Genomic DNA, 72,089 nt, shown 5'->3' on the forward strand with positions numbered 1-72,089 from the left:
CAATGTATGAGGGCACCCCCAATGTTAGCCTATGAAGGGAGCAGGCCTCACAGTAGTGTAAAAACATATTTAGGAGTTTTACACTACCAGGACATGTAAACTACACAGGTACATGCCCTGCCTTTTACCCACACAGCACCCTGCTCTAGGGGTTACCTAGGGCACACCTTAGGGGTGACTTATATGTAGAAAAAGGGGAGTTTTAGGCTTGGCAAGTACTTTTAAATGCCAAGTCGAAGTGACAGTGAAACTGCGCACACAGGCCTTGCAATGGCAGGCCTGAGACAAGGTTGAGGGGCTACTTAAGTGGGTGGCACAACCAGTGCTGCAGGCCCACTAGTAGTATTTAATCTACAGGCCCTGGGCACATATAGTGCACTCTACTAGGGACTTATAAGTAAATTAAATAGTCCAATTTGGTGTGATCCAAGGTTACCATGTTTAAAGGGAGAGAGCATATGCACTTTAGCACTGGTTAGCAGTGGTAAAGTGTGCAGAGTCTAGAAACCAGCAAAAACAGTGTCCAAAAAGTGGAGGGAGGCAGGCAAAAAGTTAGGGGTGACCACCCTAAGGCTGTCAGGTCTAACACTTGTCACATTTAATAATAGGACCGCAAAAATACGTAGCAGTAGTCTAATGTGCACAGCACTTCCCTAAAGCAGATTCAGTAAATTTAAGTTTATAAAGACACGCTGCTCAACAGGTGAAAGCACTATGCTACCAAAATAGTTCCATACAATGTGAGGAATTATATAAGTGTAGAGTATACTCAGAGCAGTTTGAAGTAGTTCCACAGTAGTAAAGGAGCATCCAGTAAGTCCAGTACGTATGTGAGTCCATGATCATTGAAATAGTTTAATCCAAAGAAAGTAAGCAGCTGACGTGTTTAGTCTGACAACTTTTTCAAGGCTTCAAAAATACAATATTGAATTCAATATTGAATAGTATACATAAACAAAACATGGTAAAAAACCGTTCTAGATGCAGCAAACCCTTCATCAAAAACACATCGCGGGTGTGCAAAATCCAAGCAGAACCTGCAAACACTAAAGCATGTTCCCAAGAATTTGAACCATCATGAATAATAGTCGATCCAAGAGGTCCAAAAACGTTGTTGCACACAAAGAGTACTAAAGCATGTTCCCAAGAATGTGAGCTATCGTGAAGAAAAGGTGATCCAAGACGTCCAAAAACTGAGTACTTTCGGTGCACATCTTGGCTGCCTGCTTTCTTTGGAATAAAATAGTTCAACCATACTGGACTCATATACTTACTGGATGGTCCTTTACTACTGTGGAACTACTTCAAGCTGTTCTGGGTGTACTGTAGGCTTACATTTAAAAATAGGACAGTCCACTGTATACCATTTCTAGACCATGGATACTATGAATTTGCAACAATCATAAACAATGGATCAGCCTGCTGCTATCATTGCTAATATTACTGCACTCACTCTGAGACTCTGAGTTTCTGCAACTGAAGGAACATCATTTGTGCTTTTTGGCTCCTGGTTCCATTTACGTGGCTGCTATGATTTCCATCAGAGCAGATCAATACTACCAGCAGAAGAGCAGCACTGGATTCAATTGATCAAAGAGGTATGAAACCATGAAATTAAAAGCATGTGTACTAGTTACATGGTGACACTGACTGCAGTGTAGAAACCGAAAGAACACCACAGTCGATTTCAACCAGGATTTTATTTACAGAGAGAAAATGGAGGTTGCATGGGTTTCAGTTCTGTGTGCTCTTGTTAGATTTCTGCAATTCCTTTAGTACTAGTCAAAAGGACTACGGTGACTTCTGTGATAACATTGGGATGTTTAATAAACAAGAAATCAATGCAAGCAGAATTAATTTTCAAGATACATGAAAAATGCTGAAACTACTGTTGTGCAACATTAAACTCAAATACAACGAAGGAAGGAGGCAGATTAATAAGTACTATGTCTGATGACCAACAGCATTAACATGAAGACTCTTTATTTCATTCCAATCATACATTTCAACTGCATTAATTCACACATTCATACATCTTTCCTTGTAGATTCGTGCAAGGCAGACCACATAGGAGTGACAGGCCTGCCAATTTGAATTTTTCTGAAGAAATACATCCTTTTTCCTCAGAGTGCACTGGTATAAACGCGAGACACATTATTTAGTCCTTTTAAAAAGCGTCCAGCTCTCAGTGTCCTCAAACTTCCCTCCCAAAGATATCAACATAAGAATGGGCAATGTGTGGCTTTGTCGAGAGACAGTGAACGCGGCTACAAGGAAATTAAGAATAAACTAAAGAAAACACACCAATACAGATGCACTCTCATAACAAAAACGGAGCAACTCAATTTTCCGCAGAATTATAAAACTTTGTAATTTAATTTCACTTACTCACTATCAGGATTCCCAAGCACGCTGCTGCCCTCATACCATTGTAGCTAACACTTCAAGGACAAATCCAGTAAATCTTTCCTATGCGATTGACTCTCCATACCTGCCAACTTACAAATACATTTCATCGACTGAGAAGGGGCATTGTAGGGGTGGGGCCTCTTTCCCAGAGCTATGTGAGAGGTATTCTGGGGCATATTTATACTCTGTTTGCGCCGGAATTGCGTCGTTTTTTTTGACGCAATTCCGACGCAAAACTAACTCCATATTTATACTTTGGCGTTAGACACGTCTAGCGCCAAAGTCCATGGAGTTTGCGTCATTTTTTAGCGTGGACACCTACTTTGCGTTAATGATATGCAAGGTAGGCGTTCCTGTCTAAAAAATTGACTCCGAGGCATGTGCGCCGTATTTACACTCCCGGGCAAAATTCACGCCCGGGAGTGGGCGGGTCAAAAAAAATGACGTCCAGCCGCTTTTGGGCCGTTTTTTAGCGCCTGGACAAGGCAGGCGTTAAGGGACCTGTGGGCTCGGAAGGAGCCCAGAGGTGCCCTCCCATGCCCCCAGGGACACCCCCTGCCACCCTTGCCCACCCCAGGAGGACACCCAAGGATGGAGTGACCCATCCCAGGGACATTAAGGTAAGTTCAGGTAAGTAATTTTTTTTTTTTTTTGTGGCATAGGGAGGCCTGATTTGTGCCCCCCTACATGCCACTATGCCCAATGACCATGCCCAGGGGACAGAAGTCCCCTGGGCATGGCCATTGGGCAAGGGGGCATGACTCCTGTCTTTGCTAAGACAGGAGTCATTTCAATGGGGGTTGGGAGTCGAAAAAAATGGCGCAAATCGGGTTGAGGCGAAAAATTTGCCTCAGCCTGACTTGCCCCATTTTTTGGCGCCCAAGCTCCATATTCCCCTACGCCGGCACTGCCTGGTGTACGTCATTTTTTTTCACGCACACCAGGCAGCGCTGCCGGCTAACGCCGGCTAACGTCATTGAATAAATACGGCGCCCGCATGGTGCTTCAGAATGGCGCTAGCCGGCGCAAATTTTTTTGACGCAAAACTACGTTAGCGCAGTTTTGCGTCAAAAAGTATAAATATGGCCCTTTGTCTCTCACTAAGCGCAGACCTCCTTCCAAAATAAATAATAAGAAAGTGTTGCTGAGGCTGTCACAGGTGTATAGGAATGTTTTCACACCTCTTAGTTGACATGGGCTGCTTACAGCCGCTAACGGTAAGCTGAAAAGAAACTTTGTGCACTGTTGTTCAGCTTATCTTCTCTGCCACCGTGTGATTTCAGCTCCTCACTGAGTAACTGTGTGAAGGGAGCTGAAATTGCGTGACACATGATGGCACCGTGTGAGTTGGGACATCCGAAGTCACCCTTACGCCAAAACAGTTGTTTGTTTCAGAGATTGTCACCGTCAGGATAAGGACTGTGCTTCTCCTCAAGCTGCTTCCCGGATTGTGGTAGATGGCTGTGGCAGAGTCCAACAAATCTAGAGGGTAAAGGGCTATTTGCAGGGCTTGAGCTAAGGATACCTGGAAATTTTTATTATTGCAATTTTAGCGATTCTTTATGAATTAGTTTCTGGTGACGTAAGGGCATCGGCTGCAAACACTGCACATTCAAATACCCTATGGGGCATATTTAAGAGCCCCTAGCGCCATTCCAATGCCACATTAGCATCATATGTTTATGCTAATGTGGTGTTAGAAGGCCAAAAACACCACAGTACATTTACAAAGTGGAGCAAGGCATGCATTGTGCCACTTTGTAACCCCTTGCACTACATTATGCCTGTTCCAGGCATAATTATGCAAAGGAGGCATTCATTCGTTAGGGGGGGCGGAAAAATGGTGCAAGGAATTCGAACAGATTTCCTTTCATAATTTTTTTCGCCACTTTTAAGGCCTGCTTAGAGTAGGCGTTGAAAGGGGGCATGCCATTGAATACAATGGCCCCCTATATACTCTGAAGGAATAGCACCAAAATGTTGGTGATACTCCTGCAAAGAACACCAATAACATAAAAAAATGACACTATTGTCCCCTACCCTGCACCATGGTGCGCCGTATTTTAAATATGGCACGCACAAGGTGTCAGTAGGGGGGACGCTTAAGGGTGCAAGAAAAGTGTGCTGCACAAAGTGCAGCACCACTTTTCTTAAATATGCCCCTTTATTCCTCAACTCAGAAGTGCAACACGGAGACTCAGCAAGAAAGCTTCTGAAAAGTGTAATTTGAACATATTCATTAGCTCAAGGGTCACCCTCATCATCCTTGAAACCTCCACAGTGAACATTAGGTGAGATGTCTTTGGGAACAAGAAGAACAACAAAGGAAAGCAAACTCATCAAATTAATACATTTATGCTCTTCGCTGGACTTCATCATTATCCTTGTGAGATCTCATACATGCCATGAGAAAAATAGAAAAATGGAAAACAGCAATTTTCAAACCACAGCAAAATGGGATTTACTTATAATGGTCTTTGAAAGTTTAGCAGACATCAGTTTTAAGAAATAACAATAATAATTTATCAGAGACATGGTGCAGAAAATACATAAAAGTACTATACATCAATCCCAAATACACCCCTCGATTCCCTAGTTGTGAGACTAAAGTGTAAGAACATTGGTAAGTCAAAGTTAGCATTTGAGTCTACCAAATACTTTAAAGGTAGACAGTTAACCAGTGCAGGCTTTGAGGCAATGTGAAATAATGGTTGTCTGTCAGAATATCAACATCAAAACTGCTACAAAAATACTGTAGCAAGAATATTAAAATGAGTGTTAGTTAGAATATGTAGTAAGCTGGCCTGGTGTGTGGTGAATACCTATGGTATTATCACCTTATTCCAGGTCCAGGTATCTCCTTGTTAGTGAAGTGTGGGCAGTATCTAGAAGCCAGGTTCTGTAGAGGTAGCTGTGGATGAGCAGCCATGGCTTATTTAGGAGACATACAAAGCTCATGCAATACCACTGTAGTCACACAGCACTTACACACATGAAAGAACCACACTGTGTTACAAAAATAAAGTTAGTTTATTTTAGTGATACAAATACTAAAATACTAGATAGGCAACTCTCCAATAGGAGGTAAATAAGCACACTATGGCCCATATTTCTATTTTTTTAGCACCGTATTTGTGTCATTTTTTATGCAAAAACGGCACAAACTTTCAAAATACAATTGTATTTTTTAAGTTTGCTCTGTTTTTGCGTCAAAATGCAGCGCTAAAAAAGTATAAATATGGGCCTACATGTGTACAGTAACAATCAGGAATAGGCATAAAAAGCAATAGAAAACAGTGAAAAGCAATAGGCAATACTGAAGGCATAACCATCTACAATGAAAGTGGAATGCGAAGGTCGGGTCCCCACCCAAGGAAGTGGAATTGGTAGAGGGGAGTGGGAGGTCCTTGGAAAACCCAAAAGTAAGTGCCCCCCAGCGACCAAGAGGAAAGAGATAATTTACTGTTTCTACCCAAACCTACCCACAGGACTTCAGAGAAGGATACTGCTGGATCCAGACAAGACTGCAAGAAACCAAAGTTGGATCCTGGAAGAGGAAGACCTGGAAAGAAGGGGGCCAAGTCCAGTTCTGGTTGGAGTGTTTGGTGGCGGCAGGAGCCACTAACCACCCGTCTGTGGATGCAGGAGTTGGTTGATGGTGAAACGAAGACAGTCAGCAATGCAGCACTGGAGCAGATGAAGAGTTCCTGGGTGATGCAGTTGACATCACACATCGGATGAAGAATTAGAGTCAGTTTGTGGTGGAAAAAAACCCACAAACAAGCCTTGGCAAAGGCAAATGTCGCGGTTGGAGAAAGAGTCAAGCTGCTGGGGACCAGCAAGGTCCAAGGGGGACTTAACCCATGGGGGTGTCCCAGATGACCCTCAGCAGTGCAGAGAATCCAAAGAAGAAGAGGTAGACCCACAGAAGACCCACAGGCGGGGAGCCCAGGAGTCACAGAGAGGCCTATGCAGCACACCTGAGGAGAAGTCCCACGTCACAGAAGAAGCACGCAGAAGGCTGTGCATCACAGGGAAGAGTACTGGGGGCTGAGGCTAGAAGGAGCCTGAAAATCCCTTGGAGGAGATGTAAACAAGCCTTGGTAGCTGCAAGAGATGTGGTGCACAGGGGTAGTGTCCAGCATGGGAATGCAAGGGCTTACCTTCACAAAAGTTGGACAGCTGGTAGAGAGGAACAAGCAGACTACTCCAGACTACCACCCATGATGCCGGATCCAAGAGGCTCAGGATGAGAGGAGATCCACGCAGCTGGTCATCGTTGGAGTTTGTGCCTGGGGATGCAGGGGAGTGACTTCTTCATTCCAAGGGAGATTCCTTCTTGTTTCTTGTGCAAAGTGAAGACTTACCACCCTCAGAGGATTCATGGCTGCGAAAATATTGCAGTTGCTGGATGAAGCCAGAGAAACAATGTTGTAGAGCAGAGACATCGTTGTAGCTGCAGAATGTAGGTTCCTGTGGAGTCCAATTGCGGTTCCAGTGTCCAGAAGTTGAAGTAAACCATGCAGAAGAGTCCTGCTGGAGTGTTGCCCATCGAATCTGAGGAACCACCCAAGAGGTAGACCCAGAATTTCCCTGGAAGGGAGATTGGTCACCTATCCAGGTGACCACCTATCGGAGGCGCTGTGACATCACCTGCCTGACCTGGCCACTCAGAGGCCTCTGCCTACCCTGGATTCAAGATGGCAGAATCCGTGGGCCATCTGGAGGAGCTCTGGGCACCACCCCTAGGGTGGTGATGGACAGGGGAATGGTCACTCCAGGTACTCTTGGTACAGCATTATAATGCCTTGGTGTGCTTGTCCACAGTGACTCATAGTGTTGAGATATTGTTTGTGCAAACCAGCTTATTACCAAACAAGACATTTTGATGCAAGGTGCACAGCCACTCAAAAAGGTGTGCAAAATTGCTCAGTGCTAAATTTTGAAAACATTAATGAATTTTGCAAACCACAATATTTAGGAGTGTTGTGAATTTCATCAGTAGAATTAATTTCACTCAGGCCATCTCAATTTCCTTTGGCAGCACTGAAAACACACTAGAAACACTGTAGCAAAACGAAGGGCATTGCCAACTTAAATGCGTATCCTTCTTAGTATGACATCATTAGTATCTAGGCGAGGCTGCTCATTTAGAAGCAAGGTGCAGGGTCCAAGATCTGTCGGTGTGTATACTGCTAAAGAAATGCACTATATAATAACTACAAGGCTTCTGACACATAGCACCTTCTGCGCAAGTAGGGTGATGTCATCGATGTTAGAAAGAAAAGTCTGCAAAATCCATATACTCTCCTCAGCTGCAGATACATTTTCGAATGATGTTGAAAAGGATAATTGCTTGCTACATCTGTAACCATTGAGCTGTTGGTAAGGAACTTTGTTTTGAGTAATGCATAAAATACCCTCTAATCTTTGCCACTGCCATGACAAACACAGAGTTTCAGTAGCCATGAAGGACTAGTAGTAGGATAGCTAAAGACATCACCTGCATCACTTCCACTTATATAGCATGGGTGTTATTAGTCCAAAATATGTTTTTCCACCTCAGTGAATGTGCTTCCTGCATTTCATTAGGTTTCATCAGCAACATGAATCGTAGCTCAAGGAGCGTGATGCTTATTTGATTGCAATGGAGACACATCATATTCAACCTTACAATGGCCTTGCAAAACTATGAGGCTTTTCCTCTGTATTAATCACTGATAATTGAGCAGTGCCTGTGGAGGGTACTTTAATTTAACACAGATGTCTCAGGAAACCCATTTACTATTACACTCCAAATGTATATTCAAGTTACAGCCTTGCTGTACTTGTCTATCTCAGGAGAGCGAGGATGAATAACCAAGACTGTTGTGTATTTAGGTAGTGGATCTAGCTGTATGTGAGTTAATTTGAGGTGGCCCATGATGTTTCTGACATTTGCCAATATAGGCCTGGGCATTGTTCAATAGGGTATGCTGCCAAAGAGCTCCCAGCTATATTAGAGGATAGCAAATTTTCACACATGAAATTCAAAGGGGTGAGTGGGTGGTGGTGGTATTTCATTACAATTCAGAAACAGAGGCTTCTCTATCTATTGTCCTTGAGAAGAAGCAGCTGTAGAGTCTTGTGAGTTAGAGATCAAGATACCCTTTTGGTTCCTGACGGACTCCGTAGAACTGTCATATAAGTGTTTGTATGTTGGAAAACAGCCCTCTCTGAAGGGTCGCGCCAAACTGTTTGCCTTTCTCCTCCTCATTTTCTGTCCAAGATTTTGTTGACTTTAGGACTCTGTGCACTTTACTACTGCTAACCAGTGCTAAAGTGCTTGTGCTCTCTCCTTAAAATGTGGTAACATTGACTTACCCACAATTGGCATATTAAATTTACTTATAAGTCCCTAGTAAAGTGCATTATATGTGCCCAGGGCCTGTAAATTAAATTCTACTAGTGGGCCTGTAGCACTGATTGTGCCACCCACTAAGTAGACCTTCAAACAAGTCTCAGGCCTGCCAATGCAGTGCATGTGTGTGCAGCCACCATCGCTGAATGAAGATCAACACATCCCTTCAACAGCATGGAGAAACCTAGTGCATCGGCTTTGGAATAAGTGCATTGCGGTTTTGACTCTTGTCTTCAGAAACCAAAGCATCGCCATCATTATATGTGAAAAATCAATGGATCTCTTGACTGCGAGAGTGACATCGACACATCCACCGACGCATCGAACCTGCATCTCTTAATTGCTACCAGGATCATGGTACTCTGTTTCCTGAGCTTGCATGGCTCCTGTACCTGTCCCATGCTTCATCGTGGTCGGCTTGAACTGTTGACTTTTCACCAGTCCTCAAGTAACTCTTCAAATGTTTTTTTCTTTTCTTATTCTAAAATTCAAACCTCAAATTTTACTCATTGGATTTTTGTCTTTGTGGTCTTCATTTATTTAAGAAAATATTGTCTGTTTTTCTAAACTTGTGTGGAGCCTTTTTGTGGTGTTTTCATACTGTTACTCTGTGTGTGTGTTGCACAAGTACTTTACACATTGCCTTTTAGAATAAGCCTGACTGCTCTGTGCCAAGCCTCCAGAGGTGAGACAGGTTATATTTTAGTGTGTATCTGACTTACTCTGATTAGAGTGGTGGCCCCTACTTGGACTGGGCGCATACCTCTTTTAACTAGAGACCCAACTTCTAACAGGGTGGGGTTAGTAGAATTCATGATATAGAATGTTGAGTTAGTGGTTACACGGTGAGGAATAAAGATGTGTTCTACCATACTCTGTGTGTGGCATAATCATTTCCATGCACTGAGGCTGGGAAGGACACTTCAACTGGTGACATGATAGAGGATACTTTACCCCAAGAACTGACAGCACTCACCCAGAGAGTTTGCTGTAGTCCAGCAAACTGCTTGTGCGTGCCACGCGTGCCTCAGTCAAAGTGAAGATCGAAGTTTGCCGTATGTGGAGTCAAAGCATCACTCCAGCCAGAGCCAAGCTTTCGAAGGAGAAGAAGGTCTTACAAAGACATTTGTGTATTATTGGCTAGAATTCTGCTGGTGAGGACATGAAAGAGGTACTGCTGACATCTCAACACAGAACTAAAAGATGTACAGAATGATAACTCGAAAGGCAGCAACAGCCAAGTACGGAAAAGCAATAAAGGCAGAGATGACCAAGTACCAAGGAACACTAACAGAAAGAATATTCAAACACTTAATTGTACTTACCAAAACCTGAGTAAAGCAAGTAATCAGACCCCAGCATTGGGCACAGCGACCCAAGTGAAACCACGGGTTGTGCTTAAAGAGCAATCAATCCTCCAAGTGGCACACCACCGAAATTGCTGGGTGATGCTCAGAACAACTCAACCTCAAATTGTTTGTGAGAACCCTGATGCCAGCACATCCCAAGGCATCAGAGATGTCGTAAATGAAGCAGGTATCAGCGGACAGCAGACAGTACTAGAGAGAATCCCACTTTCAACATCAGTAAGTTCCACAAATGGTTACAATGCTGCTTCCTTCTTGAAACCACCAAATCCATTTAATACCGCCAAGAAACAGAATATTAGGGCCCGATTGACTGCCTAGATAGAAACCTTTGATGATTTCATTGATGCACTGGAAGAAGCAGATAATAAAATGATTATCAAATATCTTAAGAATCTTGCAGGTGAAGGAGTAAATATTAAAAAAGAACATACCACATGCTGGTGAAATCTCATACTGTCAAATCAAAGAAATGCTAAATATCAAGTTCAATCCAATCCTGAATGCTGACTACAAAAGATATATTTCCAAACAGGATAGAAAGAGACCTTTTAAAACGATAGACACATTTGTTGAAAGGCTTGATATGCTCATCAAAAATTGTAAGTTTAATGATTTCAATGATGAAAACACCATACGTCTCAGAGTTCATTTAGAGGATGAATGCTGAGTGAAACACTTAAGGCCTGATTACAACCTTGGCGGAGGGGTTTACTCTGTCCCACATGTGATGGATATCCCGCTCACCATATTACAGGGTCCATTATATCCTATGGAACTTGCAATACGGTGGACGGGATATCCGTCACATTTGGGATGGTGTAATCCTCTCCGCAAAGATCGTAATAAGGCCCTTAGTCTTGGGTGAGTACTCATGGCTGCCAGAGTTGAGGAATGTAAAGATCAACAATCTGCTGACATGGAGGTCAGAGGTTCCCAAAGTGAGTCAGCCATGAACATAAAAAGGAATCAGAAACACAAGGCTGAAGGGCACAAAGTGATGTTTCCAAAGAAAAAGAAACTGTGGTTCAGATGCAGACTTTCGTTTCCACATGAAGGTAAATGTCTCGCTATTGCACAAGTATGCATGGGCTGAGAGAAAGAGAACCATTTTGTAATGGTTTCCAAGGCGAAAGAAAAACTAAATGCATCACGTAGAGAAAACAAAATGGATGCCTCAACGTTTCTGAAGCCCATTTCTACTCACAGCCACAATGCCAAGCAGCAACATCAGCTGAGGCAAATCAATACGAAACAAAGTAAATTATCATCTAAATCTTCATCGAAGAGTTCTTTGGTGGCAATGTCAAGTGACAGGGAAGAAGATGGATGTGCAATGTTGATGCTTACCTCAGAGAAACATGCACATGTCAGACTGGCTGCATGCAAAGAAGAAAAGTCAAAGAAAAGTTGACAAGTCACATCACAAAAGTCATTCACACATTGTCCTAAAATTACACTAAAGGTGAATGGTTGCTCAATACCTTTTGTTGTTGACAGTGGTGCATTGATAAATATTTTGCCCAAGGAGACATACCACAAACTGTCTCCAATACTCAGTATCACACTATCGAAGATTTAAGTGTATACATGAGCTGCAGTGACGCAATGGAAAAGTCAAATTCATTCACAGCAACCATGAAACGCAAAAAGACAAAAGTACAAGCACCCATTCACATGCTTCAAGGTACTGAGTCAAGTGCCTGTTTGCTCAGTTTCAGTGCTGCTGCTGAAATGGAACTGATATATGTAGACTACAACATAAATGTTCATCACAAATTGGTGAGTAAGTTCCCATCTTTGTTTCGTCGATTAGGAAAACTTAAGACCATGAAACTGCACATTAATGAGGAAATTTGTCCTGTTGCTCAAAGACATCATCAAAATTCATTTCATTTCCAGGAAGCTCTTGAAAAGGAACTTGAGACCTTACCAAAGCATGATATCACTGAGTGATCAACTGGTTCCACACCATGGGTTTCATCCATAGTGGTAGCACCCAAAAAGGACTTTGCAGGAGCAGCACACATTTGTTTTGATATGCGTTAAGCTAACAGGATAATTGAAAGAGAACGATATCAGAACCCACATAATGCTGACATGATCACAAAATTAAATGGTGCCAAAGTATTCTCTCACCTTGATCGGAACCAAAAGAAATAATTGGAACTTGAAGTAAATTGCAGGTATGTTACTACCTTTTCTAATCACATTGGTTTGTTCAGATATAAAAGATTGAGTTTTGGTGTGTCATCAGCTGCAAAACCTTTTCAATATGTTGTTCAAGGTATAAAACAGCCTATCAGAAATGCTTTCAATTACAGTGATGACATATTGGTCTTTGGGGTCACACAAAAAAAAACATGATAATGTTCTTACACTAGCCTTCTGATTACTTGCTGATGCAGGTCTAACCTTGAATGCAGGGAATTGGGGGTTCCACAAAACAAAACTCAAATTCTTCAGCTATATTTTCTTTGATGGGAGAATGACTCAAGGTTCAGCCAAAGAACAAGTGCTGTCAGCCACCTGTCCCCCCCAAGATGTTACCACGTTACTTTCTTTTCTTGGCATGGACAGTTACAGTTGTCAGTACATATGTGACTTTGCCACAATAGGAGCTCCCTTAAGAGAATGAACAAACCAAAATGCTTCATTTCACTTGCCACATGGTGTGAACAAAGCTTTAAGAAAATCAAACATGCAATTGAGAATGCCATTGAAACGGCTTACTATGATCCGAAGCTTCATACAAAGGTTGTTGTTGATGCAAGCCCGGTCGGGTTTGGCGTGATCCTTGCCCAACACAGTGGACACTCAAATGCTCAATGGCATATTGTGGCATGTGCTAGCAGAAGTTTGTCACAAACTGAATGTGCCTACTCACAACCTAAAAAAAAAAACTTAAGCAGTGGTGTGGGCTTGTGAACATTTCCACCTACTTTTATATGGAAAGCATTTTACCCTTGTTGCAGATCATCAAGCATTGCTTACCATCTTTTGCAATCCTAAGGCAAGATGCCTTCTAGGGGTTTGCGACTAGAGGAATATGAGTACACTGTTGTGCGGCGACCATGAAAATATCAAAACCCTGCTGACTATTTTTCACTAGAGCCAGTACAGTGTCCTAGTGCCACTTCCAAAGTGGCAGAAACATACATTAACTTTATCATAAAGTCATGTACACCTGCCCCTATTTCATTGGAACAAGCCATTGCTGCCACAAGCACAGATAGCGACATGCCAATACTTAAAGACGTTATTACACATCAATCCTGAACAACAACACAGCCGACCTCTTACAAATGACAGTGGATATCAGAAATTCAAAAATGTGAAATGTAAACTGTCCATTACTCAGAAGGTATTGTTTTACGAGGTTTGAGAATCGTCATACCCGAGAGTCTGCAACAAGTGATTGAAGTGGCACATGGAGGACATTATTGACTTGTCGCCACTAAACAAGCTCTCTGAGATCGAGTCTGGTTCCCTCATCTTGATGAAAGAGTTGAATGGAAAATGAAGGCCTGTCATATGTGCAACTGCTTATCTCCCAAAACAACCCAGCATCCATTGAACATGTCTGATCTTTAAAAGCATGTGTGGGAGAGAATCGCTGTTGACTTCTTTGGACCCCTGGACAATGGTTATCACCTGAACTCTGACAATGCCCCCCCTTCAATAGTTGAGAATTCAGAGACTTTCTTAATCATCTCAATGTTAAGCATCTGACATGTACACCTCTTTGGCCAAAGACTAATGGCATTGTCAAGTGTTTTATGAGCTTACTCAAGAAGACCGTTCAGCATGCTGCACTGGAGAAGCTTGATCTCAAGTCAGCTCTTCATTCTGCTCTTCGTGCCTATTCTTCGACTCCCCATTCAACAACAGGTGAATGTTCTGTTACACTAATGTTTGGGAGATCCATGATGACCAGGTTGCCAAAAGGGAGCAATGAAAGATCAATAAATAATGGTAAATGTTGTCACACATATTTGCGTCACAAGCACAAAATGAAAATCTATGCAGACAAACACTGATGTACTGAGAACATTGTGTTTACAGAAAGAGATAGAGTCCTAGTAAGACAAACAAGAAAACACAAGTCTGATGCTCCCTATGATTCTGAACCCCTTTAAGATGTGGCCAGCAAAGGACACACAGTGACTGCTCATCATCCTGGAAAATTTATCAAGCAAGATTCTTCACATTTCAAGCATCTGTCTCATCGTTCGCCATTTCCAAATGTCAGAAATGAGCCTGTTTCATTTAAGCCTTCTGAGAGCCCACTGACTGTACCTTTCTTAGTGCCTGATTTAGAACTCGGCGGATGGTTTACTCAATCACAATGGTGATGGATATTCTATCCACCAAAATCTAAATCCCTTAGAAGGTAATCGGATATAGATTTCGGTGGACAGATCATCTGCCACGAGTTCTGAATCAGGCCCAATGTATCACCAGTGCCAGTCGTGGACACCTCTCCTATCTCTTCACAGCCTCCCTGGACATGTTCTGGGCATTTGATTTGAGCTCCATGATGACTTATCAAAGAATTGTGATGTATAAATGTAATATCTGTACTTTTTATTAAACAAGGGGGATATGTAGTGTCTTTTGAGCTAGAAATGATGGTACCCTTTTGGGGCCAGATGCACAAAACTTTTTGCATGGCGCAAACAGCGAATTTCGCTGTTTGCGATGTGCAAAAAGTACATTGCGATGCTCATTCCCATTTTGTGAGTCGGTAACCTGGTTACCGACTCGCAAAATGGGAATGCGAGTCGCAAATAGGGAGGGCTGTTCCCCTTCCTATTTGCGATTCGCATCGCGATGCAGAATTGCTTTGTGACCTCGAATGCGGTCACAAAGCAATTCGCAGTTACCACCTGTGTCATTTTTTCGTTTCGTTTTTTTCGTTTCATTTTTTTCAATTTTTTTTGTTCCTTTAAGGAAAATGGGCTGCAATACAAAAAAACTGCTTTATTTAAAAGCAGTCACAGACATGGTGGTCTGCTATCTCCAGCAGGCCACCATCCCTGTGAGTGCTGCGGATTCGCAAGGGGGTCGAAATTGCGACCCACCTCATTAAAATTAATGAGGTGGGTCTTTGCGACCCCCTTGCGATTCGCAGATGGTGTCAGGGACACCATCTTACATCCGGGTTTGCGACTCGCAATTTGCGAGTCGCAAACTCGGAATTTCGGACATCTGGCCCTAGGTTCCTGAAGTACTCTGTAGAACAGTGACATAAGTGTTCCTGTGGTGTTAATAGAATCCAGGATTTAGAATGCTGAGTTAGTGGTTACATGCTGGGGAATAAAGAAGTGTCATACCACGCTCCATGTGTGATGCAATCATTTACACATAACAAGGCTGGGGAGGAGGCTACAGCAACCAAGGAAACTCAACTGAAAATTCCATGCTGCACACAACAGGTGAGATCTTTACATTGCCCATTGCCTCTCTGGTATGTGTACTGAGTAGTGATTGTGTGTCCTGTGTGTGCAACATTTCACGTATGTTTCATGTGATTGAGAAGCCATATACTATGCGATGGTGTTTCTATGAAACACAAGGTGCGTGCCTCTATAAAATAGTGGATCTCATTATTATATCTTTTGTCTGAGATATGATAACTCGTGTTTCTCCTCCTGTGGCTGTTTTAGAGAGACCCTTTAGGTGTTTGGAGAGTTAGAGTAATATTTCTCTAATGCCCTGCTGGTCAGTGTATGACTACCATTGTTCCTGAACTCTCCTTTTTGACTTTGAGTTGCACTAGTCACTAATTAGCAACTTTGGGTGGTCTAGTTTCAGTTGAAGGTAATCCATATAGTTGCAATCAGCAACTTCTCTGCCTTTTCATAGAAAAAGGCAGGTAGCTGAGGAAGGTGCTCTCCCTCCTGATTGGTGTAATGTTCAGTTTTGAGCCAAACTTGTGCTTTTACACGCTCTGGTATCTGGTTATTAGATTAGTATAGAATTCATGCTGGTACCATCAAGACAGAAGTTTTATTTACTCTGAGCTTTGGAAGGACTTTCTATGCAGCAGACCTGAGAAACAATTTCAGGGACTGAAATCCGTTCGCTGCTGTTACCCATCAAGGCCAGGACTAAGATTCGGAACTAGAGAGACCTTGATATTGGAAGAAGAGGAATATGCAAAGCCTGGTGTGCTGAAAGGAGTAGACTCTAGATTAGGAGACAGAGTAATCTCCTGTTAACCTGTTAATTGAAACCTATGCTGGATATAGTGTTAAGGGAGTGATCCTCTCAGAAGCATACAGACCTTGCAGATACTATAACTGACCTTATAGCATTACTGTTACCCAAAGGTCACAGTCTTGTAAAGATGCATTTTTGGACTATGAGTGTGGTGAGCCTTTATTAGCCTTAACAGTTACCATATGTTACTTTGCATAAACCTGTTTTTTCAACTCCACCACTTGAAGACATGAAGGGCCATATTTATACTTTTTGACGCAAAACTGCGCTAACGCAGTTTTGCGTCAAAAAATTTAACGCCGGCTAACCCCATTCCAACTCGCCAGCCGGGCATGATCTTTATGGAATGACGCTAGCCGGTGCTGCTGCCTGGTGAGCGTAAACAAAAATGACACGAACCGGGTAGCGCTGGCGTAGGGAATAATGGGGGTTGTGCGTCAAAAAATGGTGCAAGTCAGGTTAGAGTCAAAAATGTTGACGATAACCTGACTTGCGTCATTTTATGATGCACAACCACCATGGAAATGACTCCTGTCTTAGCAAAGACAGGAGTCATGCCCCACTGCCCAATGGCCATGCCCAGGGGACTTCTGTCCCCTGGGCATGGCCATTGGGCACAGTGGCATGTAGGGGGGCCCAAGTTAGGCCCCCATATGCCACTTAAAAATTAGAAAAAAAATACTTACCTCTACTTACCTGTACTTACCTGAGATGGGCCCCCCATCCATGGGTGTCCTCTAGGAGTGGGCGAGGGTGGCAGGGGGTGTCCCTGGGGGCATGGGAGGGCACCTCTGGGCTCCTTCCGAGCCCACAGATCCCTTAACTCCTGCCCTGAGCAGGTGTTAAAAAATGACGCAAATGCGGCTGCACGTCATTTTTTAAGGCCAGCCCCCTCCCGTGCCTCATTTTTGCACGGGAGTTTAAATAAGGTGCAAAGGCCTTAGAGTCATTTTTAGCATGGAAACGCCTACACTGCATCTCATTAACGCAAGGTAGGTGTCCACGCTAAAAAATTACGCAAACTCCAAGAATTTTGACGCTAGACGGGTCTAGCGTCAAAGTATAAATATGGAGTTAGCTTTGCATCGGATTTGCGTAAAAAAAACTACGCAAATCCGGCGCAAACAGAGTATAAATATGCCCCGAAAGGTTTTCCTTTTTAGACTAGGTCTTTGTATACTGTTCCTCTGGTTGTAGATAGATAGTCACTTTGATTATTAAAAAATCTTTGAACTGCCTCTCTAGCCATTAAAATTTCAGATTCACAAATATGCCAACTTGTGGTTGGCCTTCATCCTTAAATATTAGAAACCCTATAACCATTAGTAAGTATAAGGGCAAATGGAAACCCACAGTCATATAGGCACACCTGCCAAACAAAAATCGAGTAAAAAAATTAATCTAGAAACATTTGCTTCATTCCATTGTGCACTCTTTTGACCATTCCACCACCATTTGCTTGGCTCAAATTATACTGCATTGTATTCTATCTGCACTAATATAGCATATTGAAGCACTTTGCTCTGGGCAGTATGCAGCTCCTGAAACAAAGGTTAGTGGTTAGTCTAGTGTTGTTAGGTAATGTTGGTTATCAGATTTAGGGCCTGATTTAGAGTTTGGCAGATGGGATACCAATTTTCCTTTAACCCCTTCCACACAAAGGATGTAATTGTTATGTCCGTGGCTGCGGCGCTCAGGCGCCATGGATGTAACAATTACGTCCTGGGATCGGCCCTCGGGGGAAGTGCTAGCGCTTCCCCAGAGGGCCACCCCCTACTCCCCAGGTCAGGGTTGGAAGGGGAATCGCTGCCCCTTCCACCGCTGACCTCCCCAACCGCCCCCAGTGACTTCTGATGATGTCAGCACACGATCACGTGCTGACCTCATCAGAGGTGCTTCCAGCGCGATGTGGAAGAGAAATGCAAAGCATTTCTCTTCCGCTCGGTAGGAAGGGGCAGGCAGAGACATCAAAAGACAGGAAAGGCTTTTCCTTTCTTTTGATGTCATTCTGAGCATTTCCGCAGCCCAATTGCGATCGGGCTGCAGAAATGCACACTAGGCACCAGTGATTCTGGCTTTTTTTTTGTTTTTGTGTAAGGGGAGGGGCCCCTTGGGCAAGGGCAGCTCTCCAGGGGGGCAAATAATTTTTAGGCCTTTTCTGGCCCTCTGGGATCAGATCAGCCTATATAGATTAGGCATGGGGGCTGAATCCACTAGACACCAGAGATTGTTTTTTGTGTGTTTTTTTGTGTGTTGTATCATAAGAGGAGTGACCCCTTAGGCAAGGGTCGCTCCACATGGGGCAATAATTTTATTCGGCCTATTCTGCCACCCCTGGGAGCAGATCAGCCTAAATTGATTAGGCCGATCTACCCCCAGGAGGGGCAATAGCCACTAGACACCAGGGTTTTTGTTTTAAAATAAAATTGACATAAGGGGAGTGACCTCTTAGGCAAGGGTCACTCCCCAGGGGGCAGTTTTTTTATTAGGCCTTTTCTGCCCCCCCGGGGGCAGATCAGCCTATATTGATGAGGCTGATCTCCCCCCAGGGGGGCAGAAGCCACTAGACACAAGGGATTTTCTTTATATGTTTACATTGCTAAGGGGAGCGACCCCTTAGGCAAGGGACGCTCCCCTGTAGGGGGAATTGTTTTTAGCCCATTTCTGCCCCCCTTCGAGGCAGATCAGCCTATTTTTATTAGGCCAGTCTGCCCACAAGAGGAGCAGATACCACTAGACACCAGAGATTTTTTTTTTTAGGTCAGTGTCACGCAAGGGGAGCGATCCCTTAGGCAAGGGTCACTCCCCTGGGGGGGGGGGCACATTTATTTTCGGCCATTTCTGCCTCCTTTGGGGCAGATCAGCCTATTTTAATTAGGCCGGTCTGCCCCTAAGGGGGACAGAGACTACTAGGCACCAGGGATATTTTTTGTTGTGTTTTTTTACAGGTGGGGAGCGACCCCTTAGGCAAGAATCATTCCCCAGGGGGGCAAATTTATTTGAGGCCATTTCTGCCCACCTTGGGGCAGATCAGCCTATTTTTCTTAGGCCAATCTGCCCCCAAAGGGGGCAGAAACACTGGACACCAGAGATTTCTATTTTTGTATGCCGATTTCACGCAAGGGGAGCGACCCCTTAGGCAAGGGTTGCTCCCTGAGGGGAAAATTTATTTTAGGCCATTTCTGTCCCTCTTGGGGGCAGAGCGGCCTATTTTTGTAAGACTCATCTGCCCCACAGAGGGGCAGAAACACAACCAGACACCAGGGAAGATTTGTTTTAAAAAATGAGGGTGGGGTATGGCCATACCCCCACCCCAAATAAATGGGGACAAAGTTGTTCTGCCCACCGGTAAGCAGATTAAGCAATTACCCCCAATCCACTCCCTGGGGGAGCAGAAAGCCTACTAGATGCCAGGGAATAAAAAAAAAAAAGAAAATAGTGGGCTGGTGGCTACCAACCAGTATGTGCCTGGTTATGCCCCCAACTAAAGGGGGTAACAGTCTTTCAAGAAGGCATTTGATTATTTTGGGTTTTGGTTTTACATTTGGGCCAGGAGAGCTTGGCTAACTCTCAAAATCGTCCCACTTGGAATAGTGAGGGCTGCACTTTTTGGACTTTGGGACGCTGCCATGTAGAAAACTCCACAAGACCTAGACACATCTGAAAACTAAACATCTGGGTGAGTCCAGGGTAGTGTGCTTCACATGCAGCCCACACCATTTTCTTACCCACAATGCCCTGCAACCTCCAATTTTCCTGGAAATCATGCATTTTTCCACATTTTTCTGATGGAACCTTCCGGAATCTGCCGGAATCCACAAAATTCAAACCCTCAGCATTGTCGCAGCCATACCGATAAAAATTCTGCCACATTTGTCAGCCTAAAAAATATTTTTTTTCAAACTGCACTTTTGGATCCGCTTTGGTTCCCCCTCAATTTCAACATGTTTTTGGCTCTTTCCTTTCACAGGCACTTGGCCCACCTACACAAATGAGGTATAATTTTTACCGGGAGACTGAGGGGAATATTGGGTGGTAGGAAATTTGTCCTGGTGCAGTGATCCCTCAGAAATGTGGGAAAAATTTGATTTTTTTGCTACATTTGAGGTTTGCTGAGGATTCTGTGTAAGAAAACACTGGGGATCCACGCAAGTCACACCTCTCTGGACTCCCTGTGGTGTCTAGTTTTCAGAAATGTTTGGGTTTGGTTGGTTGCCTTATTTGGGTGCTGAGCCCAGGACCAAAAACGCAGGTGCCCCCGCAAAAACAGGTATTTTTGTATTTGATAATTTTGATGTGTCCACATAATGTTTTAGGGCATTCCTGTCGCGGGCGCTAGGCCTACCCACACAAGTGAGGTACCATTTTTATTGGGAGACTTGCAGGAATGCTGGGTGGAAGGACATTTGGGGCTCCTCTCAAATTCCAGAACTTTCTGTCACCAAAATATGAGGAAAAATTGTTTTTTTGGCCAAATCTTGAGGTTTGGAAAGGATTCTGGGTAACAGTGAGAGACCCTCAAGTCGTCCCATCATGGATTCCCTAGGTGTCTAGTTTTAAAAAATGCACAGGTTTGGTAGGTTTCCCTTGGTGCCGGCTAAGCTAGAGGCTAGAGGCCAAAATCAACAGCTAGGCGCTTTGCAAAAACACGTCAGATTTCAATGTGAAAATGTGATGTGTCCATGTTGCGTTTCCTGTCGCGAACATTAGGCCTACCCACGCAAGTGAGGCACCATTTTTATCGGGAAACTTGGGGGAGCACAGAAAAACAAAACAAGTGTTATTGCCCCTTGTCTTTCTCTTCATTTTTTTCTTCCAACTGTAAGACAGTGTGTAAAAATGACTAAAAATCTATTTGAAAAATGCACTATAATTCACATGCTAGTGTGGGCAGAGATGTGCAAATAACCACTGCTTCTCAACGCCTTATCTTGTGCTCATTTTGTAAATACAAAGGTTTTCTTGATAACTATTCTTTACTCTTTATATTTCAGCAAATTAATTGCTGGATACCCGGTATAGAATGAAAACCCATTGCAAGGTGCAGCTCATTCATTAGCTCTGGCCCTATATATCCCCGCAACAAGAAGAGTCCAGCAGACGTAACAGTATATTGCTTTAAAAAATCTGACATCGCAGGAAAATATTACAGAGTAAAATGTTGAGAAAAAGGGCTGTTTTTAATCTCAATTTCAATTTTTGTTATTTCAGCTGTTATTTTCCGTGGGAAAACCTTTTAAGATCTGCACAAATTACCCCTTGCTGAATTCAGAATTTTGTCTACTTTTCAGAAATGTTTAGCTTTCTGGGATCCAGCATTGGTTTCATACCCATTTCTGTCACTAACCGGAAGGAGTCTGAAAGCACAAAAAATAGTAAAAATGGGGTATGTTCCAGTAAAATGCCAAAATTGTGTTGAAAAGTTGGGTTTTCTGGTTCAAGTCTGCCTGTTCCTGAAAGCTGGTAATTTTAGCAACGCAAACCCTTTGTTGACGCCATTTTCAGGGAAAAAAATCACACGCCTTCTTCTGCAGGCCTTTCTTCCCCTTTTTTTAAAAAAAGAAACAAACTTTTTGCTGTATTTTGGCTAACTTGTTGGTCTCCTTCAGGGGAACCCACAAACTCTAGGTACCTGTATGATCCATAGAATGCAACTTTGACGTGGGTAGCTTATGTGGAGAAAAAGTTATGAGGGCTTATGTGTGAACTGCTCCAAATAACCAAAAAAAGGCCTGGCACCTGAGGGGGAAAAGGCCTGGCAGCAAGGGGTTAAATCATAATTCCAATGCCAAAATATATTATTGAATATTGTTGTAATGTGGTATACACTTCAATTTCAATACCTTCCATTTAGAGTTTTACCCAAGATTTATCTACTTCAGAATGGGTTACCATATATTGCAACTTGACTCTAAAATACTGTAGCATTCCTTAAGTACCCCGTTTCCTAAAACTACATTTAGGCCCATATTTATACTTTTTGACGCTAAACTGCGCTAACGCAGTTTAGCGTCAAAAAATTTAGCGCCGTCTAACGCCATTCTGAAGCGCCATGCGGGCGCCGTATTTATGGAATGGCGTTAGCCGGCGCTAGCAGACCGGCGCTGCCTGGTGTGCGTGGAAAAAAAACACGTAGACCAGGCAGCGCCGGCGTAGGGGGAAAATGGCGTTAGGGCGTCTTAAAATGGGGCAAGTCAGGTTGAGGCAAAAAAATCGCCTCAACCCGATTTGCGCCATTTTTTTCGACGGCCAGACGCCATTTAAATGACTCCTGTCTTAGTAAAGACAGGAGTCATGCCCCCTTGCCCAATGGCCATGCCCAGGGGACTTATGTCCCCTGGGCATGGTCATTGGGCATAGTGGCATGTAGGGGGGCACAAATAAGGCCCCCCTATGCCACCCAAAAAAAAAAAAATAATGTACAAAATTATACTTACCTGAACTTACCTGAATGTCCCTGGGGTGGGTCCCTCCATCCTTGGGTGTCCTCCTGGGGTGGGCAGGGGTGGCAGGGGGGGTCCCTGGGGGCAGGGGAGGGCACCTGTGGGCTCATTTTGAGCCCACAGGCCCCTTAACGCCTACCCTGACCCAGGCGTTAAATAGTGGCGCAAATGCGGGGTTTCTTGACCCGCCACCTCCCGGGCGTGATTTTTGCCCGGGAGTATAAATACGACGCATTTGCGTCGCCGTCATTTTTTTAGACGGGAACGCCTTCCTTGCATCTCATTAACGCAAGGAAGGCGTTCACGCCAAAAAATGACGCTATTTGCCAATACTTTGGCGCTAGACGCGTCTAACGCCAAAGTATAAATATGGCGTTAGTTTTGCGCCGAATTTGCGTTGAAAAAAACGACGCTAATTCGGCGCAAACGGAGTATAAATACGGGCCTTAGTGCTGAATAAAAAGTCTACTACGCGGGGCTGATGGGAGGGTGCAGGAGGCAGGTTTTCTGCTATCATGAAACTGAGTAATATCAGCACGCTGCGAAGGTTGGGAACAGAGAGAGCGGGTGTGAATCAACGCTAGAAATGTAGGCGACTGAAATGATGAGGTAAGAGGGAAAAGGCAGCAAGCTGTTTGTATTTAAAATCTGAGAGACACATTACTTCACTATTAAGGCAGAATTAAGGAATGATTGTTATTTATTTAGATTTGATTTGATTACGACTTATTAAAAACTGGTGAACTGGAGTCACGTTGAATAAGCGCATCAAATAATGAACGATTTAACACTAAGCAAATAATATGGGTAATTGGAATATCAGAGTTATTTTGCTAGCATTAATAGAGTGAGTCAGACTGCGAGACTGCCTCCAGTCTAGCACTCACAAAGGTCGGATTTTTTAAAAAAATAAACCTTATCTATACGTTTTCGAAGCAAAGAGTGCACACAATAATGGTGCAATTGATAGATAACAAAAGGCTTAGTAAACAAAACAAAAAATACCCCGACCTTTCTCAGGAGTTACATTCAATGTTCTCTAGTAAGCAAATGAGCAGCAAAACAAAATAGAATTAACCTTCAATGTGAAGCCTTCAAGCAGAAGAATTATTCAAGGCCAAGCGTGCACCCACCGATTGCACCACGTTTCCCAAGGACTGCTTCTTTGGAAATATTTTTCAAAACAGTGAAGCAAAAAGAAGAATAGACGGTGGCAGGCTACATACACAAGTTAGTGACACGGAAGGGATTGAAGGAGGGTGAACATATGGATGGTTCATTTATCTGTGATCATTTTAATCATTATTCCAAAACCCTTCCAGCTGTACTCGTGTTACCTCCTGCTCAAGTTAGTACAGCCCCATATCTAAGTTAACCAAACTTACAGTAGACGTGTACTGCCTTTCCTCCACTGTTGTCTTATGCTTAACATATTCTATAAAGTGATGAAAGGTTAGGACTTTTGTCTATCAAAGTCTCCGATTCATAAGTATAAAACCAGGAAAAAGAGCTGACGATATACCATCCTCAGAGCTGACAGGGTGTTTGCATTGCTACCAACGAAGGTCATTTGTGTTCTGCAGATTGTGGTGGCATTTGTTCAAACGAATTGACCATCTGTTAGTATGAGTAATGCTGCTCTGGACTCAATGACTGAAGAAATGTCTAGATGTATAATAACAGTATGTTCCTAATCAAATATATAGGTGCACTGTTCCAAGGAGAGAAAAATAGAGCCTAATCCTACAGGAGCGAGAACCCTCAATCATCACATTGGATGATTAGCATCATCATCGGGAAAGCTCCTCGTCAGGCCGGTGCTGCAATGCCTGACGGGCTCCCCGAAGGGGGCTCTTAACCGTATTGCTCTGAATGCAGCCAAGAAAACCAGGTCATATAGGTGAACTACCTAAATCTGAATACCTGAGCAATAGGGAGAGAAAAAGGATTAAAATTGGTTACTCATCTTGAACGTACATCATAAGTTTTAAATATAACGGGTAGTAAGGGTGAGAATTGGCCGCACTCAAAAGGGAATGTACAGTAATGTAGATCAGAAAATGGTGCAAGTGATCAAAGTGCCCTACTACCCCTGGACACAGATACTGTGTAAAACTATACACAAGTAAAAATAAACAGAAACAGATCACAGCACACAATACGCAATAGTAGAACAAAATGAGTCATAACATTTTGTAATGTTAGGTTAAGTAAAAAGTAGATGAAGAAATCAGGCACATCGGTATTCGAATCTTGTCTTGTGAAGTGAGTTCCTTCATTGTGGGCGAAGTTGTATTCAATAAGCAAACAGCATCATTCCAAAACACAGCCAGGTTTTACTTAACCTAACATTACAAAATGTTATGACTCATTTTGTTCTACTATTGCGTATTGTGTGCTGTGATCTGTTTCTGTACATCATAAGTTTAATCAGCAAACAAAAGATGAGGACCAAGGTTAAAATCACAGGAAAGAGTACATGGGTGAGTAATGATGCTCACTTACTCTCGCTAAGAAAACGGGAGGACTGAACCAATTTTGGTGCCTCACTTTGTGGGTCTACATGTTTCGCGTCTAGTGGTCCAGCCGGATCCATTGACGCTTCATCAGGACCAATACAAAAATAACAACTTCTCCAAACAATAATTTAATACCAACCCTAATAGGGAGGTCAAAAGTAAAGAGCAGTCACTTACATTAAGTCTACCTGAAACGTCAAAAATGGTCACCCCTGGAAAAGACAAGCACATACGAAAATAGTAACCAAAATTATTGAATTAGTGAATTTAGTAATCGTGCAAAATCACATACCGTGGCTATTTTTCTTAACTAATATAACAAAAAATGTCTCGTTCCTCTGGGGGAAGGATATGAATTAACCTCCACGACAGTAAAGAACTTTCTGTACCGATGAGGTTTGTGAGTAACATTTATTAGAAACTTAAATTCAACAATTTAAAGTAAAGTAATTGAGGTGCTCCTGTATAACGGCGCAGTGTGAGTGAATTGTTTGTTAGTATAAGTGTTGCAGTGCTTTTTACTTGAAAACTAAAACCAAACTGTGGTTACAAGCAGGAGGTCTCAAATAAGCACCTATAACTATAGGTACTGTGAGCCTGCTGAATTTTTCAAAAGTCAATCCACAATTTCTAATAAAGTGTGGACGTTTCAACCCTAATCAAAGAAATTAATTTAGGCGGGTCATCATCAGAACAGAATATTGAAATAGGAAGCACCCCTATTTGATTGTACTCAGGCACATCCTGGTCACGTTAACAATAAAACTATGCCAATTCTCCTTCCAACTCATGTACCCCTGGTGTGTTGTTAATAATACCACTTATTTACTTTGCCTTCTAATGCCTTCAGGAAGGTCTTAGATCATTCCATAAAAATGAGCCAAGTGTTTAAAGTCCTTTTTAAAATTTGTTGACGTGGTCCTATGTTAAAGTTAAGGATCTGCATCCCTGTTTTAATCAGGTGAATCCTGTGCTGCTTAACTACCAGTCTAGGCATTTAACACTACCATCCACCAGACTCTACCATCTGTGGAGCCTTGCCCTGCAAAGTGGTGCCAATCCAGTTCTTCACCCCTGGATGTGGAAATAAAGTACTGATCCAGCAAAGAATCAATGCATCAACACTTTTGCGCTGCTCGGAACTGGTGCATCTCCATCAAAGCTGAAGTATCACTGCTGCTACTGCAAGGATTAAGTGCAAAGCATTGACGACTGCACAGCTCATCATCTCATTTTCTGAAGGAGCCCTGATTTTGCACTGCTCGGAGCCAAAGCATTGCTTTCACCCCCAAGATCATTGATGACACATCACCTCCTCTGCTCCTCACATCTTCCTTGGCATTAACGCAAATAAGGTACTTTTTTCAGCCAGCCAAGGCTGATCCCTGTATCCAACTCGTGATCAATTGCTGTCAGCCGACTTTTCAGATTTCACCGGGTCCATAACTAACAGGTAGCCCCAGTTAGTGCTTTATGTTTTTAAGCACTACAATGAAATTTATACTTTAAAAAAATCATATTTCAAGTTCTAGTTATTGGATTTCTGTCATTTCGGTCTTGTTTTGTTCATTATATTAAGGACTATTCTAACGAGGTGTGGTATCTTTTTGTGTAGTGTTTTAACAGTTTTACTGTTTGAAGTGTTGCACAAATACCTAACACATTGCCTAAGTTAAGCTTGACTGCTCTGCGCCAAGCTACCAGGGGTACGCACAGGTTAATTTAAGGTATGCTTGTTACTTACCCTGCCTAGGACTGTAGTTCCTGCTTGGACAGGGTACATATCTCTGCCATGCAGAAACCCAATTACTAACAGCCCCACACTTACCAGCAGGTTAGTTACATCACACACCTACTGATTTACTGTACTGATAAAATTTAATGTTTTGTTTGGCTTAATATACAATACTGAACTGTGAGAAATAAGGGAAATGCATAAAATATCTGGACAGGGTTGTCAGTCACAGTGCTTGTTGAGAGCAGAATGCTATGCTTGAGTAATGTTGTTGTGGTCTGGCTATTAGGAAAATGCCCTTTCCTCCTTTAGATCATTCTGAGGCTTCCAGCCTGACCCACTCCCCAAATATGGTATTTGTGACATGTGCAGTGTGGCCCACGATTGCCATCAAGAGGTTGGAATGCTGTTGGACCTATATCTTTTTGCAGGGTCTGCCCCAACTTTTGTCCTCTTTTCCTGAGCCCATTTTTGTTGGCATTAGCACTGTACTTTTTCCTTGCAAACCAGTGGTAACATGCTGTACTTTCTCCTTGAAACATGGTAAAATTGGACTAAACCTAATTGTGACAATTAATTTACTTGTAAGACCCTATTAAATGGTACTACATGTATGTAGTGTCTGTAAATGAAATGATACCAGTGGGCCTGCAGCACTTATTTTGCCATCTATTAAAGTAGCACTTTAAAAGCATGTTTCTGGCCTGCCACTGCAGACTATAGTACAGATTTAAATTGCCATTTCAAACTGGCAAAATAAACCTTTGGGTCTAAACCTTCCTTTTACATACTTATAAGCCAATCCTAAGGTAGGCCCTAAAGGCTCATAGGGCAATATGTATTGTATTTAAAAAGTAGGACAATGTATTTAAGTTTTACATGACCTGGCAGTGAAAAATTCTGAAAGCTGTTTTTCATTGTTGTTAGGCCTATTTCTCTCATTGATGTCACCTTTTTAATGTGATATTTGCTAATTTTAGATTGGGAGCAGATAGAGATATGCTGTTTATGCTCAAATGAATTGTAATTGGAATCCAAGCTGGCAGCCATGTGACTGGTCATAACACTCTTCTCTCCCTTTCCAACAAGTGGCGGTATTAGGTGTGTAAGAGAGGCCTAGACAGCTGATGTTAGACCTGATATGCAGAGATAGTGGCACCTCAAGATTTCTTGCTTTTCTCTAAGAGGTTTTTGCTGGTTTCCGCAAGGGGCCTACTGTCCTGTACACTTTCCCACTGTAAGTGCACTAATAAAGTTCCAGAGCCATCCTACCATCCACTTGGAAGTGGCACTAGCCCATGTGTGCATACTGGCACACAGGTGGTTTCCTATATAGATAATGCATCTGTTCTCTGTGGAGATCTCAGGGACATCAAAGACCTCCTGCAAGGGACTCACATCATCTGCCAGTATCATCTGAAGTGCGTGCCCTTTACTCCACTTACATCACATGCTGGACTCCACCTGACGGTGTGAGTGTGGACTAAGTATTGTGCCTGGAGACCAGAATTGCCTGGGGCAGAGCTTGCCAAGTACTGCCCATGCTTTAGGTGAGTGACCCTTCATCATGGGGACCACTGCATGCCGAACCTTCTTTTGGTGTTAATGGGATCACCCGGTGCAGGACCCAGCATGGCCTGCTGTGACATTCAGCTTCACACGCATTGTGTACTGTGCCCCGTTCATAGGTGGTGACTCCCGGAGAGGGGGGTGCCACCATAGTTATGCTATACTCTACCTCGTATGGCATGGCTGAACTTACGTCAAAGTGTGTTACCGGGTTGTCTGGTGTGACTAAAGTCATTGCGTGTCAGTTGTTGTGCCTCATTCCAGGGAGGTACAGAAGCAAAGTTCCTTGTGTGACCGTATTGTCAAGTCAGTGAGCGCTGGATGTTGTGCCTCATTCCAGTAGGGTGCAGGATTTACATTCTTCATGGGAGCATCTGGCATTGTCTGGTGCTGTTCAAGTCCTCAAGCACCAGACTTGTGCCTCTTTCCAAGGAGGTACCACATTCAGAATTTTGTTTGGAGTGATTGTATGGTCGGGGGTGACCCAGGTCATCAGACCCCTGACATTGTGCCTCATTTTTGTAGAGGTCAACACTGAACCCTTTTCACCTGGGATCAGAATTTGGGGCTGAGGGTCTAACAAATGCCGGGAGTTTGACTGAAAAGATTGTCTCTGAGGCTGGCAAAGCTACTCAAGACATAATTTAAACTGACCAAACTGACTGAACTGCACAATCACAAATCAGCATACCTCCATTGCTCCCAATGCTAAGGCCCCCAAACACATTGTGTGATGAGAAAGCAGTAGGATGCAATCTAGGAGGAATGAACCCAAAGTGTGGCATTACTGTTCAGTGTGGGACATCTAATGAGGATGATAGGCAAGATAGGATCCAAACTAAACAAACGTTGGGCTGGGCACTGTGGTGTGAAGCAAAGATGCATTTGGATACTCGAGACAGTAGACAGTCACAGCTCAGGACAGGTTACAATGTAACAAGATTTTGGTAGGAGGTTTTACTCCCTCTCTGATGTTTCCATGGACTGGTCGGAGTGTAATACAGATAGAAGCAGCAGTATAGACAGTTCTGACCTAGAGGAATCAGATATTAACCTGGCATTGTGGCAGTTAATGGCACGGCTCGCCATTCGTATTTCTAATACAGGCAGCAAAAGAGGACTCACCAGTGCTATGATGTAGAGTTACTCTTCACCTCAAGCATTAACAAGTAATACATCTACCACATCACCTATCTTCCTACTAGCAATGCTCAAAAGTGGAGATGTCCTGACTCTACAGACTATGGCCCTCATTACAACCCTGGCGGTCAGTGTTAAAACTGTGGTAATACCACCAACAGGCCGGCAGTAAAAAAAAATGGGATTTGGACCCTGGATCCAACACCACCACTTTAACAGCCTGGTGGCTGTCACATTCCCACCCTCTGGATTACTACCCGGCCCACTGCCATGGTTTTCGTGGTTTTTGTACCACCATGAAAACCATGGCGGTAAGCACTATTAGTGCCAGGGAAACCCTTCCCTGGCACTGATAGGGGTCTCCCCTGCACCCCACCCCCTCCCCAGAGTCCTCCCCCACCTGCTTCTGCCCCCGCAAATATACACACCCACATGCGCACCCATATACACACATTCACAGACACATACCCACCTCCACCCATGCATGCACACATACATACCCACACACCACAACACACACCAACACACCTTGTCACACATGCATCCACAACACACAACACTCACAATCACTCATTCACGCATGCATCCAATGCGACTCACACTCGCATGCAGGTATCCCAAAACATACACCCACCCCCCCCACACATTTTTCTGGCATGGCGTTGCTGCTGTCAGCAGCACCGCCTTACCGACGTCCGCCGCCATGACCGTCTGCTGTGTTCCGCCAGATTTCTGGCATAATACCATAATACGCGTTGCTAGCTGCTAGCCATGCGCAGTATGTTGGCGGCTGTCGCCGTGGCGGTAGGCGGTCAATATCGCCAATGTTGTAATGAGGGCCAATGTATATGAAAGCATTGTGACTCATAGAGGAGAGATTAAAAGGGGCAGTATGAAAACCCACTCAGTGGCAAGTAAATTTAATGCTGTTCCAAAACTGCCCAAAGCCTGTAATGATATCTTAGAACCCCTGGCAGTGATCAAGGAGCAAACTGCATCTATAGAGTTAGATCTGTCTGGTATGCAAGCTCAAATTAGGGGTCATGACTGTCAGTTGGTGGACACACAGTGGAAACTTGAAAATTTTGAGATTCAGCATAGCCATAATAATCTACTTGCACTAAGCATTAAGGAAGGAAGGCTCCAAAAAGATATGTTTTTTGGGGGTTCTTTATACAACGTTTTCAAACCTGCTGCCCTTTAGTTTGGAGACTGGAACTGGAAGCCATAACTACAAAGAGCACACATGCTTTTAATCTCAGCAAAATACTCCATGACTGAGAGCTCAGGCCCAACTAGGAATCAAAACTGAGAGCTATCCTTGTTGTTTTGGGAAAATTCTTCTAAGACAGAAAATATTCAGGAAAACATGATTTTGTTAACAAAAAGTAGCCAACTGTCATAAGTTATTCACTAGACCTGACTTCTACCATGTTACAGTAGAAAGGCAAAGGTGACCAAATGATTAATCCTTTCCAAAAGAAGGGCTGTCAAGCATTTCTGCTGAACCTGACCAGATTGAAACTCATCAAGCTGAGAGTGTGTCTTCAACTCAGAGATAAAATGACAAACATTTCTCAAGACACTCCAATGACATCATACTGACAGTTTAAATGAGACTTGATGTAGATCTATTATAAATGTCAAAGATTATTTGGGTGCACTGGAAGAGGATAAGGAATAGGCTAGATGGTGGAGGGCAGACATAGGATATGTTTATCTGGCTTGTTGGGAAGGGATATTAGGATTGTTCATTGTTAGACACAACCAAGCAATGCATGGCTGTGCAGATTTCTCTATATCGGTGGGAAGTTTGTGCAGAGGGTGGTGGGGAGTATTTGGGAGAGCCTGAAAGGGGGGGCCAGTCAGGGAACTTTGGGTACTTAGGGGGAAGAGGATGGGAAAGTGGGGTGAGGGGATACCAGAGGGTGGGGTAGAGATGTCAAAATTGGAGAAGAAGAGGAGGTCCCAAATGAAAAAATTAAAAGCAACAAACGTATCTGTATTTTGTTGTAGCAGTGGCAACAGTTAAAGGGATATATCTGAGCAAGTATCGGGGGATAATTGGGGAAGAAGAGTCATCACCTTACATCTCATTCTCTCACAATGTGTGGCGTTGATAATTTGTGTATTCTAACCATGAATGTAAGGGGTCTGAACAATATAAAAAAGAGAGGTGCTGTGGAAGAGAAATTAATATCAATTAGGTCTGACCTTATTTGTATTGAGGGAACTCCTATTTAGCACATGAAGAAACATCTGTTCTGTGTTGTATGTTCTGGGGTATGATTTGTGACCTAGTACTATGCTAGAGTCCTCTACAAACAACATGGCCATACTGGTTGAACAAAATGTATGTAGTGTAAAAATAAAGTCCTCAAATACATTTGAGGGATGAGCAATAATTGTGGTGCAGTTTTCAAAGACTACATTTACTCTTTGTTCTATATATGGCCCGATAGACAACACCTCAGTGATTAAACATCTGACAGTTGAATTAGCAAAGTTGTCGACCCAATGATAATATGTGGAGATCTAAACTGTAATATGGCTTTCAATTCTAATATTCCTTATAATGCTCAGAAACCCAAAATGTACAAGGCATTGCTAGATCTAAAGAAAATGCATGGCCTCATTGACGCATGGGCAGAACTTGGAAACTCCAAACAGAGATACACTTTTTGCTCATATGCTGCAAAAAGTACACAAGAATAGATTATTCTTTCCTATCCCCAAGCTTCTTTTAAAGTGTGCAGTTTCTAAAGTATCCAGAACATCATCTGATCCTAATCCTCTGGTGCTGGATGTAAAGGTTGAACTAGCAGTCAACTCTAGATCGTGATGGGCATTTAAGCGAGACTTGCTAGTAGATCCCAGGCATATGGAACATATGAATCTATGGATTACACATTTTTGTCAGGTGGAATTGAGTTAGCTCCTACTTGGAATAGTCTGGGATGCACTCAAGCCAGGCATCAGGGGAGAGACTGTGAGCTACTCATTTAAGACAGAAAGAAAACAAATACATTTGTTTCAGGGATTATTTTGGGAAATTAGCTGGATTCTAGAAAGAACATATAGCTAGACCATGTCCATTGGTAGGAGACAATGATGATATTGTGCAACAAATTGCAGTAATCAAAGCTCAGATCCACAGTTTCTATGGAGAAAAGGTAGCCCGTAGATATCAGATGCAGAGATCTGAAAACTAAGAATACATTGGTGTAATATAGAGAGGTCTTGCATTGAAGACTCATCAAAGAAAATCAAAAAGTACGATCACAGCACTTTTAAATGCACAGGGGATCTACGGTATCGGCAACAGGAAATCATGATGGTGATCCAAGACTAGTGTCAGTGTCTTTACTTGAAGGAAAACAATGCTACAACCAGTAGGACTGACTCTCTCTTTGATGGGGAATATCTTGAGTCACTGTCTGATAAAGAAAGAGCAGAAATGGAAGGTTCTGTGACTATCAGAAATTACAGCACCCGTAAAAATGTACTATCTGGGAAAGCTGTGGGTTCTGACGTGATTAAGCTAGAGTTCTATTCAGAGTTTGGCCAATTAATACTGCCTAAGATGTTTGCATTATTTAGTGCAGTGCAGCAAAACCAGGTAGCATCAGAGCCATGGTCCACATCAAACATATTGTTTTTCGGAAAAAAATGAATCTCCAACATGCACTGGGTCATATATTTCCAGTTCTTTGACCAATAGTGATGATAAAATATATTCTAAAATTATGGCCACGATCCAGAGCAGGGTTATTGCGAGATTAGTATCTCCATCGGAATACAGATTTATTACTGCGAGAGACAGTGGACTATATTAGTAGTTTTATTGCCCTTTTCAGCATTGCAGAAATCAATGAAACCCTGCTTGCTTTGATCCTCCTCAATGAAGAAAAAGCCTTTGATAGAGTGTACTGAGATTACTTATGGAGAGTCTTGGTTAAATGGGATTTGACTCAAGGTTTGTTAGAACTCTTTATGAGAATCCTAGAGCCAAAATACAGTTAATGGGGCAGGAGTCTAATGAGATTATAATATTACAGGGTTCACAGCAGGGGTGCCCCTTCTCGCCTCTCTTATTTGCTTTCTACATTGAGCCTCTTTTTTAGAAGTTACTATTAAAAGTTCAGATAGAACTTTTCTTAAATGCTGGTAACATAACCAAAATACTGGCATATGCAGACAATGTTGCAGTATTATTTACTAATCCAGTTGTAGCTATTAATGAGATTTAGAAGGCTTTATAATTAGGTATTATTATTGCATTGCAACCATCGGTTCAACACATCAGTTTTTTTTTTATTTGGGGGAGTATTGGGGTATTGATTGAACTGTGGCAAAACACACACAGATAATTTGTAACAAAAGCTTGATGTTGGTAGGTGATACTTAAACCACAGTTCCCACTTATCTTGGCGTCAAAATCTCATCTAAAGTGGGACAAATCACTTTTTAGGATTATGATGCAGTATTAAATAGGATTACAGTAGACTTGGAGTGTTGGGGTAATCTCAAGCTTACTATCATCAGGCATCGTACTAATATTAAGATGTCCCTATTTCCTAGGGTGCTCTATGTTTCTAGAGCCCTACCCTTAAAAGTAAGTGCTAATTGGTTTTAGTCACACACTCGTTTTGGAATCGTTTTCTATAGGGATATAAGCAACCAAGAAGGGCTATCAAATGATTGTGACTCTCACTTGGTAGAGGAGGACTTACATTTCCTAATTTTAGGTATAATTATTGGCCAGTAATGAATCAACATGTCATCTATTTAATTTTAGTGCTTTGTATTCAGAAAGACAACTCTAATATTTTGCCATTAGTGCATGTGTACACTTTAGGCAAAATTGCTCCCAGCTACTTATTAAAATGTACTGAGCAGAGTCATTATGAAAAGACTGTAGTGGCAATATCAGAGTTTTGTAGACAATTGCTACTGTGATAACGAAATAAAATTATTACACTCCCTTATGGACTCTCCCTTCTTCTCGTGAGTATATCACAATACTTACTGTAATAAAAGGGAAAGAGATGGGGTAAACAAGTGGGAGATGTCTGCTTGTTTCAAACTATCCAAGAGAATTTTATCCTAGAAAAATAGGCCTTTAATAAATATTTTTAGCTTAGACATTTTTTGCAGACAATACATTTCACAGACATAAACAGGATAGAAACTCCTACAATGTATTCAGTGTTGTCGAAGAAGGGTTCAACTGAACTCGAAAATTGGTCACAGGCAATATTTACTTTTATTGTGATGCCCCAATTTCCCATTTTTCTACTTGTTATTTTGTAACCAATGATGGATGTGCAGACAGATTTAGTTGTTCTTATTTTTAATTCCCCATGGCAAAGAAAAATACAAATATAAAAAAAACATATGAATTGCAATTGAAAATCCTACTTAATGGTACAATTGGATTTGGAATTACAATTTTCAACATGCCATTCTCTTGTCTCAGCCATCTGTGCCTTCTGCCAGTGTCCTGGGACGTATGGCTCTTAAAGGCTGTGCTATTGAGGTTTGTTTATTATTTCCAGGTAGTAAGACAAAGGGGGCTTGGGTGTGGACAGGATGGACCATACTGGCAGGATGACTGGAAGGATGACTGGAAGGATGACTGGGGAGGAGCTGTACCCAGCCCCCCTTACACGTCAAAAGGCTTTACTCCCTTCACAAACAAAAGAAACTGACACCTTCTTTTTGTCACCCTCGGACAATTAGGAGCCTTGACAGGGGAATGAAATTGACTGTCCTGATTCAGTTGCAAGGAGGTCAGGGAGTTCAAACATGCAAAAGTGGGCACCACCCTAGAGGAACTGGAGGACAGCGGAGCTGAGAAGGAGCTCAAACTGCAGTTAGCTAAACTAAAGTTGGAGGCAGACAAGGAAGAGACTGCTGCACAAAGGGTCCTTGAGGAGAACCTTTTGTTGGCTCACGCAGTGAGATTGAAGGAGCTGGACCTGAAAGCCAAACAACACTCAGGGTCTAGCAGCAGTGAACACCCAGTGTCCAGCAGAGAAAAAAGGGTAAAAGTACCCAAAGTCCTAAAGATGATATTGATAAGTGGTTTGAGGCCTATGAGATAACCCTAAGGATGCATAAGGTCCCAGCGGATTTTTGAGGGGCTAGTTTGTAGAAGCACCCACCAGCTATTGGGAGAATGTCCTGTTTGCTTTAGAGGTGGCTAACCAGGTGTCTTACACCCCCATGAAACAGCTCTTATGACAAGGTTTGATCTTGCCCCAGAAGGATACCACTTAAGCTTTAGGGACAGTTATAAACTGTTTGACAAATAATGGGTAGCTTTTATGAAATTATCTAGTAAGGCACTGAATGAAGCAAAAAAGTGAGTAGTCATGAGAAGCTGTACAATTTGATTTTAAGAAAGCACATACTCAATAACTGTTTCTAGCACCAATGCCTGATAGATAGCAAGCTCATTGAACCTAGTGAGCTTGCCAAGGAAGAAGACTTCTCTAAAAGTCTTTGGCCAATGGCTCTGGTGTCCATTAAAAGGGATAAGGAAGTGACAAAGAAGAATACTATAGTTAGCCCCCAGATACCCACTGACTGCATTCTGGGAAATTAGTTGCCACCATTGTTAACAGAGATGAGAAGGGCATCTGCTGAGGATGCCCTGAACGCTCAGTTTCCTGGTGGTACTACATCCAAAAAAGAGGAAAGGGAGGCCCAGATGGAGGGGCAGGATGTGGAGGCATTCCACAGTTGAAGGACCAATGGATCAGTGTATGCCAGATAAGATAGGAGAGCACCCGAAAACTAACCCTAGTAAGGCCACTTCTGACCTGCAGGTGCTTTCTGTGCTGTCAAAGAGACAGAGGACAGAAGACCTGCAATAGCCAGACCTCAGCATGACACAGACAGAGTGTGTCACACTTGAAGCGGTGGTGGTCTCTTCTGAAGGTTCTTGCCTGCCAGGCAGCAGTTCAGCCTCAAGATACAGACCTTGGGTGAGAGGCCAGTCTCAGGATACTAAACCTAGACTGATGGGAAGGAGAGTGAAAGTAGTGCATTTCATAAATAATTTGCCTCCAAGTTAAAACTGACTGCTTTTGTGACAAACTTCAAGAGGATTAAGCACATCTTAACTTAATGACTTTTGTGGTTCACCCTGACACACACTGTGGTTGTTGCCAAATTGGGACCTCCACCCCACACAAACAATAACCCAATTTCCTACAGTAGTGCTAAGGCCAAGGGACATATTTAAGAGCCCCTAGCGCCATACCAGCGCCATACCAACACCACATTAGCGTTTTTTTTTTTTTACACTAATGTGGCGTTCGAAGGCCCAAAACCCCACGCCATATTTATCAAGTGGTGCAATGCATGCATTATGCCCCAAGCATAATGTATATAAAGGGGACATTCCCCCATTAGGGGGGCCCAAAAATGGTGCAAAGAAATCTAAGAGATTTCCTTGTGCCATTTGTTTCTGCACTTTTAACGTCTTCTCAGAGCATTCAATAAAAGGAGGCTTCCATTGGTTTCAATGGGCCCCCTGGTGCTTTGCTGGATTAGCGTCAGACTTTTTTATGCTAACCCTGAAAAGCACCGGACTAGCATAACAAATTCTGATGCTAGTCCCCTAACTACCGCCACGGTGTCCATATTTTAAATGTGGCCCACACATGGTGGCATTAGGGGGGGCACTAAGGGGTGCAAGAAAAGTGGTGCTGCAGTGTATGTAGCCCCACCTTTCTTAAATATGCCCCGAGTGTTTTGCCTATGCCACCAGCACTCTGAGATGGCAACATTTGATCATATTACACTTGCTACCCTTATGTATTTTTTACACTGTATGTTTATTTCAGAGTTGTTATCTTGAAAAGCTGCTTTCTTCCAAGAGCAGCTAATACTGTGCACTGAATAGAATTAGTACGTTAAGGTTTTTCTTTATTGTTCTTGTTTTACTGTATGACTATGGATAATTTGCAGATTTCACAAAAATGATGTTTGTATCTGAAGGGAATGAAAATAATAGTGCCAGATAATGTGTTGCATAGTTTTTATTTTTGCTATTTAATTTTCTTAGCCTTGATATATATTTTAGTTCACCATGCACCACAATTGGGTCCATCATGTCAGCAGTCCTGACAATGTTAAAGCTCTACTGAGTGGTTTTAGGGTTGTCATTATGGGAATGATATCTGTAAAGCAAAGAAAAATGTGAAATATTTCCTCGTTCTTCGTTACCTATGACATATCTGTTTTCATAACCACTGCATATTGCAAATGCATTTTCTTTGGAAACTATAACTATAACTACCTAGAGGCAATATATATATATATATATATATATATATATATATATATATATATATATATATATAAAGTTTTCCTAGCCATAACATATTCTTAACCTTTGTTAGTTTCACTGTGTTAGAAATGGGGTCTTTGGTTGGCAGTCAGGTTACCCCCTGTCTAAGCAAGGACCCTCACTCTAGTCAGGGTAAAGGAGCATCACCCTCAGTTAACCCCCACTCATGCCCTTGGTAGCTTGGCATGAGCAGGTAGGCTTAACTTCAGAAGCAAGGTGTAAAGTGTTTGTACCAGCACACAAAGTAACTCAGTGAAAACACCACAAAATCACACAACACAGGTTTAGAAAAATCCAACATACACAAGTCAAGTTATGAATTTAAAAAGCAAAAGAGTTTTAAATCCTTTAAAAAGCAGTGAGACAGTTGTTAACGTACAAGAGTAACTGGGTAGCGTCAAAATAAAGCCGCATGGGCAAGTGTGCGTCAGAAAGGCCATTGATGCTTTGATTTCTCACTTGCAAGAGTGTGCATTGTTCCTACTCCGGTCGGGTCGGCATGCGTCATTCCTTCTCTCCCGCAAAAGAGCGAAACGTCAATCTGGATGGGCAACGCAGGTCAGGGCAGTCAATGCGTTTATTTATAATGCCCAGCATTGTTGCGTCGAAATCTAATCGCACGGTGTCAAGAAACCGCCCTACGTGTGGGCTTGCGTCATTAACAGCAGCTGCTGCGGGTGTTGCGCATTGTTTCTCCAGCCACGTGTCGATCTTCTAGCCGTGATGCAGGTGGAGCGTTGATTTTAGCCATGAGGCCGTCCGCGCATCGTTTTTAAGTCGCAAAGCGGGTGGTGGGGCAAAAGTTTACCCGCACGGCGGTATTTGCATAGATTTCTGTCCTTTTCCACCAGCTGCACCTTTCAAGGGCCCAGAGACAGGTTAGGGCACCACTTGGTAAACAGGACTCTCAGCAGAAAGCCCAAGTGCTGGCAGAAATAAATATTTGTTGTCCCTGAGATTTCAACAACAGGAGGCAAGCTCTATTCAAACCCTTGGAGATTCTTCACCAGTGGGAAGTCACACAAAAGTCAGTTTTTGTCCTCTCTCAGGCAGAAGCAGCTACTGCATGCCAACCCAGCAAAACACAGTCACAGGCAAAGGGGCAGTACTCCTCCTCGTTGGCAGAGGTTCCTTTTGGTTCCAGAAGTAACCTAATTTTCAGTGATTTTGTGTGCTCTTGTGATACTCATTTCTGCTTTTGAAGTAGGCCCACTTCAAAGGAAAGTCTCTCTTGTTTGTAAGATTCTGCCTTGCACAGTCCAGGCCCCTGACACATACCAGCGGGGTTGGAGACTGCATTGTGTGAGGACGGGCACAGCCCTTTCAGGTGTAAGTGACCACTCCTCCCCCCAGCTCAGATCCCCCATTAGGATTAAAGGCTACACCCCAGCTCCCTTTGTGTCACTGTCTAGAGGAGAGGTGCAGACAGCCCAACTGTCAAACTTACCCAGACAGGGAACCCACAAACAAGCAGAGTCACAGAATGGTTTAAGCAAGCAAATCTCTACTTTCTAAAAGTGGCATTTTCAAACACACAATCTAAAAACTAACTTCACTAAAAGATGTATTTTTAAATTGTGAGTTCATAGACCCCAAACTCCACCTGTCTATTGAAAGGAAATCTACGTGTTAACCATGTTTAAGGCAGCCCCCATGTTAACCTAAGAGAGAGATAGGTCTTGCAACAATAAAAACTGAATTTGGCAGTAGTTCACTGTCAGGACATGTAAAACACAGAAGTACAATACCCACCTTTTACATACATTGCACTCTACCCATGGGGCCACCTAAGGCCTACCTTAAGGGTGCCTCACATGTACAAAAAGGAAAGCCTTAGGCCTGGCAAGTGAGTACACTTGCCAAGTCGAATTGGCAGTTTAAAACTGCACTCACAGACACTGCAGTGGCAGGTCTGAGCCATGTTTACAGGGCTACTAATGTGGATGGCACAGCCAGTTCTGCAGTCCCACTAGTAGCATTTGATTTACAGGCCCTGAGCACCTCTAGTGCATTTTACTAGGGACTTAACGGTAAATCAAATATGCCAATCATGGATAGCCATGTACAAGTTATACAGGAAACACTTACACTTTAGCACTTGTCAGCGGTGGTAAAAGTATCCAGAGGAAACAAAACATTCAAAAACAGAGTCCAGCACGCAAAATCAAACCTGGGAAGTAGAGGCACAAAGTTAGGGTAGACCATGCCAGTGATGCAAAGTCTAACACACTGAATATATATATATTGTTTTTTCTTCATATATATATATATATATATATATATATATATATATATATATATATATATATATATGTACATATATTTTGTTTATTTATATATATATATACATATAAAGTGAAAAAACAAAGGTTAAGCAGAAGTTATAGTTGGGAAAATGTTATTTCTCCTTTCTGTACAAACCCAACTTAAACTGCACAAATATTAGAAATTCTAAACTTATAGTTATAACTTAAAAGTATAAATTATGCACCACCGTCAAATTACTATATCTCATAGATATAAGTTACATTTATAGTTTACACACCACCTACACATTGCTAAAAGTTGTGCATCTCTGTACACAGTCTGATCAACTTACTCACCACACATTAACTGTGTAGTCACACCCATTCTATGCACAGTTTTCTCATAAATAATTTCATTGCAAATGTCTAGTGATGTTATCAATGGTGTCATGGAAGATGTCATGAGTGATGTAATATGTGGGGGAAATTAGCAGAGCATGGCGTAGGTGTGAGCTATTCGTTTCTTAAGATAACTATAACTGGTGAATTTTAGTGTTTTTGTTCACGTAAAACATCATGTATTAACTGACATTTTAACCAGACTATAACATACCTTTTGATGTTTATTTTTTTCCTAAGGCTTTTTTTTTTATGTGAAATAGGATATAATTACAATTCCTAACTATAACATCACTTCAACCTTTTTTCAGTGAATTTCTAGGGTTTTCTTTAACATAAAGTAATATTGTATTACCATAAAATAAAGCCATTCCCCACAGCTGGCAACCCCACGCTACACACTGCCAAAAGACTGACTTTTGGGCCTCAGGGACCCCATCCCTCAGGCTTTTCTTTAAAGTGGGGTTAGCAGCATCTCTCTCCCCGATCCACTTCAGGTCCCATAGGCTCCATCCACCTCATCCTCCAGGGCCATTAAGAGGAGGTATTGTAAGGACCCATCTCTGAGCTAATAGTGGCCCATGGTATCCCATCCTCTGGGCCAAATCATATATGTTAATGCCAATAGTGAGCACAGGGAGCCCATCCCCTGATTCCAACAAATATATATTAAGAGGTGGATATGCACGATCCCTGAGCCTTAACAATTTCCAGGGACCCCATCCCCTGACCAAGATCCATTAATACAGGGGAGGGGCCGGAGGCTCCCACTCTCCAAGCCTTAAATACCCTTTGGATCCCATCACCTGGGGCACATTTAACTTAAAGGAGAGGGGTGCACAACCCCTTCCCCAAGCCTATTGTGTCCCTCGGAGCCATAACTCCTGGTACCTGTCTCATTGGTAGGTGGGTACCCTGTGCCCTCTGGGACACTCACCAAGCAGCAAGTTGGTGGCCCTGTGGCTCAGGGAGGGGGGCTTTGTGGCCACACATCCCTTTAAAGTTGTGTTCTGCCTTGGGAGATGGGGTCCATGGGGGCTAATAAGGCTTGGGGAGGAGGGCCACATGCCCCCTCCCCAAGAAAAATATTTTGTGCCCTAGCCAAACCCAAGGGTGTGGTTCAAAGTAGCATTGACACCCACACTTTAACCACGGAGTCACTGATCCAGCAAAAATGTCCAACTTAAAAAAAAAAAAAAATCTGTTGGCGAAGTTCATCCCGGGATCTCACCACCAGGCCTAAGTGGTGATGGCATCGCTACCCTGACCCCCTATGTTTCTTTTTCACTGTTTCTCATTTCCCATTCACTGTTTCTACTGATTCCTAAGATGGCCGCTGCCACATTGAGGTTGATGTGGTGGCAGCAAATCAGATCCCTCCATGAGTGTGAAATATGCAAATTATTTTAGCATTATTTGCTCAAAAACTACTGAGCAGATTTACACCAAATTAAAAATAGCACCCAAGGTTCACCTGTCTGCTAAATTTGGTGTTAATCCGTTCTGCAGCTTGGGCTGTAACTATGCCTAATGTTCCTAGGGGAAACACATTTTGGACCCCTCCTTCTCGACCCCTGCTTGATGGATCACCCCAAAGCCTTTCGGAAAGGACCTGAAGTATTTCATTTTTTTATTTTGCTGAAGATTCGTCAAAGGGCACCAAAATATAAGAAAACGAAAAAATCAATTTGCCACTAGTGTATATATACATTAAGGCACAAGGTATAGTTACTTGGGATAGCTCTAACCATAACTGCTGACTTTCTATGGTTGCATGTGTGCAAAATCTGAACTATAACATCCATGTAACCTTTGATTTTTAGGGAATTTCCAAAGTTTTTTTTTTAACTCTCCTCACTATAACATCCCTGTAACCTTTGTTTTTTTCAGTGAATTTCTAAATTTTTTAATGCTATTTTCTAACTATAACATCCCTGTAACCTTTGTTGTTTTCATTGAATTGCTAGGATTTTTTTTAACGTAAATCAATATTTAATTACTATATGTTTATGCAACTGCTGCTGTGCATGGAGGGGAGAGGTTACAGTGCCTGACCTCATTTAGCAAGCCATGCACACAGTTAGGTAATTTATACCTACTGATGATCAACAGTAAGTAATTATAGTTAGGACCGAGTTTCTATAGGAAAAGTGTCTTTTGTTTTGCTACAAACTTTGGATGAATCTTCACAAAATTTTCAAAACTAGTGTGCCAGTCAATTCAGCTGCTCTCTGTTAAGTTTTGGGGTGATTCGTCAAGCAGGGTCAGAGAAAAATGTGGCCCAAAACACATCTGTTCAGTAGTTTGAGTATCTAGAGGCATGGCAGATCCATGTGCCAACAGCAATGCCGTGATTGGCTGGCCTCAACCTGGGAGGGAAGTTGGGACTGTCATTTTGTGTATCGGGACTCAGTCCCTGGGGGGGAAATAAAACTTAAAAGTGATAGAAGGGAGTAAGGATAGAGGTATCCTGACCCCATTGAACTGAGGGATGAGTCTGTGAGGAACCCCTTATGGGCAAGAATGTGCCCAAAATGTTTTTTGGGGTACATGAAGATCCCCGGATCCTCTGCGGTCCTCAGTGCAGGCCACCGTGTGAGTTTGCAGTGGCTCTGGGGATCCAGATACCAATTAAAAAACATGCCCCTACTCACAAACTTACTCACTCATACACCCTTACAACCACTCACATACCCACTCACACATCCATACAGCCACTCACACACCTACTCATATAGTCACTAATACATCCACGAAGAGACCCAGAGAACCACTCACACACCCATTCACAGACCAACACAGGCACTCACACTTCCACTTACACACTCACACAGCCACTTGCACAGCCATACATCAAAACCACTGACACACCCTCTCACACACTCATACAGATACTAACACAAATTCAGAGACCTAGACTGCCACTTACACATCCACCTATAAACTGACCCAACACATACTTACACACCCATACAACCACTTTTACACCCACTCAGAGACCCAGAAAACTAAAACCCCACAAACTCTCACACCTAAGCAGCCACTCACACTGTCAGTCACACCTCCATACAGCCACCCACACAGCCACACACCTATATAATCCCTTATACATTCAATCAGAGACCCAGAGAACCACTCACACAGACTCACACAGGCACTTACACACCCACTCACATACCTATCATACACAGTCACAGATACATCTACTTAGAGAACCACTCACATATCCATTCACAGTACCACATAAGCATTCGCATTCCCGCTCACAGAGTCCCCAGATACCCACTTATATACCTACACAACCACTCAAAGACTCACACAGCCACATGCACACCCATTCAGGCACTTACATGCCCACTAACAGAGCCATACAGCAAAATCACTGACACACCCACTCACACATCCATACAACCACTGGTACTCCACTCAGAGACCCCACAACCATTAACACACAGACTCATACACCCGCCACACTTATATGCCCTGTTACACACCCACACAACCACTTATTCAGAGACACAGAAAATACTCACACACCCTCACAACCACTCACATACCCAATCACACATACAGCCACCCACATGCCCACTAACACACGCATATAGTCACTGGTGTAGCTACTCAAAGACACAGAGAACCACTCACACACCTACTCACAGACCCAGACAAGTCCTCACATACCCACTCTCCTACCTGTACAGTCACTGATACATTGACTCATAAACCCAGAAAGCCACCGATACACCAGCTCACAGACTCACACAGGCACTGACACACCCATTCACACACTAACTCACACACCCACACAATCGCTCACTCAACCATGTACACATGCATACAGGCACTTACAGACCCACTTATAGACACACACAATCACTTACATACCCACTCACATACCTATACAGCAAAAGCAATGACACACCTACTCACACACCCATACAGCCAATGACACACCACTTAGAGACCCGCACTGCCACTGACAAACCCACTCATCCACCCACCAAACACTCACACATCCACTTACAGACCCACACAACCACTCACATCCACACCCACACAGAAATTCAAAAACACTCAAACACTCATACAGCCACTCACACATCAATACAGCCACTCACACACCCACTCAGAGATCCAGAAAACCACTTACACACCCATTCAGACACCATACAGCCATACAGTCACTGATACACCCACTAAGAGACTGAGAAAACCACTGACACATCCACTCACACACCCACTTACACACCCAAACATCCACTCACACACTCATACAGCCACTCACACACCCATTCAGAGACCCAGAAAACCACTTACACCCATTCAGACACCATAATGCCACTTACACATTCAGTGACAGATCTAGAAAACCACTCACATGCCCATTTCCACACCTATACAGCAAAGCGTACTCCCACATACAGACCCTGAGAACAACTCACTCATGCACTCACAGAACCACACAGGCACTCATGCACCTACACACACACTCACAAGGTTGCCGCACACCCATGCAACCACCCACACACCCATTCATACATCCAAAAAACACTCAAACACTCCATTCACATATCCATACAGCCACTCACACACCCTCTTGCAGACCCAGAGAACTACTCACAATACATTAAAAGACCAGCACAAACATTAACACACTTACTCACACACCCACCACACACTCACACAACCAGATACACACCCACAAAACAACTTACCTGCCCATTCACACCTGTATAGCCACTTATACAACTACTTACAGACCCACCCAACCAAAGACACACCCACTCATAGCCCCACAGAACTACTTACACATCCACACAACCACTCATACATGGCAACAACCATTTCAATGTGGCTGTTTACCATGCATCATTTGCCACTTAATGCATTTACCATGCACATGCCTTTACCACACAAGTCATTATCACGAATATGCCTTTACCATGAAATAGTAAGTATGATATATATATATATATATATATATATATATATATATATATATATATATATTACCTACTGGAGGTCACCAGTAGGTACTGATAGTTAGGACCTAGTTTTGTGGCACCGTTAGATGAATCTTTATGAAACTATCCAAAAAAGTGTGCCCCAAGAAATTGTTGTGAATGGACAGTTTTGGGGTGATCCGTCAAGCCGGGGCTGAGAAAAAGGGGTGGTTAAAAAAAGTGTGTTTCTCATTTGAATTTCAATATGGATTTTGAATGCAATTACAGCCCAAACTCCTGGATGAAATTACAGTAAGGTAGCTCTTGGTACAGAAAGAGTGTTTTTTGTGATTTGGTGTAACTCTGTACAGTTGTTTTTTTAAATATTAAAAGAAAAACAAATTTGTATATGTAGAGGTGCAAAGGCTTCATGAATACTCCCGATCTTGTGCAGAGATCTGATTGAGTGTCAACACTTCAACCAAGAACTGTTGTAGCCATTTCGAGACTTGGCTTTGGCAGAGTCTCAAAAACAAACATTAATAAAGGAAAAACGGGATAGGGTAAATTTACCCTAAGCCACTAGCCTTGGTGTAGGGATCCTCCCCCACGACTTAAAAGTATTTTTTAAAATCACGGTGAAATTCATGGTGGATCCATGGATTACTTCATGATTTTAAACAAGGTAACATGTTCGCCTACATTTCTCTGTTATGTTGCCCCCGGGTGGGCCAGGTCCTGGGGTATTTTGGTAAAAAAAAGGAGGGGATGCATGGAGTCCTTCCCCGTAGGGCTTTTAGAAGCCCTCAAGACCACTTCCTCACCGGGGTTTTGCTCATGAAATATGCTGGGGGCCACAGATCCGCCGTTCCCCAGGGACCACCACCTCCCCAGGACAAGATTTTATGAAAATAGTGGGGAGGGGCTCCTATAGACCCCTTTTGCCTCCTATGACCCCTCTGTGCCCCAGGGACCACCACCTCCCCGGGGCAAGAGAATATAAAAAGAATAGTGGGTTCCTACAGAACATCCTTGGCCCCAGGGCCCGGCACCTCTCTAGGGCTACAATATCTAATGACAAGGGGGTCTGCGCAGACCCCCTTATCAGGGGACCACAGCCTCCCTGGGACAAAATTTAAAACATGGTAGGGGGCCATGCGGCCCCCCTACTTGGAGCCATGCATGGCCCTGCAGACCGACACCCCCAGGGGCAGCTTCTGCTACCTTCCAACATGCCCACCCTCATGAGGTAGCTGTTTGCTTTTGCCTGATGGGAACTGACAGCTCCTGCCAAGCAAAAGCAAACACTCCAGTTTCAGCAAGCGGATGCTGTCAAAATGCTTTGCTTGCCAAAACCAGAGTTGTCAACTCTTTCCCTGCCACAGAAAGTAACCTTTTGATGCACAGCAGAACAGAGTCGCTTCTGGACCAACTGGCAAAGCTCTTAGACTCTTACTCAGGAGGTTAAAAGTTCAAATCCTGGTATCTCATGGCAGTGTGTCAGTTTATTTACTCATGTTCATAATGTTAAACATTGCTACTGATGGAACATTTACATCTTCTTGCCATCAAAATCTTTGACTTTAAATATCATAGATGTGTCTGGACAATGTACATTAAGGAGTCACCTACAGTCTAGTGGTTAAGGTATCAGACCCTCACACAGAAAGATGAGGGATCCAGTGTGGGCGTGTCAGTTGTCATTTCTTAACATTAAATTATTTTCAATATCAAATACTTAAAGAACATACAGAAAGGTGAACTCACTCTTTTTACTTGTCAAATACATTCTTTTTTAATTTGTCTGGACATTTCTGATTGTAAGTGGTACAGGATTGGGTGGTTATCGGAGGTTAGTCGCAGGGCCTGGTCTTTGTGTGGCCAAACTCCCCTGTGCATGCAGTTAGTTAGTTATAAGGGGTTAGCTCAGGCCAGGCCCTGCAGCCAACCTCCACCCGCATGTTTATGTTAAAAAAAACATTGAAATTCACTGAATAAATCAAAGGTTACAGGGACCTTTTACTTACGTTCTGAATTTACTTGCAAAAAAACATAGAAATTCAGCAGTTATAGTTAGAGTTATTTCAAGTTACTATGACTCATGCCCTAAGGTAACTATAACTCGCCCCCCCTCGCCATGCACCTCTAATTACCCCAGATAATACACAACTCATGAAAACTTTTATAACATCATTAAAATTATCAATGAAACATTGAGGGGCATATTTATACTCCGTCTGCGCTGAATGTGCGTCAAAAATGTTGACGCACATTCGGTGCAAAACTTGCGCCATATTTAAAATTTGACGCCTGAGCCCGCAGACGGCAAAATTCCACCGTGTGCGTCATTTTTGGGATGCGGGAAACTGCCTTACGTTAATCATATGCAAGGTAGGCGTTCCTGTCCAAAAAATTACTTAAACGGTGGTGCGTCGTATTTATGCTTCCGGGCAAAAATGCTGCACGGCCGGGAGTCGGAGTCGGAAAATGACGCACAGCCCGATTTGCGTAAAAAATTAACGCCTCGGTCAGGGCAGGCATTAAAATGGAGCAAACACACCTGTATTTAATCAGAACACACAGAAGCAACAGCAGAGCAGCCAAAGGGAGACATGGAGGTGCTACTCATCCAGTGTGCACGCAGATGCACACGCAAAGCCCAGCAACAACAACAGCAGCTACCACAACACCAGCAGGGACCCCAAAGGCAGCGCAGAAGGCAGGAGAGAATATTCCGCACCAGAACAACCCTTCGCGGCCTCAGGGAACATGACATCATCCAGAGGTACAGGTTGAACTGGCAGGCCATTCAGCTGCTGCTCGCAACATAGAGCCACAGTTGGCACCCACCTTGCTGACACCCCGCACCATCCCAACAGAAACCAAGCTGCTAGCTGTACTTCACATGTTGGCAAGTGTCTCCTTTCAAAGCACTGGCGCCCTGATTGCCGGAATATCACAGCCATCATTTTCTGCCTTCTTGCCCACAGTACTGGATGCCATCATTGGACTCACACCTGTCACATCTGCTTCCCAAATACACTGCAGAAGCAGCAGGAGACAAAACAGGGGTTTTACCTCATTAGTGGCTTCCCACACGTCCTTGGTGCCATCAACTGCACACATGTACGCCTTGTGCCACCTGCTGCAAGTGAACACCTCTACCGCAACAGGAAGCACACACATTCCATCAATGTGCAAGCCATTGTTGATCACCAAGGATTGATCACCAACATCATGGCAAAGTATCCTGGGAGTGTACATGACTCATTCATCTTCCGTCACTCTACCATCAATCAACACTTCCAGGATGGACAATATGGCAATGGACTACTTGTTGGTAAGTACAGAAACCTACTTATATACACACTGCACAGCAACCCTCTAGGACACACAACACAAACACCACAACAGCAACATGTGGACAGGAACACACAGAGGTCGTGACACTGCTAGCCATGTTTGATAGGTCTGCAGTGAACCTGTCACACATCTGAAATTAGTGTACAGTCTAATGTCAATACGTCAATGATCATAACGTATTGAGAGGTTTGGCCAATTGTCACCTTGCAAAATGTAAGCGTCTCACTGATCATTGCATTAAATCCATTGCATAAGTCTAAAGGTATGGAATGTCCAGGGTACAAAGATGCTAACGTGTTACCACTGCTGTCAAAATGAATCTGTGTATGGAAGTATCATCTCACTCCCAGTGAAGACACAGGGACACCTGTATCACAAGTCACAATGCTAGGGAGTGCATACTGTACTGCAAATACCCAAACATACTGCTGACAACCGGTCAGCAGGCAAACACTCGTTCAGCCAAGGAAACAACCCAATGCAGATGGTACATCCTACAAGCCTATGAAGGAACACAATAACACAAAAGAGTCACAGACAACACAAGACAACTACTGCCATGCAAGATGATATCAATGGGGCAAGCTACATTAACATGATCCCATTCATTTTCTTTTTCAGCTGATCAGGGGTATGGGATCCAGCCATGGATTATGACACCATTTGGCAACCCAAGCACTGCAGCAGAGCGTGCCTACAATGACGCACATAGGAGGACACGCAGCATAGTGGAGAGGACCTTCGGCATCCTCAAGTCAAGATTCAGGTGCCTCGACATCACTGGTGGCAGCCTCCTATATTCCCCAGAAATGGTCTGTAAGATCATTCTAACATGTGCCATCCTGCACAACATTTGCATACGAAGGAACATTCCCCTCTTAGAACCAGAGCCACACATGCCTGAAGAGGAGGAAGAAGAGGATGCTGGCCTGCAACATGAGGGGAAACAACAAAACACAGCTGCTGGACTGAGTAGGCGCCAACATATTGTGAACAATTTCTTTTAAAACAACTCACCATCACCACTGTATTAACTAATGTAAATAAACACCGATAATATTCACCATATCATGGTATGGCTAATCATTTGTGCTCACCTTTATATCTAACTATCAGAATAAGAGTGTAGCCTCATGGAGCATTGCTGATATACCGATCAGGACACAGAAATTTCCTGAGCAATTGTGATGCGTATCATACAACAGTCACATACACACACACTGTAAATGACATATATCCTGTACATTTCACCTTTGAAGGGCAATAGCAGAGGACCATACCTATTTCACACATACATGTTGGCAACATGGTTCATCGCAGCATATGGCACACAACTAAGACACCATCAGTCAATAAGGTAAAAAAAAACTCATACATGAGGCAGTGGATGTGCAGTTGCATTGGCAACAGGAATGTATGACCAGACCCTTCACAGCAGTAAGTCGCACAGCACCTATCTTTGCAAGGACTATCTGTGACTAGAGTTCCCTGTAAGCAGAACATAGACAGCACAGGTGCCATACCTATGACAAGCATTGCACACATGACATTCCATGTACATGTCAGCCCATTTCCTAACTCCTGACACACCCATGCTCCAGGTCTCAACCCACCTGTCTGAAGAGGTCCCTGGAATGGTAATATGTGTACCCTGATATTCCCTCCTCTACACACACAGACAAACAATAGTAATCCAGTGTGCTACACCCTTTCCTATGTTCTGCCATTGTCATAGTACATCTGACTGCATGGACGTCAGGTAAATTAATACACTGGCATGTGGTTTCTAAGCTCTGTTATCACCTGTAGATTGCTTCCCGTGTGAAAGGTACTGTTGGCCATTTGAAGTCGAATCTCACCTACAGGACTTGTGAAAAACTGATGCAGCACACACCTGTGATCACCTCCATGCACACCACCCATTTGAACATGCACTGCCCCTGCAGATGATTGGAACAGCACAGAAGTTGCCATTTTGTCACATACACTGTTATGCATTGCTAGTAATTAAGCCGTGTAACACAGCCCTTGGGTTAATGTGTCACCTTCAAAAACACAGGACAAACACAGTTTTCCATGTCAACTGTCTTGTTCTTCCTCCGACCAGTCTTAGTCAGACCACTGAGTATGTACCTTTTGAAATTGCTGGATCCTGATTGACCCTGCATCCTGTCAGCCTGACTGGCACCTGTCTGTGTGTTACCCTAAAGGTGCCTTGTGGCTACATATGTACCACACTTGCGTTACCAAACCTCACATTCCTCAGGGGGTATTTTGTCATGTGCTTCCTCAATGCATACCCAAATACATTGTAGAGCATCATCTGCTTTTTAATTGTACCATATTAGTAAAATTGTCTTTGAATACCAAAATCATGGCCTATCCCTTGTCTGGGTCTCATGTATTCATGAACAACAAAGTGTGACAGTGTACCACGGCCGTATGCAGGGATTGGGCATGGTGCCTCCAACAGAACCAGCTACCTCTGATAATGTGCATGAAAAGTCCACACATGTTAGGACCCTGACATTTCACACGCTGAATCACATTGCTCACAACATATTGATGCGCTGTGCGTGGTTAATAGCTCCAAGATTAATCAACACAGAGGCTATGATGTTCTCAGATGCAGTGGGAACTTTACAGGCCAACCTGTGTACAAATGTTGTAATGACACCTGCCGGAACATGTCTCCTGAGATATGATCTCACTCAGCACACCAAGGTTGCCCTGTTGACAGTCTCATAACACGTCTGCAGTGACAGGGTGGGACCATCCCCATGTAGTTTCTCATGTCCTCATTGACTTCACTCACATTGATCTCCGAAGGTTACTCAGTAGATACAGGAATAGCCGTCACTGACTCATGATGAGACCTGGACGTAACTGTGACAATATACACCCCTAAAAATGTACAGGATCAACATTGGACCACACACATGAACCAGACACCTCTGTGCAATTGATCACTGGAAATATGTGGCCATGTGCTGCCTCGTCTGCTGGTCACCACTGCCACTGGAGAGTTGTGGCTCAGTCATATGACCACAACTGTGGCGTGATATAACAGTTGGGGGTCACCTTTGACTGTCTGTGCCAATAACATGGTACCCACTTAGTCTGTACATGTGCCAGATTCATGGTGGGTTCACCAACAAGTGCCTAGGAAGCAGTTACCAAATTTCTAGGACATGGGATGGGCAATTTGTGGACCATTGACATGAACAAGCGTCTGCCATCTATCCGGTGCATGCTATGTCATTTGTGGTGTTTACGTTGCCCAAAATCTTGGAAGTGCACACAACAGATGTTGCTACATGTATGACTAGCACATGTCCTCTCTCATTTCCACACTGACTTGCAACTAAGGTTTCAACACATTGACTTCACATTCATACAAGCATATTTTCAATAATGCATCTTGTGATGCACACACACTGGGTCGACAACTACATTAGTAGCCAATGCACACACATTGAGCCATAGGCATTAAGGTATTGTACTTATGTGCGTCACCTTGCTATCCTCCCCTGATGCCAAACATGCCCAATTTGTGCAATACATATATGTAGGCCACACATATGGCCACATATGGCGTCAGCTAAGCATGAGAATCCTGTTAAGGAAGTAGCGGAACATGGTCCGCAGCAATATGATGTCTCACATGTGACCATACACCGTCAACACCAAAGTGGGTGCAATCATACTATCTCAGTTGTGTCACAAATGTAACATTACATCAAAATGGCAAAATTACCCAAACCCAGTTACTGCCCTGAAATTTTGACGCATACGCGTCAAAAAGTGACGGTCATGCCTGAAAAACAACGCATTATGCCCTTAAAATTGGTTAAGTGTTGAGACTATTTCCAAATAGATGGATGCGGCCTAATTTTTACTCCTGTGCGTCAAAAAAAATGACGCACTTAGGGCCTGATTCTAACCTTGGCGGACGGCGGAGGCCGTCCGCCAAGGTTCCGCCGCCAAATGACCGCGGCGGCCATTCTAACATTTCCTCTGGGCTGGCGGGCGCTCTCCAAAAGAGCGCCCGCCGGCCCAGAGGAAATGCCCCTGCAACGAGGACGCCGGCTCAGAATTGAGCCGGCGTAGTTGCAGGGGTGCGACGGGTGCAGTTGCACCCGTCGCGTATTTCAGTGTCTGCATGGCAGACACTGAAATACTTTGCGGGGCCCTCTTACGGGGGCCCCTGCAGTGCCCATGCCATGGGCATGGGCACTGCAGGGGCCCCCAGGGGCCCCGCGGCACCCCCTACCGCCATCCTGTTCCTGGCAGGAGACCCGCCAGGAACAGGATGGCGGTAGGGGGTGTCAGAATCCCCATGGCTGCGGAGCACGCTCCGCAGCCATGGAGGATTCCCCCGAGCAGCGGAAAGTCGGCGGGAGGCCGCCGACTTTCCGCTTCTGACCGCGGCTGAACCGCTGCGGTCAGAATGCTTGTGGGAGCACCGCCAGCCTGTTGGCGGTGCTCATGACGCATAACGATAAAAACGGCAGCCATTTTATGCAGGAAGTGATGTAATAGGATATCCTGTTTACAGATTATTTACAGTGTGGGTACTTTCACTTTCACTTTGCAGTCTGTGATTCTTCTAGACTGTGTGGCTGTGTTCTGAGTTTTGTCCAGTGAAATTGTGCTTTTGTCTCCTGTGTGCTCCATTACTTGTTAGTTTGTTATCTAAAATTGTTGTTGTATACTGTTTGAGTGTTTATTGTGTACTATTGTCCAGTACTGTATTGTCTTTGTTGTTTGTGGGAGTCTGTTGTGGGTAGTGTTAGTTTGGGGATAGTTGGGCTCTTTTAATTGTTAAGTTTACTTTTTTGTAATTCTATTTTCCCCTTTTTCTCCTTTGTTCTTTTTTATCCCCTATTCCCCTTTTTCGATGCTAAGATTTTGGGTAGGCCACGTCTTGGAAAGATGGGTGAGGAGGAGCTTGGGGAGTTTATATGGCTGGTGTGTAATTTCCTCCCACTTATGATTGAGGCAGGGGGCGGGTGATACAGGAGTATCACACCGAGGCACGTCGAATCTGGTGGGGAAAGGTCTTGTATCACTTGCAGCGCATATATCGGAGCCAGAGGAATGACCACCAGCTGAAGCACCGCTGGGATGACCTCATCTCCAGGGGGGAAGATCTGCTGGACCACCTGGGAATAATGATTGGTGGTCCTGTTGGTGAGTACAAATCATGTAAATGTGCACGATTGAAAGCTCTGTAGTGACATCAGATGATTTGTACAATATCTGCCGGCTATGTTGTTGAGTGTGTGGAATGCTTTGGAAACATACAGGGTCATTGATGGACTATGTGAAGGACCATAATTGCTAGCTGTCAGGAAGCACGTACTTTGCAAACTTACTGAACACTTTTGCTTAATGTAAGTTGGTGCCGCCTTTGTGTCAGACAGCAACACAAATTAGGAGCCAATCATGTCTATATAGGTCACATTTGCCAGTGAGGTATAGATTTTCCAAAATATTACCAACCTTTGTTGACGCAACAGCTAGACTGACTTTAGGAACACTACATGATGCAGAAAATGAATGCAGGCTTCACGTCAATTGATGATAGCAATGTGGCCCACTCATATGTCTCATGTGTGTCTTGTGAGTGTGTAAGGAAAGCGTTCACTGAAGTTCTATGAATGTTTGGGATTATTGTGGTCCTTGATCATTTTGGATACATGTCAGATCTGGATTTGGAAACATAGGGAAAAAGTGCAAGGTGCCCTCAGCTAACATCTTACACTGGTATTTGGTGTTTGGTGTTCCACCTTTCGTTTAGGGATGGCAGACCAAAGGTACGCACATGGGTTCATATCTCTATGGTTGGTGCAACTCATCATAGCTGGGCAACATCAAATGAAGAAACGGTAACAACATGAGGGCTTACAAATGTCCCTGCCCCTCTGTACATTGTACCTATGTGTCATACATTTGTCATGGCCACAATGGCTGTTTGACTGGTAATGCACTCCTAAAGGAAACAGGCTTTGGATATCTCTCTTGGATGCACATGATGAGACAAATACACTCCATTATTATGTCTGCTCACTAATGAAGGACCATGTTTGCCACCACATGATAGTTAGAGCCACTACATGTGTGCAGATATGTGTGTAAATGTCACAGGAGACCCATGCTATGTACATGTTAGCCGTGCTATATCGTATGCAGTATCATCGTGTCTGAGTGGCTTTACTTACTTATGTAATCTTACACACAGTTTTTGTCTTTGGAATTGTTGGTCAGTGCTTTTTTTAACTGAGCAGATTTTGAGCACAGTTCTCCCTTCCACGTCTTACAGGTGGACCCGCACCCTACACTGTGGGTGAGGTGGCTTCATTCGAGGACCCTGACAACTCCAGTAAGTGTTGATATGTCTGTTATGTGTTGTGTTTGCTGGTGATCTGTGATGGACTCCTGTGTGTTGAACAAATAGCAAGGTGTGATGCGCTGGCCCATCATTAGTCTTGTTCCATGAGTGGGATTTCATTATCTCAGCATTTTGGAGTTTGCCAATGCTTATCCTATTGTCTTATCTAGGGATTCTAGGTCATTCCTGTAGGCCCCGCAATGTGAATTGGGTTGAGTCATGTGGATTACACTTGTATCAACAAGAGTCGCACTGGACCTAATCTCAATTTAGTCTGCCTGTCAGACCCACATTCTCCCAGAATGGGGCTGCAAAATGCTTACCCACAGACTTCTGCTTCCCTATTCACTAATGTACTTATGAAACTGTGGGTTGAACTTCCTAGCAGCATGTAGCTCCACATGTAGTGCTACAAGTATGTGGCACTTGAGTGCAATGGCCTAGGTGTGCATGCAAATCATGGCCAGGGGTGTTCTTGGACCTCTGTGTTTGTTGTAAGTCATGGCTTACTGGAAGTATATGATGTGGACAAAGGTCTGCATTGCAAGACATGTGTGGCGCTGGGATTGGTCAAGTGTTTGCTGTCTCCTATTTGTACATACACCTTACCTGTGGTGTGTGTGTTGAGCCAAACACATGTCCAGCTTTCCTAAGCTTGTTGGGTGTCCATGTTGTTTGAGATTGTTAGTTGTTTCTCCACCCCCCCACCCTCAAACACAGGCATGGGTTTGTGAATAGTGTACCTAGGACTGATGATACAAGTATGATACACAGACATGTAAATCAGTGAATCTTTGGTCAGAACCTAGTATACACACTCAGGTATTGCACATGAGTACTATACTAGCAAGTCCAATTACAACTTGCAGATCATGTGGCCCTAGATTTCCATTCCCTACACTGACGTTTGTAGCCCAGGCATTGGCGGAGGATGTGCAGCACGATTGTTAGCTGACAACTGGCAGAACTCTGATGCCAAAATCATGCCAGTTGTTACCCATCTCGTAGGGTTTGGATGTGCTGTGTGTTATACGACCTTTGTAGGCTGGCCTGCCATGTACTTCCTCAGGGACATTCAATGATCTGTATGATGATAGGAACTGTTACAAGTACAGTAGATGTACTGTCTAATTTACTTCTTGTGCCATTTCACACAATACAGTTCCTAATGTAATTTTTTTCCTTTGTCTTCACAGCTGCTAATATGACACCCATCCAGGTCCGTGAATTCCAGAGGCGGGCAATGCGTTACCAGCATATCCTGCTGCTACTGTTGGGGTGCAGAAGGATGGCCAGAAGATACAGGACCGAATGTGCCTCTGGAGCCTGGAGGGCTTTCCCACAGGGTGGCCCTACTTTGCCCGCCACAGCCACCACCAGCACAACCACCACTACCACCCAGGTGGCACCACCCACAGCTGGGACCGTTGTCCCAACAACATCTGCAAGTGCTCCAGGCCCTAGCAGTGGACCGCCTTCAGGGCAGCCCACAGGCATTGACAATACACGGCCACACATGTCCTCAGCTGGTACCCAGCCTGCCCCAGCTGCAACAATTGACCCTGCTGCTTTTGTGGACATGCAGTGCAAAATGGACTGTGTCCTCCGGAAAATGAGTAACGCGCGGCGGGATGTTCGCCAAGTCAACAGGCGTGTGCGGTCCATTAAGCGGACCCTCCGGAGGGCCAACCTCTAGACTTTGTTGATGGACATGATTCCCTCCCGTCCCTCCTCTTTCCTTATTCTTATACTTAGTGGGCTTATTGTTAGGTTAGTATAGGCTTAGGCTGTTAGTTTAGTTAGTGTTAGTGGGTGGGGGGTCCTGATTATTTCAAGTTTTTCCTTTTGAGTGTGTGGGTGGGGGGCTATGTTGGGGTTCTTGTGTGTTTAGAAAGAAAACAAAAAAAAAAAAAATATATATATATATATATATATATATATATATATATATATATATATATATATATATATATATATATATTTGTTTAGGATAGGATAGTATGTGTTTAGGTTAGTATCTGTTGTCTTCCATGTGTCCCGTCTCATAATGGGGGTGGGGTAATGATGTTTAGAACGTTTTGTTACATGTGATAAGTAAGTTTAGGGTAGGTTACTTAGGGACAGTTGCGGGTAATGAGTAGTTAGGGTAGATTAGGGTAGGTAAGACTTTTCTCAGAGTTTCCTCTTCTGTTATTACCGTTTAATAAATATGTATTGAACCCTTTACAGTATGTGTAAAATACTTGTTGATCAGGGTCCTGGCATAAGTGTACATGAATTCTGTTGTATTACATTTGTGTCCTATGCTACAAACAAATCTCAGCTGAGCTGTCAGATTGGCAGCTACCCCAGAGCTACCTTGCAAAGATTCCACCATTCATTGCAACCACCAGTCACAGTTACTATGGATCCCAATGTCTTTTTTTCATTATGTATGTTTTCAAAGTCACAAACAGTGCTTCCAGATCTGGTATTGGGGACACTGTGTTATGTCTGACTGCAGTGTGATGTTCAAGGAAACCCTTATTAGCTGAGTGGTCGTAAGCACTCTTGTAGTATTGTGTTCATGACTCACAGACATCCTTTGTGACACTATTCAGCATGATTGCTTATTTGGATGTAAACTCAGACACCTTAATTCATGCAGTTTGTTGACTGTTTGCTTAGATTTGTGGGCACTGTTATATGTGTTAGTATTGCATGATGGCAACATTTTGCTGCCACTATTTGATGGCTTAGATATCCCTTGAGGAAGCATTATTCTGTCCGACACAGCATTATGGTGTATGGTTTCTCTTTTCATCAGATATCACCCTCAGGAAGGGCAGAGTATGGTGCAATCCAGTCCACCGTGCATAGTTATCAGACTACATAATTTCAGGACAGTTGTATTGAAAAGCTATGTAATTTGACAGGAGGCAAAATTCAGTGATCTACTGCACGGTTGATGTGTCACATTACACAGAGACAAAGTGGTTGTGTAAGTGCTATTTATTGAAAAGTGCTGAAGTGCTATATGTACATTGTCCATGATTGTGAGTCCATTATAGTGACATCTTCCATTGTGATCCTACACAAGTGCTAAAGGAAAATGCATTTGACATGCTGGGGTAATGTGTCACACAGTGCAGAGGGACAGGATTTGCCAATGAGTAAGTGAGAGACAAGCACTGGGCAGGCTGACAAGATATACAGTGGTTTGCAGAACAGTCATTGAGTACAGTTGTTGTAAGACTGGCATGTTACAAAGCGCTGGACCTTGGTTATAGTTGGCCATGTGGCAGGGACTAGTGCTTCCGGGTAATTTCCGTGTGAAGGTGATCTGTTCCACGTCTTCATCTTCTGATGTGTGTGTTGCCTCCTCTGTCCTTGGTGGTGGTGGTTGTGAAGGGGCAACACACACCTCAGTGTTAGAAGACATGGAGTCAGACATCCCGGTCGCTGCTACCTGTGAAGATCTTAAGGGCAGTAATGCTGCAAGGAGGATCTGCTGGTTCTTAAGAATAGCAGCCACATCACGATGGTAGGCAGCCAGGTCGGCCCTGAGGGGGTCATGATTGCTTTCGTGCATGCAGTAGAAGGTTTGGGGTGCAAGTTGTTGTGGCAACTCCCTTACCGCAGTGGTGAATTCCTTTACAGTTTGTTGTAGTCCTTGCAGGATGGATGTTAGCGCTTGCATGGCTGCTGCCTGATCTGCAGATGACATCATGCATGAACGCACCCCCTCAAGGCTGGCTGCCATAGTTTGCATCCCCACCCACACCTCCTTGGCCAGCTCCCGCTGTACTCCGACTACAGTTCTCTCAAAGCTGGTGCCTGGGTCGTCTGAGTCCTCGGCTGTATTGGAGCTAGCAGGTCTTACAGTTGGTGTTGTGCGTGGGTCCTCTGTGATGGCTGCTTGTTCTGAGCTCCTCCTTGTGACTGAAGTTGGGGTCTGGAGGGTTCCAAGGACATCTTGGAGGGTCGGGTGGCTGATGTTTGTCAGCTCGTCATCCATGTCATCACGGTAGTCCTGGACAGGCATATCCGCAGGAGATCCACCATCCTCTGCAATGAAATAGGGTACAATTAGTGATGTGACATGCCTGCCTTGAGATGATTTCACATTGTGATCTTGTTTCCTGTTCATTGATCCAGTCTTGTCACATGTATTGTGGTAAATTATTTGACTTGTCGGCATCATCTCCTCTATTGTTGTTTTAAGGCAAATAGTGAATTGCCACCTTCTTGTCCTACTCAACCCTCCGTCTACATCCATTCTAATGGCAAGGCGTTTCACTGGCTGTGGGTGCTCTGATGGCACTAGCAGCACACTTAGCAATCTGGACCTGCACCAGTCTCTGATCTTTCAAATCCACTTATATGTAGTTGAAATGTAGCGTATCCTATGCATTGCATTGTTATGGCACGATGTGGATGTTAGCATTGGTAATGGGTACAGCTGATGTAGGGGAATGTGTGGAGATTGGATTGCCCTGATAGTCATAGCAGTGTCCTATTTCCTCCTCTGACTGTGCAGGTGTATGTCAGTGACCAGTTGCATGTGTCCTCCCCCTCAATGCTGTTGTCTGAGCAGTATGACATTTGGGATTTTGCATTGTGACCCAGGGACAGGATGGACCCTGGCATATGCAGCATGGGTGTGACCTTAGTGCTGTGTAGCTCCTAATGTTGATGACATTGGCTGATGTTTGAGGGAACTATGGGCATTCACAATTGACAGGACTGGAACATTTTTCTTGTTTCAGGGGATTGTTAAAGTTGTCATCCTCAACCCACTAATTTAGGTGTGTATGATCCATGGGGACGTTACTGCCATTGGCTACTTGAGCTGCACACAGAGCAGAGGTGGTAATGGCAACTGTTGTCACTGTTACATTGCAGTTGTCGGTATAGCTAGAGGTTGTAAATTGGGCCCTAGTTAATGTAGGGGGTATAGTGGCTGACGTGTGACGGGATGTCAGTTTGACATTGTGCCCTTCCCTCCTGGCGTGGCTTTAGCTTTGCTGCATCGCTGGCATGGCAGCTGACCCTCATGGGACTATTGTTGGTGTTGTGTTATGGTGTGCCCCAGCTCTGTATAGGCCATGCCCCCATGCCATACCCCTTTACCCATGCCACTCCATATATATCATGGCTTCCATGCATTTTGTGGTCGGTACCCCCCCTGCTTACAGTTGACATTAGTGCATTTTATTTTACCCATGTGACTTACTCTGCATGTGCGTTGTCTCCTGGTAGTCTGCGCTGTCCTGTCCTTGAATCCCTGTGACGATCTCCTCAGGTATGACGGCTGCGACCATCTCCTCCATGTGGTCCAGGGCCTCCTGGTGTGCTGGACTCCCACCTCCAGTCTGCAGTGCTGCCTTCCTGTTCCTGGCCATCTTTTCCTTTGTCCTGCGCTTGCAGTCATGCCAGCATTTCTTGCACTCGATGACTGTTCTGCGTACTTCTGACACACTGTTAATCTTGTCTACAATTTGTTGCTGTATTGCCTCTCTCCTACTGATTGGCAACTTTGAGGTGACAAACAGTTGGTGCTGGTGTTCCGTCACCTCTTTAACCAGAATTTCCTGTTCCTCTGCACTAAAGCAACACATTCTTTTCTTCTTCAAACTGTCGTGGGTCTTGTGTGGGTCCTCCTGGCTGGTTCCTGGTCTGTTGTCATCTTCCTGGGGTCTGTACAGGCATCAGGGATCCATTTTGGCTCTCCTCTGCTGAAATGGCTGTGTTTGCGGGGAATTTTGACGCTATTGCGTCAAAAAACGCTACATATCCGGTTTGCGGTGTCGTAAATCGACCCACAGTCAATTCCGCCACGTTAACGTCGTTTTGCTTTATGACTTGACGCTGCGGTTGCGGAAAAAAAAATGACTTACACCTGTGGTTTGCGCCGCCGTGCGTCAAAGTATAAATTTTATGCCCGCACGGCGCACCGAAATGGTGTTAGCCGGCGGTAATATTTTTGACGTAAAACTGCGCCATGGCAGTTTTCCGTCAAAAAGTACAAATATGGGCCTAAGAGTCACATTATTGAAGGGAAACTGTGCATGGTGGGGGCCCAAGTTATAGTTATCTTATGGCACGAGTTATAGTTACTTGAAATAACTCTGCAAGAAGATCCATCTTCAAGCTGCTTTGTATCACCCACAATGCAATACATGGAACAGGACTGCTTTTCATCAGGAATAAAAATCACCACATCCATTTAACAAAGAAACCGTCCCTCAAGATTGGCACCCCGCCTCAAAACACCACCATGCAAAAAAAGACAATAGGTGGGACATCTTTCTCTGTTTAAGCAGCCAAACTATGGAATTCACTATCCTCCAAATATACGATCCATGGATAACTATCTTATCTTCAGAAAACTACTGAAGACTTGGCTCTTTCATGCATAACTACCATAATGAAACGGCAATGGACTACATACCCCATGTATGTAAACATGTTATAATTTGATTGTGTGCATATATCTAGATATGTGTATTTTTTTGCACAAATATGATTAATTAATATTTTAGCTTATAAATATATACATACTCTGTAGGCCTGTTTAACAAATGTATATTTTATTTCAGTTAAGTGTATATATATATATATAAGTAGTTGTATATGTAGATGTATGTATATATATATATATATATATATAGACATATATATATATATATATATATATATATATATATATATATATATATATATATATATATATTTATATATGTGCCATCTGAAGCTGCCCTGCAGGGTTGGGGGCCGGACGATGGAGGTGTTTGTGTTGGATATTTTTATGGGGGCATGACCTGCTTGTTAAATGGACACGGCACTTAACAGGATACTTTACTGTCACTCAGACAAGAAACGGAGGAAGGAGAGATTTTTTTACTCTCCCTCTACATAGTCGGATTCCCTGGCATTACATAGATGATACAGGCAGCAGTAAATGTTTTAAGGTTTGAAAATTGTCATAAGGATGTGATTTCAATTTATGCACATGGCCATTTCAACTTGAATTATATGCACTGGAATAATGACTATGATCATTGTGAGACACTGCAGTGAAAATATGAACTATAAATAACGTGTCTGGTATATTATGGAAAACGCTATTAAGCAGTATTAAATGGATTCTCCCAGCAAAATGCAATATTGAGAGACACTGCAGCGAAAATATGAATGACAAATAACATGCCTGGTGCATTATGGGAGATGTGGGAAAGTACTTACTGGGTCACGTGACATTTGAGTTTAAAAGCACCTCTGCATGTGATCATTTTAAACCTTTTCCTGTGATCAAGGCATATTCACCGAAACGCGTAAGGATTTCAATTGTGCAGACCGCTCGTTACTATGAATAAATGCCTGAGGTGACTCTGAATTTGGGCTTCGACATTTCCTTTTGTTGTGGATATATATATATATATATATATATATATATATATATATATATATATATATATATATATATAACTATATATATATATATTATGTATATGTGTATGTTTCTATGTATACATATGTATATTGTTCTACACTTCATATGTTCATAGGTCATTGCATAGTTTCTATATAAGTTGCTTGATTAGGTGTTTATAAGTCTCTATTTTTATTTTATCTATCATAATAGGTAAATATTATCTTAACTATTTATCTAAAAACATTTCACTATTGAAATATTGAGGGAAGATAAAAGAATGTTCTAAAAGTACACAAATAAGTTCACTTCAAATACTGTAGCTCTCGAAAGCCTGTGTTTATATGATACAGCTTTAAATCTCAATATATTAAAGTCCCAACACATTTAGGTCCATGTGTACCAAAGCATTTTCCTATTGACACAGAATGGGTAAAACCCTTTGATACATCTGGACCTTAATTCCTTAATTATATAATCATGGATCTATATATTTACTACTCTAATCCTACTATACAAGAGGAAACAAATATTACTCTCTCGAAAGCTTTACGCTGTCTGACCATCACCCTATAGCTGTATCATTCTCTCCTCTATTTCCACTCTCTGACTCATCCCAAGCCCATTCAACTACTATGATCTCCAAAATAACCCTAATACATTCTCCCTCATTTATCTCTCCTTTGATTCATCCCAAACCACATTTAACCACTAAGATCTCCCCATTCCATTTCTAGAGACTCTTCCATCTTCCACCTCTCCTTTACTCATCTCCCAAATAACACTTCTGAATTCTTCCCTTCCCTATCCCTTCATTATTCTATTAAAATCAACACACTCACATGTCCTCCACTCAAATGAACTCATTCCTCCCTATACTAATACTAATACTGCACTCATATTTCCCTATACTAATCCACCCCTAATCCTTTTGGGGTCCAAATATACATATATATATATATATATATATATATATATATATATATATATATATATATATATCTATTCTCCACTTGTTTGACATTGCCAGTCCGCTCAAAACCACAAGTGGTGCCTCCACTGGCGCCAAGCCATTATGCCTCTATATTCCTCTAGTCTCCCCTCCTTCTTGAAAGATGACAGGCACTCCATAACGTGCTAAGCAAGGTTCTTTATCCAAATTGATGGGTCAACAGGAAAACACTTCAACGATAACACCTTTCTCAGCCTGAGGTCAGTAGGTAGTTATAGTTAGAACAGAGTTTCCATAGGAAAATTGTTTTTTGACTTGGCGATACCTTTGGCGACGTTTGACGATGTTCATGAAATTTTCCCAAACAAGTGTGTTGTTGGGTCTTGTTGTGCATGGAAGGTTTTAGGGTGATCTGTCAAGCAGGAGCCGAGAAAAAGGGTGGGGCAGTAAAAGTGTGTTTCCCATGTTAATTCCCATAGAGAATTTAGACGTGACTACAGCCCTAATTACACCAAATTTGGTGGGAATGTGGCTTTTAGTTCACAGAGCACTCTTTTTCTTAAATGGTGTACTTCCATTCAGTGGTTTTTGAGATATTAAAGAAAATACAAATTTGTACATCTGGGCCGAACCTTAGCAGGTATCCCATGGTGAGATCTGATTGGCTGTCAGCACTTCAACCAGAGAGTTGGGACCAATGCACATGATGGCACCTCATTGAAATGCTTTGTAGTGAATGGCAGGTTATGAGGGTTTCAAAAAGGAGAGCATTTAAAGAGTGCTCACAGATTTTAGGTACAATATAAATAGTTTGCTGCTAAGGTGATTTTACCCTGTGAAAAAATCTTCTATTGGGGCTTCATGAATCATGTTTGAGAGAAAAAGGTTTTCTCATGATTTTCCCATACGGGTTATGGAAGGTGCACCAGAAGCTAAAATTATAGCATATTTTCTATAATTTCATAGTATCTTTCTTAGCCATGTGAGAAGAAGTCTGGCATTCTCAGTAAAACAGGTACTTCCAACAGGAGTAGACAGGCAGTTGATTTCCATGTGTTCTACTGCAGCCTCCCAGTGTTCCAAAGAACAACTAGAGGCATAACAGTCTTAACCATGACAAAAATGTGGCACACCTGAAGCCATCTTGATTGATTCAAACTGGTAAAAGTTAAAACATTTAGGGACTGATTTAAGAAAAGTGGCGCTACACTCAGTTCAGCGCCACTTTTCTAGCACGACGTAACGCTCCCCTAACACCACCATGTGTGCACCATATTTAATATACGCCACATCATGTCGGTAGTTAGGGAACTAAGGTCATATGTTTTGATGTTAGTGCAGTGCTTTGCAGGATTAGAGTAAAAAACTCTGACGGTAATCCTGCAAAGAACCCAGAGGCTAATGTAGCGCAAGGAGGTGCTAGGGGCCCTTAAACCTGACCCTTAATTTAGAAAAAGGAACTGTGAGAAAACAGGGCTGATTGCAGAGGCCCCCTAGCTTTTTGCCTCCATTTTCCACTTTTGGCTGGTGTTTTCCTGACTCTGATGGTGCCCTGGGGACTGCTAACCAGTCCCAGGGCCTGTGCTCTGTGTAAAATCAGTATGCAAATTAGGCTAGTTTTAATTGGCTAAATCAACCTACCTTTAAGTCCCTAGTATATGGTAGGGCATGTAGGTTTAGGGACCCCAGCATAGGTAGTGCCCCCATAGGTGCACTGATGAGGTGCCCAGTGTAATTTTAAAGGCAGGACTGCCTTGCTGGCTGCTTTTAAATTAAAGTTATATGCAAATTCGACTTTGGAATTAAAAGTAGTTCCAAAGGCTTAAACTACCTTATTTTTACATATAAGTCACCCCTAAGGTGTGCCCGATGTGCCCCTAGGGCTGGGTGCCATGTAACTATAAGCAGGGACCTTATAAAAATAGTTTTATAAGCCCTGGTGAGGTAAAACAGCCAAATTTGTTTTCCCTCATTGTAGTGAATGGCCTCCATAGGCTAGAATGGGGAGACTTTATTTTAATTTTAAAAGTCCCCTTAAGTTACAAATACTAAGAGTTTGGTATCAAATTAATTGTTATAATAAATCCCACAACTTCCAGTTGTGGGATTTAATATAACTTGTTCAGGTAAAGAGTTTTAAACTTTACCTGAAAAGTTGCCAACTTCAGCCCTGTAGTGTTTTGCTGCTTTGCTCTGATTGGCCAGCCTCTGGCAGCCTGGCCAGGCTGTCTTGATGAGGTGTGAACTGGGCTGGCTCAACACAAAGAGATGTGCCTGGGGGAGGAGATCTTCCCCCAGCAGATGGGGAAGCAAGAAGGGGGAGGGCTGCCAAACTAGTCTTCAAAGTCAGGGAAGGACATTTGGAGCAACCCATCACCTCCCTCACATCCTGCAAACCCATACAATTAAGTGCCCCCCTGATTAGATTAGGAGATGGCAGGAGAAGGGGTAGTTTAAGATTTTTAGTCATACCAGTGGGTGGGCTCAGCCAGATGAAACCTTCACAAATCACTTTCAGCCATGATGGATTTTTTTTAGGAATGTTGCTCCTTGGGATTGATTTTTGCCACACTTCCCAGGAAGTGGTCATCACAGGGGGAAGGACCCTGCACCTGATTGGAGAACCAGGACTCCCCTGTTTTTCACCCAAGAGCAAGGATAAAACTGGCAGACCTGCACCCACACCTCAGATCCCTACCAGATTTCAACAATGAAGAACTACAGATGAAGAAGGACCTCCCTGCTGGACCCCTGACCTGCACCTGGACACTGCACTCTGGAGGACTGCGCCAGCTGCCCAGTTGGGTTTCACCACAAGAAGGATTTTGCCTGGCTTCAACTGGTTCAAGGAGGGACTACCTGTTTGCTACAGGTGAAAATTTGCTAACCAGTGTCCCCTGCACCAACTCCTGAAGAAACTGACCAGCTGGCCATAAAGGAGTTTGTGCCAGGTGCATTCTGGGAGTTGTAGTCAGCACCCTCAAGGAACATCTCAGAGCTTCTGGAACCTTGGGGTGAGCTGTGGACCTCCAAAGAACCTCAAAAGAACCTCTGGAAGAAGATCCCCAAGTTTGGGGAAGTTTGGAGAACTTTTGGAAAAAAGCTCCATAAAGGGATTGACCCGCTGCGGCAACTCTAGCCAACTTGCCTCAACCGCAACCTGGCCTAACTTGCAGGTTTGTGCCGGTTAAGAAAATCTCCAAAAAAGTGATTACATCCGAACATAGAAAGTTGACCGGGACCTCCCAGGCAGTGTGTCAGAAGAGGGCTCCAGAGACATCGGATCAAGATTCAGGTTTGCCCCGGTCGAAGGATTTTCAACTCGAAAAAAGGACTAAGTCCAAAGGAAAAAAATCTCCACAGAGGGAAACCGTGATGCATATCCGAGGAAGAGTTCCAGGAGGTTGGAGTGGACTGGCGTCTTGGTTCCACTGAAGAAAATCTTCAAGAAAATTACTAAGTCCGAAGATACACTTTTGACTAAGGCCTCTCGCGGCTGAAGCCGAGCAGGGCTCCATCGCAGTTGGCCTCAAACTTTGACTTTGCCCCGGTCGAGGTGCGACCAGATGACCAGATTGGCGCTATTCGTTTCTAAGTGCTAAAAGCATTAATTCTTTAAAAAATCATATCTCCAGTTCCCCTTATCCGATTTATAAATTGGTGTGGGATTTTTATTGTGTTTTACTTATTTACTGTTTTGTGATTTTTAAATGCTTTATACATGTCTCCCAAGTTAATCCTTGTTGCATGTTGCAAGCTACCAAGAGTTGAGCTGGGTTCAATTTATTGAGACCTAACTGGATCTAAGTGGAGGTTAGTGGCCTATTGCTAAGTGTAGGTACTTACCTGCCCTTACCAATAACTCATTTTCCAACAGTATGCTAAGGATAAAACTGTCTTTTTTAAGTATAATACCAAAAGGACATATATGGTAACCAAACTTATTATCTGTAACACCATATTTGTAGTATACTGTCTGGTTTGCAAGTCTGACTACATACATGTGGCGAGTACTATTAGACCCTTAAAAGAGCACACACAAGAGCATATTAGGGCTATTAGGAACAACAATCAGGATTATCCAACAGCAGTACACTATAATAAGGAGCATGGACATAGAGACATTTTAAAAATCACCTTCCATGCTATTGAATCGGTTGGTACCTTACTGAGGGTGGGGACAAGACTTTGTGGATCATTAAACTCAGGGCAGTGGAGGAGGGTTTTAATACAGATAGAGATCTGCATATATTCCTTGAATAAGTAATACTAGTAGAATAAGGAGGGCCTGATGACAATTTATACTGCTATTGTGTTCAATTTTACTCTCTGATATTGTAACATGTACATGTGAGGGCAACCTTCTATAGTTTGTTATAAGGGTTACTATAACATGCTACCATGTTTGGATGTTGCAGTATTGGGAAATCAGCAATGGGGTTATATATTCCCCATCATATATATATATATAATGGAGGAGATTCATGGTACATGCTCTTGCGTAGACCCTCACCAGTCGGTGAGCATTTAGATTTTATGCATACTGATATCCGAACTAAGGGGCATATTTATACTCCGTTTGCGCCGAATGTGCGTCGTTTTTTTCGACGCAAATTCGGCGCAAAACTAACGCCATATTTATACTTTGGCGTTAGACGCGTCTAGCGCCAAAGTATGGGCAAATAGCGTCATTTTTTTGCGTGAACGCCTTCCTTGCGTTAATGAGATGCAAGGAAGGCGTTCCCGTCTAAAAAAATGACGGCGACGCAAATGTGTCGTATTTATACTCCCGGGCAAAAATCACGCCCGGGAGTGGTCGGGTCAAAAAACCCCGCATTTGCGCCACTTTTTAACGCCTGGGTCAGGGTAGGCGTTAAGGGGCCTGTGGGCTCAAAATGAGCTCACAGGTGCCCTCCCGTGCCCCCAGGGACCCCCCCTGCCACCCTTGCCCACCCCAGGAGGACACCCAAGGATGGAGGGACCCATCCCAGGGACATTCAGGTAAGTTCAGGTAAGTATAATTTTTTTTTTTTTTTTTTTTTGGGTGGCATAGGGGGGACTTATTTGTGCCCCCCTACATGCCACTATGCCCAATGACCATGCCCAGGGGACAGAAGTCCCCTGGGCATGGCCATTGGGCAAGGGGGCATGACTCCTGTCTTTACTAAGACAGGAGTCATGTAAATGGCGTCTGGGCGTCGTTTAAAATGGCGCAAATCGGGTTAAGACGTTTTTTTTTGCGTCAACCTGACTTGCACCATTTTTAAGACACCCTAACGCCATTTTTCCCTACGCCGGCGCTGCCTGGTGTACGTGGTTTTTGTCCACGTACACCAGGCAGCGGCGGTCTGCTTGCGCCGGCTAACGCCATTCAATAAATACGGCGCCCGCATGGCGCTTCAGAATGACGTTAGCCGGCGCAAAATATTTTGACGCTAAACTGCGTTAGCGCAGTTTAGCGTCAAAAAGTATAAATACGGGCCTAAGTATGTCTGCAAAAATGGTTGAATTAACAGTTTATAATGGATAATAATGTGTGTCTGTCTTTTAAGGGGCCTTTTATGGACATATTTTGTATGTATTACGTTTCATCACAATTTCTCATGGGCACCGTGTCTAACACTGATCATGGGTTATTGAGCATATAATATTTGAATCATTCTGTCTATACTCTGTCCAGATGACACACCTCCCCCTGTTGTTCATTCTGGGGTCAGGCACTCATAACAGTCCTACCTTTCAGTTCATCATTATTGGATACGCTCAATACTAGTTTTTCTATACAGTTTTGAATTTAGTTGAATTATTTTGCGTTCTCATGAATGGACCACTCTTATGTGGAAGATTAGGTTAGTGGCCGTTCAAATCAATGAATCCCTGTTCACTGCAAATTGGATTGGGGTGCTGGGCTGTATATTTATTCATTTCATATCCTTATTTTAGCATGGACTCAATATGGACCACTGATCACGAAACAATATCAGTTATTTTTGTTCTACATTAAGATGGCACGGCCCGTTCTTTGGGGTCGGGTGCCACACATTAGTCCTTCCTTTGTGTCCACGGCTATTCAAGACTGGATAAGTCTTTTCACAGGGGCTTCAGTTTACTGGAGTCCATATGAGTGTGCGACTGTCACTAGAACAATTAGGGGAGTGGCCTTTTACATCAGTGCCTTCTTGCTACAAGATGGATTGGGAAGTGGGCCAAGCCTTTATATATTGTCTTATTCTGTTTTCTTTAGGCTTATCACGGCCATAACATTTGTTATACGTCTGGTCCGGCACTCAAATACAGACACAATTTCTTTACCAGGTATGTTGTGAATCAGAACTAAGTGAAATTACGGGACTAACCTTTAGCATATGGAGCGTCTACATGATCATTTTATGTAACTTTGCAGGTTAATTGGAAGCAGGCCACATTGATCTATTATGACCGTATGGAGGAGTGGTAGGTGCACCCCAATTTATTTTGGAGTAGGTATATTTGAACCTGGATCGTTCACATTGGAAATAGTGTGCAAGTGGGAAGGGGAGTATGGGCATACTTGTTACTCTTTAACATTGGGCACAGTGGCGAAGCTAAAGATAGGATTTCTGCACCCTTTGCAAGCTGAAAATTTGGGGTTTGCCCCAGTATACACCAACTGCCTCCTCCGTGGTCCATGGCCGGGTTCAATTTCTCAGGCTTTATAAATTAGATGACTATATGTGTTTTTCTTTTCCTCCCTCTGCCCTTTTCAGCAAACAAAAAATATTTTGTACAAGACTTACAGTTCATGGAGTATTTCTCAAACCTTGGGGATGTTGTATTGTATAATCATTTAGGTATTGTCATTGGAATGACTCCTACCTGCATTTCAATCATTACTTTTGACTGTCTTATCATGTGTGGAACTCGGTGTCTCTTTTCCAGATTCTTGGGCTCAGTTTAATCACAATGACTTGCACACAGCAATATGGAAATTTTCAATGCACTTGAGATTTCGATACTGTTTTGATGGCACATGGACGGTCACTTTTGTGTTGTTATGCACCACTTGTGATAGGGCCTGCTACTCACTGATGAGTTGATTGGACGTGTTCTTATGCATTTAATTCAAATTATACGAATAGCATCCCTGTTGATATGTACGTATAAAATTGTGAAATTGTGTATGATTTCTTTGCAGCCTTAAAAAAGTCATGATGCAGAAACACGTGTCAGCTGTAAAATCACACTGGATAAGCTGTCTATGAAAATAAATTGCGAAATTACATATGAGACGTGTTGGAGAGTTCTGAGCATTTGGAGCAGATGTGCTTTTCTTTGGACATTTAGGGGGTCATTATGAACACGGCTGGAATCCCCGCTGAGGTCATGCTGGCGGTCTTACCACAGACCGCCAGCCCCCTTGAGTCCCCACTGGCCGAATAGTAAACATTCTGCTGGGCTGGGATATTGCTGACGGCTACACATGGAGCCGTCGTCAATGCTGATATGCGGTGGGTGCAGCAGCACCTGTTGTGCAGATCTCTGGCCGTAAATCGGGCAGTGACCTGCACAATGGGGCACTGCATGGGGGCCCCGTAGCACCCCTTCCACCAGCCATTCTCTGGCAGGTGAACCTGCCAGGGAATGGCTGGCGGAACAAGGGTTCTTTATCTACAGGCCAGTGCTGCTTGCAGCGCTGCCCTGTCGGATGAAGAATTCCGCCATCGTCAGACTGCCTGTCGACGTTAGCCTGGCAGTGGTGGAAGGCCGTCTGTTGTGGTCCCCACTGCCTTCATTATGTGGTGGTCGAGACCGCCATGCCAGTAGCGGTAAATTCCACCGCCACCGGCATGGCGGACTTGACCGCCAAGTTCATAATGAGGGCCTTAATGTGTGCCTTGGTGATTGTGCTGGACTTATTAGCCTAACATGGTTTTTCCAGTTAGGCATTTACAACCTAGGTGGCTGGGTGGTATACCAGGACGGCACCTATTGAATATTGTTCTACATATGAGAGCACCCCTAAAAATTGCGACTTAACTTTTGGATATGCAAACAACAAAAGCATAGCCCCCATATGTTCTTGATTTGATGTTACCATGTTATGTTCATTCCTTGGCATGGCCAGTTACTGTTCTAGATTCATATGTGACTTTGCCACCATAAGTGCTCCCTTAAGAGAGTTAACAAAAAAGAATGTGCCATTTTACTGGTCATATGATTGTGCACAAAG

Source organism: Pleurodeles waltl, chromosome 4_2 (genome assembly GCF_031143425.1).
Source record: "Pleurodeles waltl isolate 20211129_DDA chromosome 4_2, aPleWal1.hap1.20221129, whole genome shotgun sequence".
Taxonomy (NCBI): Eukaryota; Metazoa; Chordata; class Amphibia; order Caudata; family Salamandridae; genus Pleurodeles; species Pleurodeles waltl.